Source organism: Mustelus asterias, unplaced genomic scaffold (assembly GCF_964213995.1).
Source record: "Mustelus asterias unplaced genomic scaffold, sMusAst1.hap1.1 HAP1_SCAFFOLD_1165, whole genome shotgun sequence".
NCBI lineage: Eukaryota > Metazoa > Chordata > Chondrichthyes > Carcharhiniformes > Triakidae > Mustelus > Mustelus asterias.
In genome coordinates this window covers 52,521-114,697 of record NW_027591110.1, presented here as the reverse complement: position 1 = coordinate 114,697, position 62,177 = coordinate 52,521, and the positions used below count along the sequence as shown (strand labels likewise).

Genomic DNA, 62,177 nt, shown 5'->3' with positions numbered 1-62,177 from the left:
ACAGATACCCGGGAGTGAGTTACAGACTGGAATCTAATCGAGGGGTTCGGGTGGTTTATATATAGAATAACAGACACCCGGGAGTGAGTTACAGACTGGAATCTAATCGAGGGTTTCGGGGTGCATTTTACATAGAATAACGGATACCCGGGAGCGAGTTACAGACTGGAATCTAATCGAGGGGTTCAGGGTGGTTTATATATTGAATTACAAATACCTGGGAGTGAGTTACAGACTGGAATCTAATCGAGGGATTTGGGTGGTTTATTTATAGAATAACAGATACCCGGGAGTGAGTTACAGACTGGAATCTAATCGAGGGGTTCGGGGTGGTTTATATATAGAATAACAGATACCCGGGAGTGAGTTACAGACTGGAATCTAATCGAGGGGTTCAGGGTGGTTTATATATAGAATTAGAAATACCTGGGAGTGAGTTACAGACTGGAATCTAATCGAGGGGTTTGGGTGGTTTATATAGAGAATAACAGATACCCGGGAGTGAGTTACAGACTGGAATCTAATCGAGGGGTTCGAGGTAGTTTATATATAGAATTACAAATACTTGGGAGTGAGTTACAGACTGGAATCTAATCGAGGGGTTCGGCTGGTTTATATATAGAATAACAGATACCCGGGAGTGAGTTACAGACTGGAATCTAATCGAGGGGTTCAGGGTGGTTTATATATAGAATAACAGAAACCTGGATGTGAGTTACAGACTGGAATCTAATCGGGTTCGGGTGGTTTATATATAGAATAACAGATACCCGGGTGTGAGTTACAGACTGGAATCTAATCGAGGGGTTTGGGTGGTTTATATATAGAATAACAGATACCCGGGAGTGAGTTACAGACTGGAATCTAATCGAGGGGTTCGGGTGGTTTATATATAGAATAACAGATACCCGGGAGTGAGTTACAGACTGGAATCTAATCGAGGGGTTCGGGTGGTTTATATATAGAATAACAGATACCCGGGAGTGAGTAACAGACTGGAATCTAATCGAGGGGTTCGAGTGGTTTACATATAGAATAACAGATACCCGGGAGTGAGTTACAGACTGGAATCTAATCGAGGTGTTCAGGTGGTTTATCTATAGAATAACAGATACCCGGGAGTGAGTTACAGACTGGAATCCAATCGAGGGGTTCGGGGTGGTTCATATATAGAATAACAGATATCCGAGAGTGAGTTACAGACTGGAATCTAATCGAGGGGTTCAGGTGGTGTATATATAGAATAACAGATACCCGGGAGTGAGTTACAGACTGGAATCTAATCGAGGGGTTCAGGTGGTGTATATATAGAATAACAGATACCCGGGAGTGAGTTACAGACTGGAATCTAATTGAGGGGTTCGGGTGGTTTATATATAGAATAACAGATACCCGGGACTGAGTTACAGGCTGGAATCTAATTGAGGGGTTCGGGTGGTTTATATATTGAATAACAGAAACCTGGGAGTGAGTTACAGACTGGAATCTAATCGAGGGGTTCGGTCGTTTATATATAGAATAAAAGATACCCGGGAGTGAGTTACAGACTGGAATCTAATCGAGGGGTTCGGTCGTTTATATATCGAATAACAGATACCCGGGAGTGAGTTACAGACTGGAATCTAATCGAGGTGTTCAGGTGGTTTATCTATAGAATAACAGATACCCGGGAGTGAGTTACAGACTGGAATCTAATCGAGGGGTTTGGGTGGTTTATATATAGAATAACAGAAACCTGGGAGTGAGTTACAGACTGGAATCTAATCGAGGGTTCGGTCGTTTATATATAGAATAACAGATACCCGGGAGTGAGTTACAGACTGGAATCTAATCGAGGGGTTCGGTCGTTTATATATAGAATAACAGATACCCGGGAGTGAGTTACAGACTGGAATCTAATCGAGGGGTTCGGGTGGTTTATATATTGAATAACAGAAACCTGGGAGTGAGTTACAGACTGGAATCTAATCGAGGGGTTTGGGTGGTTTATGTATAGAATAACAGATACCCGGGAGTGAGTTACAGACTGGAATCTAATCGAGGGGTTCGGGGTGGTTTATATATCGAATAACAGATACCCGGGAGTGAGTTACAGACTGGAATCTAATCGAGGGGTTCGGGGTGGTTTATATATCGAATAACAGATACCCGGGAGTGAGTTACAGACTGGAATCTAATCGAGGGGTTCGGGGTGGTTTATATATCGAATAACAGATACCCGGGAGTGAGTTACAGACTGGAATCTAATGGAGGGGTTCGGGGTGGTTTATATATAGAATAACAGATACCTGGGAGTGAGTTACAGACTGGAATCTAATCGAGGGGTTCGGGGTGGTTTATATATAGAATAACAGATACCCGGGAGTGAGTTACAGACTGGAATATAATCGAGGAGTTCGGGGTGGTTTATATATCGAATAACAGATACCTGGGAGTGAGTTACAGACTGGAATCTAATCGAGGGGTTCGGGGTGGTTTATATATCGAATAACAGATACCTGGGAGTGAGTTACAGACTGGAATCTAATCGAGGGGTTCGGGGTGGTTTATATATAGAATAACAGATACCCGGGAGTGAGTTACAGACTGGAATCTAATCGAGGGGTTCGGGGTGGTTTATATATAGAATAACAGATACCCGGGAGTGAGTTACAGACTGGAATCTAATCGAGGGGTTCAGGTGGTTTATATATAGAATAACAGATACCCGGGGGTGAGTTACAGACTGGAATCTAATCGAGGGGTTCAGGTGGTTTATATATAGAATAACAGATACCCGGGAGTGAGTTACAGACTGGAATCTAATCGAGGGGTTCGGGGTGGTTTATATATAGAATAACAGATACCCGGGAGTGAGTTACAGACTGGAATCTAATCGAGGAGTTCGGGTAATGAAGGGGTGTTCCATACAGGGAGAGGAGTGAGAGTAGTTCTGTGACTGGTGCAGGAGTTGGCAGGGATTGAATTGGAGTGGGTTTTCAAGTGTCGGGGGGCTCTGCGGTACAAGCTGCCTTCTTCTGTGACAGGGCAGTGAATGTGACACTCTGCCTGCTCACCGACATGATGTGACCTTTGAGGCCGTGGGCTGCATCTGCACACTCGATGACAGCGCTCAGCTGTGGGTATCCCACCCCTGTCTTAATCCGGGTCGTGCACACCGAACCTATGGAGACAGGGGCACACTTTGATTAGAGTGGAAGGTCAGCCCACTGTAACGCAACACACACACACACACAGACTGACACACACACACAGACTGACACACAACACACAACCACACAAACACAGGTGGACTGACACGCTTGCACACACACACACTTGCGCGCACACACGTACGACTGGTACACACAGGAAGCTGTGACTGTCCGGGATGGGTGTACCAGGAAGCTGTGAGTGTACAGGATGGGTGTACCAGGAAGCTGTGACTGTACGGGATGGGTGTACCAGGAAACTGTGACTGTACAGGATGGGTGTACCAGGATGCTGTGACTGTACGGGATGGGTGTACCAGGAAACTGTGACTGTACGGGATGGGTGTACCAGGAAACTGTGACTGTACGGGATGGGTGTACCAGGAAGCTGTGACTGTACAGGATGGGTGTACCAGGAAGCTGTGACTGTACAGGATGGGTGTACCAGGAAGCTGTGACTGTACGGGATGGGTGTACCAGGAAGCTGTGACTGTACAGGATGGGTGTACCAGGAACCTGTGACTGTACAGGATGGGTGTACCAGGAACCTGTGACTGTACAGGATGGGTGTACCAGGAAGCTGTGACTGTGCGGGATGAGTGTATCAGGAAGCCTGACTGTATGGCAGGGCTGTATCAGGATTATGTGAGACTTCAGGGATGAATGGTGAATGGTCATTCGGCATTGACAGAAGGGACTTGTGTATCTTTCGAGTAGCCTGTTCACGCAGTCAGTCCCCTGATTCTCAGAGCTCGAGACCCAGCGAATCTGATTGAAGAATCTCCTCAAAAACAGAACAAAGGAAATGATTCAGCAACAAATACCTCAATGGCATTGTTTGTGTGTGTGTGTGTGTATATAAATACATTTGTGTGTGTGTGTCTTTGTGTCCACTTTTGTGTGTGTTCGTGTGTGTGTGTGCATGGACTCTCACACAGACACACAGGTTGAGACACACACACGCACATACAGACTGACACACACAAACATAGACTGACACACACACACATAGATTTACACACACAAACATAGACTTACACACACACACACACATAGATTTACACACACATAGATTTACACACACATAGACTTACACACACACACACATAGATTTACACACAAACATAGACTTACACACACACACACACATAGATTTACACACACATAGATTTACACACACACACACATAGATTTACACACACAAACATCGACTTACACACACAAACATAGACTTACACACACACACACATAGATTTACACACACATAGATTTACACACACAAACATAGACTTACACACACACACATAGATTTACACACACAAACATAGACTTACACACACATAGATTTACACACACATAGACTTACACACACATTGATTTACACACACATTGATTTACACACACATTGATTTACACACACATTGATTTACACACACACACAAACAATGCCATTGAGGTATTTGTTGCTGAATCATTTCCTTTGTTCTGTTTTTGAGAAGATTCTTCAATCAGATTCGCTGGGTCTCGAGCTCTGAGAATCAGGGGACTGGCTGCGTGAACAGGCTACTCGAAAGATACACAAATCCCTTCTGTCAATGCCGAATGACCATTCACCATTCACCCCTGAAGTCTCACACAATCCTGATACAGCCCTGCCGTACAGTCACACATTCCTAGTACATCCCTCCTGTAAAGTCCCGCAATCCTGGTCCATCTGTACAGTCACACATTCCAGGTACACCTCTCCCATGCAGTCACACATTCCTGGTACACCCTTCTCGTACAGACAAACTCTCCTGGTACAGTCCCACAATCCTGATACACCCATCCCATACACAGTCTCTTTATCCTGTTGCACCCCTCCTGCACAGTCTCACTTTCCCGGTACATGTCGGGTGCGGTCGCACGATTCTGACGAACCAGTCCCGGAACAGTCTCGATGCTATTCACCTGGTCCGATCCCCACTTTGATGATATCGGCACCAGCCAGGATCAGCTCCTCCACCATCTCCCCCGTCACCACGTTCCCAGCCTGCAGGAGATGAACCACATGACATTTGATTTGATTTATTATTGTCACATGTACTGGGATACAGTGAAAAGTATTGTTTCTTGCGCGCTATAGATATAGCATACCGTTCATAGAGAAGGAGAGAGTGCAGAATGTAGTGTTACAGTCATAGCTAGGGTGTAGAGAAAGATCAACTTAATGCAAGGTAAGTCCATTCAAAAGTCTGACAGCAGCAGGGAAGAAGCTGTTCTTGAGTCGGTTGGTACGTAACCTCAGACTTTTGTATCTTTTTCCCGACGGAAGAAGGTGGAAGAGAGAATGTCCGGGGTGCGTGGGGTCCTTGATTATGCTGGCTGCTTTTCCCCGAGGTAGCGGGAAGTGTAGACAGAGTCAATGGATGTGGGAGTCTGGTTTGTGTGATGGGCTGGGCTACCGACCCTTTGTAGTTTCTTGTGGTCTTGGGCAGAGCAGGAGCCATACCGAGCTGTGATACAACCAGAAAGAATGCTTTCTATCGTGCATCGGTAAAAGTTGGTGAGAGTCGCAGCAGACATACCAAATTTCCTTAGCCTCCAGAGAAAGTAGAGGCATTGGTGGGGCTTTCTTAACTATAGCGTCGGCATGGGGGGGACCAGGACAGGTTGTTGGTGATCTGGACACTTAGAAACTTGAAGTTCTCGACCATTTCCACTTCATCCCCAGGTTACTCACTGGCAAATTTCTGAAACCTGGCAGAAAGCTGGGGCAGCGCCTGTGAAATAGTTTCCATCCACTTTAAACTCAGGTCCGTGAGATAGGAAACAGAACATCAGCAACCAGAGAAAACAGCTTCAGTCACTGGTGAGTGGCCTGGTTTCGATTTCACCCATCCTTACCTCAACACTGTCCCCCATCAAACACTCCCAGGACAGGTACAGCACGGGGTTAGATACAGAGTAAAGCTCCCTCTACACTGTCCCCCCATCAAACACTCCCAGGACAGGTACAGCACGGGGTTAGATACAGAGTAAAGCTCCCTCTACACTGTCCCCCCATCAAACACTCCCAGGACAGGTACAGCACGGGGTTAGATACAGAGTAAAGCACCCTCTACACTGTCCCCATCAAACACTCCCATGACAGCTCCAGCACGGGGTTAGATACAGAGTAAAGCTCCCTCTACACTGTCCCCATCAAACACTCCCAGGACAGGTGCAGCACGGGGTTAGATACAGAGTAAAGCTCCCTCTACACTGTCCTCCATCAAACACACCCAGGACAGGTACAGCGCGGGGTTAGATACAGAGTAAAGCTCCCTCTACACTGTCCCCATCAAACACTCCCAGGACAGGTACAGCACGGGATTAGATACAGTGTAAAGCTCCCTCTACACTGTCCCCCATCAAACACTCCCAGGACAGGTACAGCACGGGGTTAGATACAGAGTAAAGCTCCCTCTGCACTTTCCCCATCAAACACTCCCAGGACAGGTACAGCACGGGATTAGATACAGTGTAAAGCTCCCTCTACACTGTCCTCCATCAAACACTCCCAGGACAGGTACAGCACGGGGTTAGATACAGAGTAAAGCACCCTCTACACTGTCCTCCATCAAACACTCCCAGGACAGATACACCATGGGGTTAGATACAGAGTAAAGCTCCCTCTAAACTGTCCCCCATCAAACACTCCCAGGTCAGGTACAGCACGGGGTTAGATACAGAGTAAAGCTCCCTCTAAACTGTCCCCCATCAAACACTCCCAGGACAGGTACAGCACGGGGTTAGATACAGAGTAAAGCTCCCTCTAAATTGTCCCCCATCAAACACTCCCAGGTCAGGTACAGCACGGGGTTAGATACAGAGTAAAGCTCCCTCTACACTGTCCTCCATCAAACACTCCCAGGACAGATACACCATGGGGCTAGATACCGAGTAAAGCTCCCTCTACACTGTCCCCCATCAAACACTTCCAGGACAGGTACAGCACGGGATTAGATACAGAGTAAAGCTCCCTCTGCACTTTCCCCATCAAACACTCCCAGGACAGGTACAGCACGGGATTAGATACAGAGTAAAGCTCCCTCTACACTGTCCCCCATCAAACACTCCCAGGACAGGTACAGCACGGGATTAGATACAGTGCAAAGCTCCCTCTACACTGTCCCCCATCAAACACTCCCAGGACAGGTACAGCACGGCGTTAGATACAGAGTAAAGCTCCCTCTACACTGTCCCCCATCAAACACTCCCAGGACAGGTACAGCACGGGATTAGATACAGAGTAAAGCTCCCTCTACACTGTCCCCCATCAAACACTCCCAGCACAGGTAGAGCACGGGGTTAGATACAGAGTAAAACTCCATCTACACTGTCCCCATCAAACACTCCCAGGACAGGTACAGCACGGGGTTTGATACAGAGTAAAGCTCCCTCTACACTGTCCCCCCATCAAACACTCCCAGGACAGGTACAGCACGGGATTAGATACAGAGTAAAGCTCCCTCTACACTGTCCCCCATCAAACCCTCCCAGGACAGGTACAGCATGGGATTAGATACAGAGTAAAGCTCCCTCTACACTGACCCCCATCAAACACTCCCAGGACAGGTACAGCACGGGGTTAGATACAGAGTAAAGCTCCGTCTACACTGTCTCCCATCAAACACTCCCAGGCAGGTACAGCACGGGATTAGATACAGAGTAAAGCTCCCTCTACACTGTCCCCATCAAACACTCCCAGGACAGGTACAGCACGGGGTTAGATACAGAGTAAAGCTCCCTCTACACTGTCCCCATCAAACACTCCCCGGAGAGGTACAGCACGGGGTTAGACACAGAGTAAAGCTCCCTCTACACTGTCCTCCAGGGGTAAAACATAAAGGTCACGGGGCAACAGTCGTAAGGAGAGTGACGAGCGGGTGCAGTTTGGAGAGTTCTTATTGAAAGGAAATAAAATTGGACAATCTGATTGTGACTGGGTCGCTGCCCGTGGGATCTTGCTGTGCGACTGGGTCCGAGCGTCCTGGAACATTCTGAAGCGGCTGAAGGCGCCAGAAGGAGTGGGGACAGTTTTCGCCAGCTTTGCACCCACACCCAAATCTCCATTCCCCCCCTACCGCCGCTAACCATGATGGTGTGATCTGGAAACTTCTTCCTCACGTCCTTCACAAACTCCACAAAGTGTTCCGAGTAGCCATTGGCCACATCCAGGCAGATGTAGTGAATGTCGGGCAGGAGTTCCAGAACTGACGTCAGCTTCTCCAGGTCGCTGGGGCTGGTGCCAGCACTTGCTGCGATGTTCTATGGGACAGAGAGAGAGCGAGAGGGGACGCAGGGAAGGAGCAAGGGGGACGCAGGGAGGGAGCGGGGGGGACGCAGGGAGGGAGCGGGGGGGGACGCAGGGAGGGAGCGGGGGGGGACGCAGGGAGGGAGCGGGGGGGACGCAGGGAGGGAGCGGGGGGGACGCAGGGAGGGAGCGGGGGGGACGCAGGGAAGGAGCAAGGGGGACGCAGGGAGGGAGCGGGGGGGACGCAGGGAGGGAGAGGGAGGGACGCAGGGAGGGAGCGGGGGGGACGCAGGGAGGGAGCGGGGGGGACGCAGGGAGGGAGCGGGGGGGACGCAGGGAGGGGGGAAGGATGCAGGGAGGAAGGGGGGAGGGACACAGGGAGGGAGGGGGAGGGACGCAGGGAGGGAGGGGGAGGGACGCAGGGAGGGAGGGGAAGGGACGCAGGGAGGGAGGGGGAGGGACGCAGGGAGGGAGGGGGAGGGACGCGGGGAGGGGGGGAGAGGGACGCGGGGAGAGGGGGAGAGGGACGCGGGGAGGGGGAGAGAGGGATGCGGGGAGAGGGGGAGAGGGACGCGGGGAGGGGGGGAGAGGGATGCAGGGAGGGAGGGGAAGGGACGCGGGGAGGGAGGGGGAGGGATGCGGGGAGGGAGGGGGAGGGCGCGGGGAGAGGGGGAGAGGGACGCGGGGAGGGGGGGAGAGGGATGCGGGGAGAGGGACGCAGGGAGGGGGGGAGCGGGACGCAGGGAGTGGGGGGAGAGGGACGCGGGGAGGGGGGAGAGGGGTGCAGGGAGGGATTCAGGGGGGAGGGACGCAGGAGGAGAGGGACGCGGGGAGGGGGGGGAGAGGGACGCAGGGAGGGGGGGAGAGGGACGCAGGGAGGGGGGTAGGGATGCAGGGGGGGACGCAGGGAGAGAGAGCACAGAGAAAGAGAGGAATTGAATTCACAAGTCGGGAGGTTAGACTTCAGTACATTCATAGAATCCCTAAAGTGCAGGAGGCCATTCGGCCCATCGGGTCTGCACTGACTCTCTGACAACATCCACCCTATTCCCATAACCTCATGTAATTACCCCATAATCCCTTAACCTACACATCATGGACACTCAGAGGCAATTTAGCATGGTCAATCCGCTGAACCCGCGCGTCTTTCACACTGTGGGAGGAAACCGGAGCTTCCAGAGGAAACCCATGCAGACACGGTGAGAACGTGCAGACTTCACACAGACAGTGACCCAAGCTGGGAATCAAACCCGGGTCCCTGACCCTGCCTCCATTGGTGAACAATATTGGAGAAACCACATCTGGAGTATTGTGGACAGTATTGGTGAGATAATGAAGGGGCTGGATAGGGTAGAGGTGGAGAGATTCTTTCCACTTAGAAGGGAAACCAGATCTGGAGGGCACAGCCTCAAAAGGGGGGTCAGTTTAGGACAGAGTTGAGGAGGAACTTTTTCTCTCAGAGGGTGGTGAATCTCTGGAATTCTCTGCCCATTGAAGTGGTGGAGGCCACCTGGTTGAATATGTTTAAATCACGGATAGGTGGATTCCTGATCGGTAAGGGAATTAGGGGTTATAGGGATCAGGCGGGTAAGTGGAACTGATTCGCCTCAGATCAGCCATGATCTTGTTGAATGGCGGGGCAGGCTCGAGGGGCTAGATGGCCTACTCCTGCTCCTATTTCTTATGTTCTTATGAGACCACACCTGGAGTATTGTGGATAGTGTTAGCGAGAACCACATCTGGAGTATTGTGGACAGTATTGGTGACGCCACATCTGGAGTATTGTGGACAGTATTGGTGACACCACATCTGGAGTATTGTGGACAGTATTGGTGAGGCCACATCTGGAGTATTGTGGACAGTATTGGTGAGGCCACATCTGGAGTATTGTGGACAGTATTGGTGAGGCCTGATCTGGAGTATTGTGGACAGTATTGGTGAGACCACATCTGGAGTATTGTGGACAGTATTGGTGAGACCACATCTGGAGTATTGTGGATAGTGTTGGTGAGGCCACACCTGGAGTATTGTGGACAGTATTGGTGAGGCCACATCTGGAGTATTGTGGACAGTATTGGTGAGACCACATCTGGAGTATTGAGGACAGTATTGGTGAGGCCACATCTGGAGATTGTGGACAGTATTGGTGAGGCCACATCTGGAGCAGTGTGGATAGTGTTGGTGAGACCACATCTGGAGTGTTGTGGACAGTATTGGTGAGACCACACCTGGAGTATTGAGGACAGTATTGGTGAGGCCACATCTGGGGTATTGTGGACAGTATTGGTGAGACCACATCTGGAGTACTGTGGATAGTATTGGTGAGACCACATCTGGAGTATTGTGGACAGTATTGGTGAGACCACATCTGGAGTATTGTGGACAGTATTGGTGAGACCACATCTGGAGTATTGTGGACAGTATTGGTGAGACCACATCTGGAGTATTGTGGACAGTATTGGTGAGGCCACATCTGGAGCAGTGTGGATAGTGTTGGTGAGACCACATCTGGAGCGTTGTGGACAGTATTCGTGAGACCACACCTGGAGTATTGAGGACAGTATTGGTGAGGCCACATCTGGAGTATTGTGGACAGTATTGGTGAGGCCACATCTGGAGTATTGTGGACAGTATTGGTGAGGCCACGTCTGGAGTATTGTGGACAGTATTGGTGAGGCCACATCTGGAGTATTGTGGACAGTATTGGTGAGGCCACATCTGGAGCAGTGTGGATAGTGTTGGTGGGGCCACATCTGGAGTATTGTGGACAGTATCAGTCTCCTTATTGAAGGAAAGATGTAAGTTCAGAGAAGGTTGACCAGACCAATACCCACCCTGTCCTCAACAATGACCTGCTATGTCACATTACGTCCTCCATTACCCTCCCCACCCCACCCTACCCCACCCCACCCATACCTTCCCACGGTCTCCGCTGTCTCCCCTTCCATGCATGTCCCCCAGCTGCTTCTGAACTCCGAACTAAACCCACCCTCACCCCTGGCTCTGGCACACCCACCCGTCCCATTCACGGCCGCCTCCACCCTGCACACCTCCCCCACCCCCCCCCCCGCCAACGCTCCTCGCACTCCTACCCCTTCCTCTATAAGCTGCCAATCGCCCCCTCACCTGCAAACAGTCCGGGTTATTGCAGGCAAACTCCTTCCATTGCTCCAACGTGTAGTGCTTGTGAATGGCAGTGAAGAGCGAGAACTGTGAGAGCAAATAAACAGCGGGGTGGGGAGGGGAGGGGTGGTAGGGGAGGGGAGGGGGGGAGGGGAGGGGTAGGGGGAGGGGAGGGGGAGAGGGGAGGGGTAGGGGAGGGGAGGGGGAGAGGGGAGGGGTAGGGGGAGGGGAGGGGGAGAGGGGAGGGGAGGGGGGAGAGGGGAGGGGGGAGAGGGAGAGGGGAGGGGGAGAGGGGAGGGGGAGAGGGGAGGGGGAGAGGGGAGGGGGAGAGGGGAGGGGGAGGGGGAGAGGGGAGGGGGAGAGGGGAGGGGGAGGGGGAGAGGGGAGGGGGAGGGAGGAGGGGGAGAGGAGACGGGGGAGGGGGAGGGGGGGAGGGGAAGGGGAGGGGGAGGGGGAGGGGGGAGGGGAGAGGGGAGAGGGGAGGGGAGGGGGAGAGGGGGAGGGGAGAGGGGGAGAGGGGGAGGGGAGAGGGAGAGGGGGGAGGGGAGGGGAAGAGTGGAGAGGGGAGGGGGAGGGGGAGAGGGGAGGGGAAGAGTGGAGAGGGGAGGGGAGAGGGGAGGGGGAGGGGGGAGGGGAGAGGGGAGGGGGGAGGGGAGAGGGGAGGGGGGAGGGGGGAGGGGAGGGGGGAGGGGAGCGGGAGGGGGGAGGGGAGGAGGGGGAGGGGGAGAGGAGAGGGGAGGGGAGAGGGAGGGGGGAGGGGGAGAGGGGGAGGGGGGAGGGGGAGGGGGAGGGGGAGGGGGAGGAGGGAGGGGAAGGTGAGAGGAGGAGTGGAGAGGAGGGAGTGGGAGGGAGAAGGGGAGGGATGGGGAGGGGGGGAGAAGGGAAGGGATGGGGAGAGGGAGGGGTGAGGGAGGGGAGGGGAGGGGAAGGGAGGGGGAGGGGAGGGGAGTGAAGGGATGGAGTGCCGTGGGGAGGGGAGAGGGGAGAGAGGAGGTCAGACAGGATCTGGTTCAAGCACGGAAGAAAATTCCGGCGACAATTCACACTTATACAGCAGCTACCGTACAGCACAACCCTCTGAGGGTTGAACCCTAATTCGACAACGGGGAGGCGATGGCCCAGAGGTCTTATCGCTAGATTGTTAATCCAGAAACTCAGCTAATGTTCTGGGGACCCGGGTTCGAATCCCGCCCACGGCAGATGGTGGAATTTTAAGTCAATAAAATAAATCTGGAATTAAGAATCTACTGATGGCGGTGAAACCATTGTCGGAAAAACCCATCTGGTTTAAATTAGTTTAAACCCCCCCGAAGAGCCGTAGCAAATTTCCCTCCCAGGATATTGGTGCCCCTCTGGTTCAGGTGCAAACCGTCCTGTTTGTACAGGTCCCACCTTCCCCAGAATGTGCTCCAATTATCCATGTAGCTGAAACCCTCCCTCCTACACCATCCCTGCAGCCACGTGTTTATCTGCACTCTCTCCCTGTTCCTCAACTCGCTATCCCGTGGCACCGGCAACAAACCAGAGATGAGAACATGGTTTGTCCTGGCTCTCAGCTTCCACCCTAGCTCCCTAAATTCCTGATTTAAATCCCCGTCCCTTCTCTTACCTATGTCGTTGATACCGATGTGTCCCACGACCTGTGACTGTTCCCCCTCCCCTTTAAGGATCCTGAAAACACGGTCCGAGACGTCACGGATCCTGGCACCCGGGAGGCAACATACCATCCGTGAGTCTCTTTCGCTGCCACAGAACCTCCTATCTGTCCCTCTAACTGTCGAGTCCCCAAAAACTATTGCTCTCCTGCTCTCCCCCCTTCCCTTCTGAGTCACAGGGACAGACTCAGTGCTGGAGATCCGGTCATCGTGGCTTACCACTGGTAGGTCCCCCCCCCCCCAACTGTATCCAAAGCGGTATACTTGTTGCTGAGGGGAACGACCACAGGGATCCACAGGGGATCCCTGTACTGACTGCTTCCTCCCAGCCCCTCTCACCATCGCCCATCTATCTTCATTCTTCGGAGTAACTACATCCTTGAAGCTTCTGTCTATGACCACCTCTGCCTCCAGAATGATCCGAAGTTCATTCAGCTCCAGCTCCAGACCCCTAACACGGTCTTCAAGGAGCTGGAATTGGATGAATTTCCTGCAGTTGTACTCAGCTGGGACACGACTGGTGTCCCTCACCTCAAACATCCTACAGGAGGAACATTGCATTGCCTGCACTGACATCCCTGCTAACCTCCCTGAATAAGAAACGAAAGAGAGAAAAAAAAAGCTGACCTGCTCTCACTCTGAGTCCTTTTTTATAGGTTGGAGGAGGGGGGAGGGTGGGAGACTCTAAACTGAGATTAAACCCAAACAAACTGAGATTAAACCCAAACAACTGAGATTAAACCCAAACAACTGAGATTAAACCCAAACAACTGGGATTAAACCCAAACAACTGGGATTAAACCCAAACAACTGAGATTAAACCCAAACAACTGAGATTAAACCCAAACAACGGAGATTAAACCCAAACTGAGATTAAACCCAAACAAACTGAGATTAAACCCAAACAACTGAGATTAAACCCAAACAACTGAGATTAAACCCAAACAACTGAGATTAAACCCAAACAACTGAGATTAAACCCAAACAACTGAGATTAAACCCAAACAACTGAGATTAAACCCAAACTGAGATTAAACCCAAACAAACTGAGATTAAACCCAAACAACTGAGATTAAACCCAAACAACTGAGATTAAACCCAAACTGAGATTAAACCCAAACAACTGAGATTAAACCCAAACAACTGAGATTAAACCCAAACAACTGAGATTAAACCCAAACAACTGAGATTAAACCCAAACAACTGAGATTAAACCCAAACAACTGAGATTAAACCCAAACTGAGATTAAACCCAAACAACTGAGATTAAACCCAAACAACTGAGATTAAACCCAAACAAACTGAGATTAAACCCAAACAAACTGAGATTAAACCCAAACAACTGAGATTAAACCCAAACAACTGAGATTAAACCCAAACAACTGAGATTAAACCCAAACTGAGATTAAACCCAAACAAACTGAGATTAAACCCAAACAACTGAGATTAAACCCAAACAACTGAGATTAAACCCAAACAACTGAGATTAAATCCAAACAACTGAGATTAAACCCAAACAACTGAGATTAAACCCAAACAACTGAGATTAAACCCAAACAACTGAGATTAAACCCAAACAACTGAGATTAAACCCAAACAACTGAGATTAAACCCAAACAACTGAGATTAAACCCAAACAACTGAGATTAAACCCAAACATCTGAGATTAAACCCAAACAACTGAGATTAAACCCAAACAACTGAGATTAAACCCAAACAACTGAGATTAAACCCAAACAACTGAGATTAAACCCAAACAACTGAGATTAAACCCAAACAACTGAGATTAAACCCAAACAACTGAGATTAAACCCAAACAACTGAGATTAAATCCAAACAACTGAGATTAAACCCAAACAACTGAGATTAAACCCAAACAACTGAGATTAAATCCAAACAACTGAGATTAAACCCAAACAACTGAGATTAAACCCAAACAACTGAGATTAAACCCAAACTGAGATTAAACCCAAACAACTGAGATTAAACCCAAACAACTGAGATTAAACCCAAACAACTGAGATTAAACCCAAACAACTGAGATTAAACCCAAACAACTGAGATTAAACCCAAACAACTGAGATTAAACCCAAACAACTGAGATTAAACCCAAACATCTGAGATTAAACCCAAACAACTGAGATTAAATCCAAACAACTGAGATTAAACCCAAACAACTGAGATTAAATCCAAACAACTGAGATTAAACCCAAACAACTGAGATTAAACCCAAACAACTGAGATTAAACCCAAACAAACTGAGATTAAACCCAAACAACTGAGATTAAACCCAAACAAACTGAGATTAAACCCAAACAACTGAGATTAAACCCAAACAAACTGAGATTAAACCCAAACAACTGAGATTAAACCCAAACAACTGAGATTAAACCCAAACAACTGAGATTAAATCCAAACAACTGAGATTAAACCCAAACAAACTGAGATTAAACCCAAACAACTGAGATTAAACCCAAACAAACTGAGATTAAATCCAAACAAACGAGATTAAACCCAAACAATTGATATTGAGTCATCGAGGTTTACAGCATGGAAACAGGCCCTTCGGCCCAACTTGTCCATGCTGCCCTTTTTTGAACCATCATGCCAGTCCCAATTGCCCACGTTTGGCCCATGTCCCGGTATACCTATATTACCCATGTAACTGTCTAAGTGCTTTTTAAAAGGACAAAATTGTGCCTACCGCTACCACTACCTCTGGCAGCTTGTTCCAGACACTCACCATCCTGTGTGTGAAAAAATTGCCCCTCTGGACACTTTTGTATCTCTCCCCTTAAACCATGCCCTCTAGTTTTAGACTCCCCTACCTTTGGGAAAAGATGGTGACCATCTCGCTGATCTGTGCCCCTCATTATTTTACAGACCTCTATAAGATCACCCCTCAGCCTCCTACACTCTAGAGAAAAAAGTCCCAGTCTAACCAGCCTCTCCTTATAACTCAAACCATCAAGTCCCAGTAGCATCCTGGGTGGAGGGAGAAATTCCCTTGTGTGTGTGGGGGGAGGCGGGAGGCGGGGGAGGGAGAGTCTCCGCGCCCCTGGCTGGTGAGGGTGTTCCCCTTGACCTCGGCGGGTGGGGGGGGAATGGGGGGGTCTTCCCTGGTGCTCACTAGTGGGGGACCATTGCAGGCTCTATCAGACTCCGCCACACCAGCGCAACGGCAAATACCACACCGCCAGATTTTGTTGTGCAGCCGGGTACCGGATGGTCAGCACTGCTGTCTCACAACCCCAGGGACCCGGGTTCAAATCTGGCCTCGGGTCAGTTTTAAAATTCCAGGCTTTGATACCGCACGCTCGGTAAGGGCACAGCCTCGGAGTAAAGGGGCGACCCGATAGAACTGAGATGAGGAGGAATTTCTTCAGCTGGGGGATGGCGAATCTGTGGAATTCATTGCCACAGAGGAGGCCAGGTCATTGAGTGTATTTAAAACAGAGATAGATAGGTTCTGGATTGAGGGCACAGTGGTTAGCACTGCTGCTTCACAGCTCCAGGGACCCGGGTTCGATTCCCGGCTCGGGTCACTGTCTGTGTGGAGTTTGCACATTCTCCTCGTGTCTGCGTGGGTTTCCTCCGGGTGCTCCGGTTTCCTCCCACAGTCCAAAGATGTGCGGGTTAGGTTGATTGGCCATGCTAAAAATTGCCCTTAGAGTTCTGAGATGCGTAGGGTAGAGGGATTAGTGGGTAAATATGTAGGGATATGGGGGTAGGGCCTGGGTGGGATTGTGGTCGGTGCAGACTCGATGGGCCGAATGGCCTCTTTCTGTACTGTAGGGTTTCTATGAGGGGGAAATCAAAGGCTACGGGGAAAAGGCCAGAGAATAGGGTTGAGAAACTTATCAGCTGTGATTGATTGGTGGAGCAGACTCGATGGGCCGAACGGCCTAATTCTGCTCCTAAATCTTATGGAGAGAGGGATGTGGCAGGAGTAAGTGGGGTGAGGGGTTTATGGAGACAGTTTAAGTTTTACTTTTATTCTTTTCACAAGTCGGCTTACATTAACACCGCAATGCGGTTACTGTGAAAATCCCCTAGTTGTCACACTCCGGCGCGTGTTCGGGTTACACTGAGGGTGAATGTAGCACGGCCAATGCATCTAACCAGCATGGCTTTCAGACTGTGGGAGGAAACCGGAGCACCCGGAGGAAACCCACGCAGACACGAGGAGAATGTGCAAACTCCACACAGACAGTGACCCAAGCCGGGGATCGAACCCAGGTCCCTGGCGCTTTGAGGCAGCAGTGCTAACCCCACTGTGCCACCGTGCCGTTCCCAAGTGTGTTTAAGTCGGAACATCCTAATCAGGGGAGGTAATGGCCTTGTGGTATTATCGCTGGACCGTGAATCCAGAAACTGAGCTAATATTCTGGGGGACCCGGGTTTGAATCCTGTCACGGTAGACGGTGAAATTTGAATTCAATAGAGAAAAAATATTAAGAATATTGAGCAATTAAGAATCTGCTGATGACTGTGATGAGGGAGGAGGCAGTGGCGTAGCGGTATTATCCCTCGACCTGTAATCCAGCGAATGATCTGGGGACACGGGTTCGAATCCCGCCAAGGCAGATGGTGGAATTTGAAATCAGTTTTTTTAAAAATCTGGAATTAAGAATCGACTGATGACCATGAAACCATTGTCGATTGTCGGAAAAACCCATCTGCTTCACTAATGTCCTTTTATTGAATTCAAATCCCAGGATTTGAGTATAGGGATAGGGATGTTTTGCTGCAATTCTACAGGGCGTTGGTGAGGCCACACCTGGAGTATTGTGTGCAGTTTTGGTGTCCTTATCTGAGGAAGGATGTCCTTGCTATAGAGGGAGCACAGCGAAGGTTTACCAGGCTGATTCCTGGTGTGGCAGGTCTGTCATATGGGAAGAGACTAAGTCAGTTAGGATTATATTCACTGGAGTTTAGAAGAGTGAGAGGGGATCTCATAGAAAATTATAAAATTCTAACAGGGTTAGACAGGGTAGATTCAGAGAGAATGTTCCCGATGGTGTCCAGAACTAGGGTCATAGTTTGAGGATAAGAGGTAAACCTTTTAGGACTGAGGTGAGGAGAAATTTCTTCACCCAGAGGGTGGTGAATGTGAGTGCTCTGGTTTCTTCCCACAGTCCAAGTATGTGCAGGTTAGGTGGATTGGCCGTGCTAAATTGTTCCTTAGTGTCGGGGGATTAGCAGGGTAAATAGGTGGGGTTACAGGGATAGGGCCTGGGTGGGACTGTGGTCGGTGCAGGCGCGATGGGCTGAATGGCCTCCTACTGCACTGTTGGGATTCTAGGATTCTATGTTATCGAACAAAGAAAATTACAGCATAGGAACGGGCCCTTCGGCCCTCCAAGCCTGCACCAACCACGCTGCCCATGTGAACTAAAATCCCCTACCCCTCCGGGGACTGTATCCTTCTATTCCCATCCTATTCATGTATTTGTCAAGACGCCCGTTAAAAGTCACTATCATATCTGCTTCCACTACCTCCCCCGGCAACGAGTTCCAAGAACCCACCACCCTCTGTATAAAAAAAACTTGCTTTGTACATCTCCTTTAAACCTTGCCCCTTAAACCTGTGCCCCCCAGTAATTGACTCTTCCACCCTGGGAAAAAGCTTCTGACTATCCACTCTGTCCATGCCCCTCATAATCTTGGAGACTTCTATCAGGTCTCCCTCAACCTCCGACGTTCCAGTGAGAACAAACCAAGTTTCTCCAACCTCTCCTCATAGCTAATGCCCTCCATGCCAGGCAACATCCTGGTAAATCTTTTCTGTACCCTCTCCAAAGCCTCCACATCCTTCTGGCAGTGTGGCGACCAGGGGCTAAAGGGATCGAGGGATATGGGGGGGAAAGGGGGAGGGAAATCAGGATATTGAATTTGATGATCAGCCACGATCAAAATGAATGGCGGAGTGGACTCGAAGGGCCGAATGGCCTACTCCTGCTTCTAGTTTCTGTGTTTTTACATCCTTCCCTGGTGAGGCCCACATGTAACTAACTCCAGAACCTCCCCTCCCCGCCCCCCGCCACCTCCAAAAACAGTACAGCACTCCCCGTGGTCCTTACCGGCTAACCCCTGTGGCTATCTGGTCTGTTTGTATTTGCGTACGCACCTTGCTGAGTACTTTGGCCATCTCAAAGGTCCCCACCGAGTCCATGTTGGCAGCCACGATGGGAATGCCGCTGTACGACTGCTTGGAGTTTCGGAATGTGAAACACCGGAGGAGATCCACCTAGGAAGGGAATGGGGAGTTTGGGGAAGCAAAAAAAAACCCAGCCGGGCTAATAAGTAACGTCAAAAGAAACATTCCCCCCACCACCCCCAAAACAACACGGGCGCATCTATCTGCACCTTCACCCTCTCTCCCTGCACCCCCCCCTCTCCCCCCAATGCTGCCCGACAATGTGAGGTGGGTCAAGAAATTACGAGGTATGAGTGGTAGCTCCCCCCACCGCCTCCCCGTATAATCTGAATTGAGGAGGGGTGGTGGGTGGCGGTCACATCTACATTTCAATTTCCCTGTCATCACTTTAGGAAAACCGCCTTCTTCCTGCAGCCGACACGAATACACAAATTCCTTTGGAAAGCCCTCACAGCACAACCATCGTCTGTCTCTCCCCATGAGAAATTAACACAACATTCTCCTCGTGTCTGCGTGGGTTTCCTCCGGGTGCTCCGGTTGCCTCCCACAGTCCAAAGATGTGCGGGTTAGGTTGATTGGCCATGCTAAAAATTACCCCTAGTGTCCTGAGATGTGTAGGTTAGAGGGATTAGTGGGAAATATGTAGGGATATGGGGGTAGGGCCTGGGTGGGATTGTGGTCGGTGCAGACTCGATGGGCCGAATGGCCTCTTTCTGTACTGCAGGGTTTCTATGATTTCTATGATAACACAAAAGACTTGAAACCAACTTGGGCGGCGCGGTGGCACAGTGGTTAGCACTGCTGCCGCACAGCACCAGGGACCCGGGTTTAATTCCTGGCTCGGGGTCACTGTCTGTGCAGAGTCTGCACGCTCCCCCTGTCTCTGCGTGGGTTTTCTCCGGGTGCTCCGGTTTCCTCCCACAGTCCGAAGATGTGTGGGTTAGGTGGATTGGCCATGCTAAATTGTCCCTTATGTCAGGGGAACTAACTAGGGTAAATGCACGGGGATAGAGCTTGGGTGAGATTGTGGCCAGTGCAGACTCAATGGGCCGAATGGCCTCTTTCTGCACTGTAGGATTCTATGAACCTATTTCCCAGAAAAAAAATGTAACAACGCTCAGTATCCCTCAGCATATGACGTATGAGGAGCATCTGAGGACTCTGGGTCTGTACTCGATGGAGTTTAGAAGGATGGGGGGGATGAGGGATCTTTGAATCATAGAATCCCTACAGTACAGAAAGAGGCCATTCGGCCCATCGAGTCTGCACCGACCACAATCCCACCCAGGCCCTGCCCCCACATCCCTACAGATTTACCCACTAATCCCGCTAACCTACACATCCCAGGACACTAAGGGCAATTTTTAGCATGGCCAATCAACCTAACCCGCACATCTTTGGACTGTGGGAGGAAACCGGAGCACCCGGAGGAAACCCACGCAGACACGAGGAGAATGTGCAAACTCCACACAGACAGTGACCCCGAGTCGGGAATCGAACCCAGGTCCCTGGAGCTGTGAAGCAACAGTGCTAACCCACTGTGCTACCGTGCCGCCCCATCTCATTGCCGCCGATCTCATTGAAATTCACAGAATACTGAAAGGCCTGGATAGAGTGGACGTGGGGAAGATGTTTTCAATAGTCGGAAAGATTCGGGTTCTGAAAGGGATGACCCTTTAAAACTGAGATGAGGAGGAATTTCTTCAGGTGGTGAATCTGTGGAGTTCATTGCCGCAGAAGGCTGTGGAGGCCAGGTCACTGAGTGTTTTTAAGACAGAGATAGATAGGTTCTTGATTGGTGAGGGAAATCAAAGACAGAAGAATGGGGTTGAGAAACTTATCAGTCATGATCGAATGGTGGAGCAGACTCGATGGGTCGAATGGCCAAATTTTGTTCCAACTAGAAGCAGGAGGAGGACATTCGGCCCTTCGAGCCTGCTCCACCATTCATTTTGATCATGGCTGATAATCAAATTCAATATCCTGATTCCCCCCTTCCTCCCGTATTCCTCGATCCCTTTAGCCCCAAGAGCTATATCTAATTTCTTCCTGAAATCAATTAGAAACATAGATATATCTTAGGGTCTTAAGACTCGGGGAGAGGTGGGTTTTTTCCCCCGATTCATAGAACATAGAACAGTACAGCACAGAACAGGCCCTTCGGCCCACGATGTTGTGCCGAGCTTTATCTGAAACCAAGATCAAGCTATCCCACCCCCTATCATCCTGGTGTGCTCCATGTGCCTATCCAATAACCGCTTAAATGTTCCTAAAGTGTCTGACTCCACTATCACTGCAGGCGGTCCATTCCACACCCCAACCACTCTCTGCGTAAAGAACCTACCTCTGATATCCTTCCTGTATCTCCCACCATGAACCCTATAGTTATGCCCCCTTGTAATAGCTCCATCCACCCGAGGAAATAGTCTTTGAATGTTCACTCCCCTTCATCAGGGAGGGATCTAGGTGTATGTGTGCATAGATCCCTGAAAGTTGGGAATCAAGTAGATAAGGTTGTTAAGAAGGCATATGGTGTCTTGGCGTTTATTGGTAGGGGGATTGAATTTAGGAGTCGTAGCGTTATGTTGCAACTGTACACAACTCTGGTGCGGCCGCACTTGGAGTACTGTGTGCAGTTCTGGTCCCCACATTACAGGAAGGATGTGGAGGCTTTGGAGAGGGTGCAGAGGAGGTTTACCAGGATGTTGCCTGGTATGGAGGGGAGATCCTATGAGGAGAGGCTGAGGGATTTGGGATTGTTTTCGCTGGAAAGGCGGCGGCTAAGAGGGGATCTTATTGAAACATATAAGATGATTAGAGGTTTAGATAGGGTGGATAGTGATAGCCTTTTTCCTCTGATGGAGAAATCCAGCACGAGGGGGCATGGCTTTAAATTGAGGGGGGGTAGTTATAGAACCGATGTCAGGGGTAGGTTCTTTACCCAGAGGGTGGTGAGGGATTGGAATGCCCTGCCAGCATCAGTAGTAAATGCGCCTAGTTTGGGGGCGTTTAAGAGATCCGTAGATAGGTTCATGGACGAAAAGAAATTGGTTTAGGTTGGAGGGTCACAGTTTTTTTTTTTAACTGGTCGGTGCAACATCGTGGGCCGAAGGGCCTGTTCTGCGCTGTAATGTTCTATGTTCTATCATTTTATAAACCTCTATTAAGTCTCCCCTCAGCCTCCTCCGCTCCAGAGAGAACAGCCCTAGCTCCCTCAACCTTTCCTCATAAGACCTACCCTCCAAACCAGGCAGCATCCTGGTAAATCTCCTCTGCACTCTTTCCAGTGCTTCCACATCCTTCTTATAGTGAGGTGACCAGAACTGCACACAATATTCCAAATGTGGTCTCACCAAGGTCCTGTACAGTTGCAGCATAACCCCACGGCTCTTAAGCTCCAACCCCCTGTTAATAAAAGCTAACACACTATAGGCCTTCTTCACAGCTCTATCTACTTCTATGACCTTTAGAGATCTGTGGATATGGACCCCAAGATCTCTCTGTTCCTCCACAGTCTTCAGAACCCTACCTTTGACCCTGTAATCCACATTTAAATTTGTCCTACCAAAATGAATCACCTCACATTTATCAGGGTTAAACTCCATTTGCCATTTTTCAGCCCAGCTTTGCATCCTATCTATGTCTCTTTGCAGCCTACAACAGCCCTCCACCTCATCCACTACTCCACCAATCTTGGTGTCATCAGCAAATTTACTGATCCACCCTTCAGCCCCCTCCTCTAAGTCATTGATAAAAATCACAAAGAGCAGAGGACCAAGCACTGATCCCTGTGGCACTCCGCTAGCAACCTGCCTCCAGTCCGAAAATTTTCCATCCACCACCATCCTCTGTCTTCTATGAGATAGCCAGTTACCTATCCAATCGGCCAACTTTCCCTCTATCCCACACCTCCTTACTTTCATCATAAGCCGACCATGGGGGACCTTATCAAACGCCTTCCTAAAATCCATGGATATGACATCAACTGCCCTACCTTCATCAACACACTTAGTTACCTCCTCAAAAAATTCAATCAAATTTGTGAGGCACGACTTGCCCTTCACGAATCCGTGCTGACTATCCCGGATTAATCCGCATCTTTCTAAATGGTCGTAAATCCCATCCCTAAGGACCTTTTCCATCAATTTACCAACCACCGAAGTAAGACTAACCGGTCTATAATTACCAGGGTCATTTCTATTCCCTTTCTTAAACAGAGGAACAACATTCACCATTCTCCAGTCCTCTGGAGAATGGCGAGAATGTCCCCGTGGACAGTGAGGACCCAAAGATCAAAGCCAAAGTCTCTGCAATCTCATCCCTTGCCTCCCAAAGAATCCTAGGATATATTTCATGATTCATTGGATGTGGGGTTGTGGGGCACAGTGGTTAGCACGAGTGCCTCACAGCACCAGGGGCCCGGGTTCGATTCCCAGCTTGGGTCACTGACTGTCCAGTTCTCCCCGTGTCTGCGTGGGTTTCCTCCGGGTACTCCGGTTTCCTCCCACAGTCCGAAAGACGTGCTGGTTAGGGTGGATTGGCCATTCTAAATTCTCCCTCAGTGTAACCCGAACAGGCGCCGGAGTGTGGCGACTAGGGGAATTTCACAGTAACTGCATTGCAGTGTTAATGTAAGACTACTTGTGACACTAATAAATAAACTTTAAGTTTCCCCTCACATCTCCACTGCTACTTTCGCCCTTAAATCTTCTTTCCATCCCCTCGTCCCGTTCTCAATCCATTTGTTAGTGGGGACGGTACCTCCCCCCTCCTGGCACTGTTCCGATCACACTCCCCAGCCTTGTGATTTTGAACGCCTCCATCTCAACCTTTTATCTTCTCCAAGGCGGCGGCCGGGGGGGGCGGGGGGGTGGAAGAGAGAGAGAGAGTGAGAGAGAGAGAGGAAATGACGAGACTGAGGTTGTGTCCACCGTTCCACTTTCCCCTTCCTCCGCTCCCGGCCTCGGCACTCGGTGAGGGGAGAGGTGAATCATAAGGCGCAGAAGGAGGCCATTCGGCCCACCCAGCCCCTGTAACCCCACACATTTACCCTGCTAATCCCCCTGATACTAAGGGTCAATTTAACATGGCCAATCTTTGGACCGTGGGGGAAACCGGAGCACCCGGAGGAAAAGCACGCAGACACGAGGAGATTCCGCACAGTGACCCAAGGCAGGGATCAAACCCGGATCCCTGGCGCTGTACAACAGCAGCAGTGCTAAACCACTGTGCTACCCCTGAGGGGGGCGCTGGTGACTCTAGTGCTTCCATATCCAGGGGGGTGACGAGGCTTGGCGGTTCCATCCGTCGCTCCTGCTTTTCCCTTCCTCCGCTCCCGGGGGCTGCACCACCCGGCCGGGATAGGGCACTCAGGGACAGGGAGGGAGGTCTGGCAGCCTCCGTATCCTGTGGTTGACGAGCCTGCGGTTACATCTGCCGCCACTCCACTTTTTCCCCCCTTCCTCCGTTCCCGGGGGTGGGCTTGAGATGACACGTAACCATTCGGCCGATGGGCCGAATGGCCTCTTTCTGTACTGTAAGGTTTCTATGATTTCTATGATTCTCGGGTGCGTGGAGAGGTGGGGGAGATGGCTGGCGCCGCTGCTGCTTCAGTATTCAAGGGGGGGGGGGGGGCGGTGGGTGACGTGTTGGCGGTCACATCCACCACTCCAATGCCCCCTTCCTCTGCTCCTGGACCGAGATCGGGCACTCTGTGATGGGTAGCCAGGGTGCGTGGAGAGGTGTTGGGAGGGAGGGCTAGCGCCGCTGCAGCGTCCTTCTCTGGAGAGTGGCTGGCGGTCACATAGAAAAACTACAGCACAAACAGGCCCTTCGGCCCCACAAGTTGTGCCGAACACATCCCTACCTTCTAGACCTACCTATAACCCTCCATCCTATTAAGCTCTATGTACTCATCCAGGAGTCTCTTAAAAGACCCTATTGAGTTTGCCTCCACCACCACTGACGGCAGCCGATTCCACTCACCCACCACCCTCTGTGTGAAAAACGTCCCCCTAACATTTCCCCTGTACCTACCCCCCAGCACCTTAAACCTGTGTCCTCTCGTAGCAGACATTTCCACCCTGGGAAAAAGCCTTTGAGAGTCCACCCGATCTATGCCTCTCAACATCTTATACACCTCTATTAGGTCTCCTCTCATCCTACGTCTCTCCAAGGAGAAAAGACCGAGCTCCCTCAGCCTATCCTCATAAGGCATGCCACTCAATCCAGGCAACATCCTTGTAAATCTCCTCTGCACCCTTTCAATCTTTTCCACATCCTTCCTATAGTGAGGCGACCAGAACTGAGCACAGTGCTCCAAGTGGGGTCTGACGAGGGTCTTATATAGCTGCATCATTATCCCCGGACTCCTAAATTCAATCCCTCGATTGATAAAGGCCAGCACACCATACGCCTTCCTAACCACCTCCTCCACCTGCGGGGCCGATTTTAGAGTCCTATGGACATCCACCACTCCAACGCCCCTTCCTCCGCTCTTGGGCTGGGCCGAGATCGGGCGCTCTGTGACGGGGGAGCCAGGCTTGCGCGGAGATGGCCGTGGTGGGCGTTCCCACGTACCTCGCTGCGGCTCTTCAAGGTGCTGCGCTTGGGCCGCAGCAGGACGTCCTTGAAGTCCAGCTTGATGTCATTGTCGATGCGGGGCATCTTCTGGGCCCTCTTTCACCCTCTGATGGCCTCCAACTCCTTGCCCACTTTGGTCAACTGAGGATGATGGGAAGGGAGGGCAACTTCCAGGCCCCACGTGCCTCTGTCCCCACGTGATCTTGAAACGCCCGACCGTTGACAGTTGGCCGGCGTCACGTGGCCACTCGAGGGGGTGTGCAGGGGAGGGTCTCGCGCTTCCCGCTCGGTTCCCCCGGCGCAAGCGCGGGACGATCAGATCAACACGCGAAATTGTGGAGCTGCGGCGGAGGGGAACGGGCGGAAGGGAGAGTGCGCGTGCGCGTCCCTTTGCCTGCTGGGAAATGTAGTTCCCCTCCCCTCCGCGCCTCCTCTCTCTCTCTCCCACCCCCCGATGAGCCAAAACGGGGGGGGGGGGGGGGCCGGCGGAATCCAACTCCCGTCCTGCTTCGCGCGCGCGCGCTACCGGAAACAGACGTCACAAAGGGGAGGGACGGGCCTCGCGCCGATTAGCTGGTGGCTCCGCCGAACGTGACGTCAAGGCCGCGGGCGGAAGCCGACGCGAAGCCCCTGATTGGCTGCTCGGAGCCGGCGGCTCCGGATGTGATTGTCCCCGCGGGTCAAGGCAGAGGAGCAGCTTCAGCATCATGTTGATCAAAGTGAAGGTGAGGCGGCAGCAGGAAAGCGACACAGTGTTTATCCCCCAGCCACGTCCCTTTATCCCCATCCCCGTCCCCTTTATCCCCATCCCCGTCCCCTTTATCCCCCATCCCCGTCCCCTTTATCCCCCATCCCCGTCCCCTTTGTCCCCCATCCCCGTCCCCTTTATCCCCCAGCCACGTCCCCTTTATCCCCCATCCCCGTCCCCTTTATCCCCCATCCCCGTCCCCTTTATCCCCCATCCCCGTCCCCTTTATCCCCCATCCCCGTCCCCTTTGTCCCCCATCCCCGTCCCCTTTATCCCCCATCCACGTCCCCTTTATCCCCCAGCCACGTCCCCTTTATCCCCCATCCCCGTCCCCTTTATCCCCATCCACGTCCCCTTTATCCCCCATCCCCGTCCCCTTTATCCCCCATCCCCGTCCCCTTTATCCCCCATCCCCGTCCCCTTTGTCCCCCATCCCCGTCCCCTTTGTCCCCCATCCACGTCCCCTTTATCCCCCAGCCACGTCCCCTTTATCCCCCATCCTCGTCCCCTTTATCCCCCATCCCCGTCCCCTTTATCCCCCACCCTCGTCCCCTTTATCCCCCATCCCCGTCCCCTTTGTCCCCCATCCCCGTCCCCTTTATCCCCCATCCACGTCCCCTTTATCCCCCAGCCACGTCCCCTTTATCCCCCATCCCCGTCCCCTTTATCCCCCATCCACGTCCCCTTTATCCCCCATCCCCGTCCCCTTTATCCCCCATCCACGTCCCCTTTATCCCCCATCCCCGTCCCCTTTATCCCCCGTCCCCTTTATCCCCCATCCCCGTCCCCTTTATCCCCCATCCTCGTCCCCTTTATCCCCCAGCCACGTCCCCTTTATCCCCCGTCCCCTTTATCCCCCACCCTCGTCCCCTTTATCCCCCATCCCCTTTGTCCCCCATCCCCGTCCCCTTTATCCCCCATCCTCGTCCCCTTTATCCCCCATCCTCGTCCCCTTTATCCCCCATCCTCGTCCCCTTTATCCCCCATCCTCGTCCCCTTTATCCCCCATCCTCGTCCCCTTTATCCCCCATCCTCGTCCCCTTTATCCCCCATCCTCGTCCCCTTTATCCCCCCACCCTCGTCCCCTTTATCCCCCACCCTCGTCCCCTTTATCCCCCACCCTCGTCCCCTTTATCCCCCACCCTCGTCCCCTTTATCCCCCACCCTCGTCCCCTTTATCCCCCACCCACGTCCCCTTTATCCCCCACCCACGTCCCCTTTATCCCCCACCCACGTCCCCTTTATCCCCCACCCACGTCCCCTTTATCCCCCACCCACGTCCCCTTTATCCCCCACCCACGTCCCCTTTATCCCCCACCCACGTCCCCTTTATCCCCCACCCACGTCCCCTTTATCCCCCACCCACGTCCCCTTTATCCCCCACCCACGTCCCCTTTATCCCCCATCCACGTCCCCTTTATCCCCCATCCACGTCCCCTTTATCCCCCATCCACGTCCCCTTTATCCCCCATCCACGTCCCCTTTATCCCCCATCCACGTCCCCTTTGCCCCCCATCCACGTCCCCTTTGCCCCCCATCCACGTCCCCTTTATCCCCATCCACGTCCCCTTTGCCCCCCATCCACGTCCCCTTTGCCCCCCATCCACGTCCCCTTTGCCCCCCATCCACGTCCCCTTTGCCCCCCCCCCCCGGTCCCCTTTGCCCCCCCCCCGGTCCCCTTTGCCCCCCCCCCCCCCGGGTCCCCTTTGCCCCCCCCCCCTGGTCCCCTTTGCCCCCCCCCGGTCCCCTTTGCCCCCCCCCCCGGTCCCCTTTGCCCCCCCCCCCCCCGGTCCCCTTTGCCCCCCCCCCCCCCGGTCCCCTTTGCCCCCCCCCCCCCCCCCCGGTCCCCTTTGCCTGCCCCCCCCCGGTCCCCTTTGCCCCCCCCCCCCCCCCGGTCCCCTTTGCCCCCCCCCCCCCCCCCGGTCCCCTTTGCCCCCCCCCCCGGTCCCCTTTGGGTGGGGTTGTGGTCGGTGCAGACTCGATGGGCCGAATGGCCTCTTTCTGTACTGGAGGGTTTCTATGATTCTATGACCTCTTACTGTTTCCCTCTCGCGGTTTAGAATTTCCAAGTTTTACGACTTCCGCAAACTTTATTTATTAGCGTCACAAGTCGGCTTACATTAACACCACAATGAAGTTGCTATGAAAATCCCTTAGGCGCCACACTCCGGCGCCTGTTCGAGTACACTGAGGGAGAATTGAGCATGGCCAATCCACCTAACCTGCACATCTTTGGACACTAAGGTGGAATTTAGCACGGCCAATCCACCTAACCTGCACATCTTTAGCCTGAGAGTGGAAACCGGAGCATCCGGAAGAAACCCAAGCAGACACGGGGCGAATGTGCAGACTCCATACAGACATTCACCCGAGACCGGGAATTGAACCCGGGTCCCTGGCACTGTGAGGCAGCAGTGCTAACCACTGTCCCATCGTGCCACCCACTCGCACCCTTGCACACGCTCCTGATGGTGGGCACAAGATGAAAAACCTTGACAAAATGTCTCACTTTGGTTCTTGCTGTGGGGGGAGCACGGGACCGAGATGAGGAGAAATTTCTTCCCTCGGAGAGTTGTGAATCTTTGGAATTGTCTCGGGATTCGCCCCCTCGTCAGAACATGTTTGAGGCTGGAATGGACATTTTTGGGGAGGTGATGGCCTGGTGGTGTTATCGCTAGACTATTTAATCCAGAAACTTGTCTAATGTTGGGGACCCGGGTTCGAATCCCGCCATGGCAGATGGTGAAATTTGAATTCGATAAAGAAAAAATATTCTGGAATTAAGAATTTACTGATGACGGTGAAACCATTGTCGATTGTCGGAAAAACCCATCTGGTTCACTGATGTCCTTACCCGGTCTGGCCTACATGTGACTGCAGAGCCACACAGCAATGTGGTTGACTCTCAACTACCCTCCAAGAGGCAACTAGGGATGGGCAATAAATGCTGGGCCCAGCCAGCGATGCCAATGTCCTGCAAATGAATAAAAGTATTTTTTTGGTGCTTTGGAATTGGGGATCTAGAACTGAGGGGACGGGGCGGGAATGTGCAGAGGTCGAAGATCAGCCACTGAAGGAAATGGTGTGGCAGCTTGAGGAGCCACATGGCTGCCCCTGTTCTCGTGAGTGGATTCTGGGAAGGGCGGCGTGGGGAGAGCTATCCTGCAACATGGCAACCTGTAGACCTTGCCTAAATGTGTTTTATTTCCCTTTCAGACGCTCACCGGCAAAGAGATTGAAATTGACATCGAACCCACTGACAAGGTGAGAAATCGGTGTGCCCTGGGGCTGCCTTGTCCTCATCCTGCCTGGCTGTCTCGTGGTGTCAACCTGCCTCTCTCTCTGCACCCTTTCACGATGTGAATGTGTATATGTGATCGATGCTTTCTTCCCACAGTCCAAAGACACTGGTTTAAAGTTTATTTATTTATTAGTGTCACAAGTAGGCTTACATTAACACTGCAATGAAGTACTGTGAAAATCCCCGAGTTGCCACACTCTGGTGCCTGTTTGGGTACACAGTGGGAATTTAGCACAGCCAATGCACCGAACCAACACGTCTTTAGGACTGTGGGAAGAAACCGGAGCACCCGGAGGAAACCCACGCAGACATTTGATTTGATTTATTATTGTCACGTGTATACAGTGAAAAGTGTTGTTTCTTGCGCGCTGTACAGACAAAACATACCGTTCATAGAGAAGGAAACGAGAGGGTGCAGAATGTAGTGTTACAGTCATAGCTAGAGTGTAGAGAAAGATCAACTTAATGTGAGGTAGGTCCATTCAAAAGTCTGACCGCAGCAGGGAAGAAGCTGTTCTCGAGTCGGTTGATACGTGACCTCAGACTTTTGTATCTTTTTCCTGATGGAAGAAGGTGGAAGAGAGAATGTCCGGGGTGCGTGGGGTCCTTGATTATGCCGGCTGCTTTGCCGAGGCAGCAGGAAGTGTAGACGGAGTCAATGGATGGGAGGCTGGTTTGTGTGATGGACTGGGCTACATTCACGACTTTTGTAGTTCCTTGTGGTCTTGGACAGAGCAGGAGCCATACCAAGCTGTGATACACAACCAGAAAGAATGCTTTCTATGGTGCATCTGTAAAAGTTGGTGAGAGTCGTAGCGGACATGCCAAATTTCCTGAGCCTCCTGAGAAAGTAGAGGCGTTGATGAGCTTTCTTAACTATAGTGTCGGCGTGGAGGGACCAGGACAGGTTGTTGGTGATCTGGACACCTGAAATCTTGACGCTCTCGACCCTTTCTACTTTGTCCCCATTGATGTAGACAGGGGCATGTCCTCCTTCGCGCTTCCTGAAGTTGATGACAATCTCCTTCATTTTGTTGACATTGAGGGAGAGATTATTGTTGCCGCACCAGTTCACCAGATTCTCTATCTCATTCCTGTCCTCTGTCTCATCATTGTTTGAGATCAGACCCACTACGGTGGTGTCGTCAGCAAACTTGAAAATCGAATTGGAGGGGAATTTGGGCCACACAATCATAGGTGTATAATGACATGGGGAAAACGTGCAAACTCCACACAGACAGTGACCCAAGCTGGGTATCAAACCGGGGTACCTGGCGCTGTGAGGCAGCAGTGCTAACCACTGTGTCATTGTGCCACCCTGTCCAAAGGATAAGGAAGGATCTGTCCTTGGCAGGTCCTTTTCCTAGAGCTACCTCTAAAGCTTTGGCTTTTTTGTAACCGGATTATAATTGAGCACCTTTAATTTTCCTTCTAATCTCCACTCATGTTGTGGAATCAGGTTCATTCAGTTGGTACACGGGGGCAGCACAGTGGTTACCACTGCTGCCTCACAGCGCCAGGGACCCGGGTTCAACTCCCGGTGCTCCAGTTTCCTCCCACAGCCCAAAAATGTGCGGGTTGGGTAAATTGACCATGCTAAATTGCCCTTTAGCATCAGAGGAGCTAGCTATGGTAAATGCATGGAGTTATGGGGATAGGTCCATTCAAAGGTCTGATGGCAGCGGGGAAGAAGCTGTTCTTGAGTCGGTCGGTGCTTGTCCTCAGACTTTTGAACCCGACTGAAGATGGTGGAAGAGAGTATGTCCGTGTTGTGGGGGGATCCCTGATTATGCTGACTGCTTTTCTGAGGAAGTGTGGATGGAGTCGATGGATGGGAGACTGGGCTATGTTCGTGACCCTTTGTAGTTCCTTGCGGTCTTGGACAGAGCAGGAGCCATACCAAGCTGTGATACAACCAGAAATAATGCTTTCTATGGTGCATCTGTAAAAGTTGGTGAGAGTTGTAGTGGATATGCCAAATTTCCTTAGTCTCCTGAGAAAGTGGAGGCGTTGATGGGCATTATTAACTATCGTGTTGCCATGGGGGTCAAGGACAGGTTCTCCCCATGTCTGCGTGGGTTTCCTCCGGGTGCTCCGGTTTCCTCCCACAGTCCAAAGACAGTCCAGGTTAGGTGGATTAGCCATGCTAAATTGTCCCTTGGTGTCAGAGGGATTGGCAGGGTGAATATGGGGGGGTTGCGGGAATATCTGGAATTCTCTGGGGGGGGTTGCGGGAATCTCTGGAATTCTCTGCCCACTGAAGTGGTGGAGGCTACCTCGTTGAATATGTTTAAATCACGGATAGATGGATTCATAAGAACATAAGAAATAGGAGCAGGAGTAGGCCATCTAGCCCCTCGAGCCTGCCCCGCCATTCAATAAGATCATGGCTGATCTGAAGTGGATCAGTTCCACTTACCCGCCTGATCCCTATAACCCCTAATTCCCTTACCGATCAGGAATCCACCTATCCGTGATTTAAACATATTCAACGAGGTAGCCTCCACCACTTCAGTGGGCAGAGAATTCCAGAGATTCACCACCCTCTGAGAGAAGAAGTTCCTCCTCAACTCTGTCCTAAACTGACCCCCCTTTATTTTGAGGCTGTGCCCTCTAGCTCTAGTTTCCTTTCTAAGTGGAAAGAATCTCTCCACCTCTACCCTATCCAGCCCCTTCATTATCTTATAGGTCTCTATAAGATCCCCCCTCAGCCTTCTAAATTCCAACGAGTACAAACCCAATCTGCTCAGTCTCTCCTCATAATCAACACCCCTCATCTCTGGTATCAACCTGGTGAACCTTCTCTGCACTCCCTCCAAGGCCAATATATCCTTCCGCAAATAAGGGGACCAAAACTGCACACAGTATTCCAGCTGCGGCCTCACCAATGCCCTGTACAGATGCAGCAAGACATCTCTGCTTTTATATTCTATCCCCCTTGCGATATAGGCCAACATCCCATTTGCCTTCTTGATCACCTGTTGCACCTGCAGACTGGGTTTTTGAGTCTCATTCCTGATCGGTAAGGGAATTAGGGGTTATAGGGATCAGGCGGGTAAGTGGTACTGATCCACGTCAGATCAGCCATGATCTTGTTGAATGGCGGGGCAGGCTCGAGGGGCTAGATGGCCTACTCCTGCTCCTATTTCTTATGTTCTTATGAATAGGGCCTGGGTGGGATTGTGGTCGGTTCAGACTCGATGGGCCGAGTGGCCTCCTTCTGCACTGTAGGGATTCTATGATGCTGTTTCCCCCGCTCCTTCCTCAGCCCCAACTAACCACCAGCCCCCAACCCTTGGCTGACACCCCCTCACCCCCCCCCATCCCCTCCCCGGCTCTCCCCTTCCCAGTCAGGCCTCTCGCCCCTCGCCTCTCCCATTTCTTGGTTCCTCATCACTCCCCATTACCAACTCGCAACCGGACCCAGCCACATAAGCACTGCGTCTACCAGAGCAGGCCAGAGGCTGGGAATCCTGTGAAGAGTAACTCACCTCCTGACTCCCCCCAAACCCTATGCACCATCTACAAGGCACAAAATGGACTTCAATCCAGATAAATGCGTCGTGGTCCATTTTGGCAGGTCAAATGGGATGAAGGAGTACAATATAAAGGGAAAGACTCTTAGCAGTGTAGAGGATCAGAAGGACCTTGGGGTCCGGGTCCACAGGACTCTGAAATCGGCCCCGCAGGTGGAGGAGGTGGTTAAGAAGGCGTATGGTGTGCTGGCCTTCATCAATCGAGGGATTGAGCTTAGGAGTCCGGGGATAATGATGCAGCTATATAAGACCCTCGTCAGACCCCACTTGGAGCACTGTGCTCAGTTCTGGTCGCCTCACTATAGGAAGGATGTGGAAAAGATTGAAAGGGTGCAGAGGAGATTTACAAGGATGTTGCCTGGATTGAGTGGCATGCCTTATGAGGATAGGCTGAGGGAGCTCGGTCTTTTCTCCTTGGAGAGACGTAGGATGAGAGGAGACCTAATAGAGGTGTATAAGATGTTGAGAGGCATAGATCGGGTGGACTCTCAGAGGCTTTTTCCCAGGGTGGAAATGGCTGCTACGAGAGGACACAGGTTTAAGGTGCTGGGGGGTAGGTACAGGGGAAATGTTAGGGGGAAGTTTTTCACACAGAGGGTGGTGGGTGAGTGGAATCGGCTGCCGTCAGTGGTGGTGGAGGCAAACTCAATAGGGTCTTTTAAGAGACTCCTGGATGAGTACATGGAGCGTAATAGGATGGAGGGTTATAGGTAGGTCTAGAAGGTAGGGATGTGTTCGGCACAACTTGTGGGGCCGAAGGGCCTGTTTGTGCTGTAGTTTTCTATGTTTCTAAGTCACAGAAAGCAGAAGCAGGAGGAGGCCATTTGGCCCATTAGAGCCTGCTCCGCCTTTCATTAAGTTTCTTAAAGTTTATTTATCAGTGTCACCAATAGGCTTGCATTAACACTGCAATGAAAATCCCCGAGTCGCCACACTCCGGCACCTTCTTGGGTACACGGAGGGAGAGTTTAGCATGGCAAATGCACCCTAACCAGCACGTCTTTTGAACTATGGGAGGAAACCGGAGCACCCGGAGGAAACCCACGCAGACACGGGGAGAATGTGCAGACTCCGCACAGACAGTGACCCGAGCCGGGAATCGAACTCCGTGTCTCTGGCGCTGTGAGGCAGTAATGCTAACCACTGTGTCAGCCCACAATATTTAGCGCCTGTCCCTAATTGCCCCTCGAGAAGGTGGTGGGTGAGCCGCCCCTTCTCGAACCCGCTGCAGTCCCCGTGTGGTGTGGGTAACACCCACAGTGCCGTTAGGGAGGGAGTTCCAGGATTTGGACCCCAGCCCCAGTGAAGGAACGGCCGGTATATTCCCAAGTCGGGATGGTGAGTGGGGCTCGGAGGGGGAAACTTGCAGGTGGTGGTGTTCCCCATGTGTCTGCTGCCCCCCTCGTCCTTCTAGACGGTAGAGGTGGTGGGTTTGGAAGGTGCTGTCGAAGGAGCCTCGGCTGCGGTGCATCTTGTAGACGGTACACACACACACACTGCTGCCACTGTGCGTGGGTGGTGGAGGGAGCGAGTGTTCGGGATGCGGTGCCCATCAAAGTGGGGCTGCCTTGTCCTGGGCGGTATCGAACATCTCGAGCATCGTCGGAGGCGCGCTCATCCAGGCAAGCGGAGAATATTCCATCACACTCCTGACTTGTGCCTTGTAGATGGTGGACAGGCTTTGGCGGGGTTGTGGGGGGCGTTTGAGAAGGAAACAGAGTCAGGAGGTGTGAGTTACTCACTGCAGGATTCTCCGCCTCTGACCTGCTCTTGTAGCCACAGTACGGACATGGCTGCACTGCTGCCTCACAGGGCCAGGGGGTACATTTAAAATTCAGCTATGTTTACACATAGAAATCATAGAAACCCTACAGTGCAGAAGTAGGCCATTCGGCCCATCGAGTCTGCACCGACCACAATCCCACCCAGGCTCTACCCCCATATCCCTACATATTTACCCACTAATCCCTCTAACCTACGCATCTCAGGACACTAAGGGGCAATTTTTAACCTGGCCAATCAACCTAACCCACACATCTTTGGACTGTGGGAGGAAACCGGAGCACCCGGAGGAAACCCACGCAGACACGAGGAGAATGTGCAAACTCCACACAGACAGTGACCCAAGCCGGGAATCGAACCCGGGACCCTGGAGCTGTGAAGCAGCAGTGCTAACCCCTAACATTTCCCCTGTACCTACCCCCCAGCACCTTAAACCTGTGTCCTCTCGTAGCAGACATTTCCACAATGGCTGCTACGAGAAGCACAATGCCATTTAACATTGCTTGAATTGGAACTAATATAGATTCGCAGTTAAGAATTGTATCTTGTCATTTTTAAATATTTCAATTGGAAAAGTTAACCGAATTCATTCATTATGGGTAAACTGTTTTGTTAAATAAAGTTTGTTTCGATAAAACCTGTCAATAGAAATACCTTATCCCCACACTAATGCCAAAAAAAATGTTGTGTGGGCTCAGAAGGACCTTGGGGTCCGGGTCCATAGGACTCTGAAATCGGCCCCGCAGGTGGAGGAGGTGGTTAAGAAGGCGTATGGTGTGCTGGCCTTTATCAATCGAGGGATTGAGTTTAGGAGTCCGGGGATAATGATGCAGCTATATAAGACCCTCGTCAGACCCCACTTGGAGTACTGTGCTCAGTTCTGGTCGCCTCATTACAGGAAGGATGTGGAAAAAATTGAAAGGGTGCAGAGGAGATTTACAAGGATGTTGCCTGGATTGAGTGGCATGCCTTATGAGGATAGGCTGAGGGAGCTCGGTCTTTTCTCCTTGGAGAGACGTAGGATGAGAGGAGACCTAATAGAGGTGTATAAGATGTTGAGAGGCATAGATCGGGTGGACTCTCAGAGGCTTTTTCCCAGGGTGGAAATGGCTGCTACGAGAGGACACAGGTTTAAGGTGCTGGGGGGTAGGTACAGGGGAGATGTTCGGGGTAAGTTTTTCACACAGAGGGTGGTGGGCGAGTGGAATCGGTTGCCGTCGGTGGTGGAGGCGAACTCGATAGGGTCTTTTAAGAGACTCCTGGATGAGTACATGGGACTTAATAGGATGGAGGGTTATAGGTAGGTCTAGAAGGTAGGGATGTGTTCGGCACAACTTGTGGGGCCGAAGGGCCTGTTTGTGCTGTAGTTTTTCTATGTTTCTAAGTGCATTGGCCATGCTAAACATTCTCCCTTAAGTGTGGCGACTTGTGGATTTTCACAGGAACTTCGTCACGATGTTGACGTCAGCCAACTTGTGACACAAAATAAAGTTAAACGTGAGGTGAGTGTCCTTGATTGAGCAGGTAATTACTGCCTCAATCAGGGTGCTCATCCTTCAAGAGGTCAACGTCTTTGCACAGATCCTCCCTCGGGTCCAGAGCCACCAGTGTTGCTGTCAAGGACAGCAGGACAGACGCAAGAGTGCCAAAAGAAGTTATGCAGGCATTGGGCCGTGCTAAATTCTCCCTCAGTGTAACCCGAACAGGCGCCGGAGTGTGGTGACCAGGGGATTTTCACAGTAACTTCATTGCAGTGTTAATGTAAGCCGACTTGTGACACTATTTAAATAAACTTTAAATGCTGGGCATGCCCCCATCCCTCAAGTGGTGTCTGGTGGACGGCACGTTGGCACAGTGGTTAGCACTGCTGCCTCACAGCTCCAGGGAACTGGGTTCGATTCTCGGCTCGGGTCACTGTCTGTGTGGAGTTTGCACGTTCTCCTCGTGTCTGCGTGGGTTTCCTCCGGGTGCTCCGGTTTCCTCCCACAGTCCAGCAGATTAGGTGGGTTGGCCATGCTTTAATTGCCCCTTAGTGTCAGGGGGATTAGCAGGGTAAATATGTGGGGTAATGGGAATAGGGCCTTGTTGAGTGTCTCCCATTATTGGCCTGAGACAATGTCTGCTGTCGGTTGTGCGTTGCAGGTGGAGCGAATAAAAGAACGGGTGGAGGAAAAGGAGGGGATCCCCCCACAGCAGCAACGCCTCATCTACAGCGGGAAGCAGATGTGAGTACTGGTTAGAGGTTTTATACATAAATAGTGCATCGCAGAAAACTAGTGCGCAGATACTGCCGGTGGTAATCATAGAAAGAAACCCTACAGTACAGAAAGAGACCATTCGGCCCATTGAGTCTGCACCGACCACAATCCCACCCAGGCCCTACCCCCATATCCCTACATATTTACCCACTAATCCCTCTAACCTACACATCTCAGGACACTAAGGGCAATTTTAGCATGGCCAATCAACCTAACCCGCACATCTTTGGACTGTGGGAGGAAACCGGAGCACCCGGAGGAAACCCACGCAGACACGAGGAGAATGTGCAAACTCCACACAGACAGCGACCCAAGCCGGGAATCGAACCCGGGACCCTGGAGCTGTAAAGCAGCAATGCTAAACCACTGTGCTACCGTGCCGCCCTAAGGAAGGCAAATCAAATTCTGGCATTCATTGCTAAACCATAGAAAATTACAGCTCAGAAACGGGCCTTTTGGCCCTTCTTGTCTGTGCCGAACCATTTTTCTGCCTCGTCCCACTGACCTGCACTTGGACCATATCCCTCCACACCCCTCTCATCCATGAACCCGTTCAAGTTTTTCTTAAATGTTAAAAGCATTTACCACTTTATCCGGCAGCTCATTCCACACTCCCACCACTCTCTGCGTGAAGAAGCCCCCCCTAAGCGTGAAGAAGCTTTATAGGACCCTGGTTAGACCCCACTTGGAGTACTGCGCGCAGTTCTGGTCACCTCATTACAGGAAAGATGTTGAAGCCATTGAAAGGGTGCAGAGGAGATTTACAAGGATGTTGCCTGGATTGGGGGGCATGCCTTATGAGGATAGGTTGAGGGAGCTTGGTCTCTTCTCCCTGGAGAGACGAAGGATGAGAGGTGACCTGATAGAGGTTTACAAGATGTTGAGGGGTCTGGATAGGGTGGACTCTCAGAGGCTATTTCCAAGGGCTGAAATGGTTGCTACGAGAGGACACAGGTTTAAGGTGCTGGGGGGTAGGTACAGGGGGGATGTCAGGGGTAAGTTTTTCACTCAGAGGGTGGTGGGTGAGTGGAATCGGCTGACGTCGGTGGTGGTGGAGGCAAACTCGTTGGGGTCTTTTAAGAGACTTCTGGATGAGTACATGGGATTTAATGGGATTGAGGGCTATAGATAGGCCTAGAGGTGGGGATGTGATCGGCGCAACTTGTGGGCCGAAGGGCCTGTTTGTGCTGTGGCTTTCTATGTTCTATGTTCTATGTTCTAATATTCCCTTTAAACTTTTCTCCTTTCACCCTTAACCCATGCCCTCTGGTTTTTGTTCTCCCCCTAGCCTCAGCGGAAAAAGCCTGCTTGCATTCACTCTATCTATACCCATCAAAATCTTATACACCTCTATCAAATCTCCCCTCAATCTTCTACGCTCCAGGGAATAAAGTCCCAACCTAAAGGGATCATTCTCCCCGTGTCTGCGTGGGTTTCCTCCGGATGCTTCGGTTTCCTTCCACACACCAAAGATGTGCAGGTCAGGGTAGATTAGCCATGTTAAAGAGGAGGTGGCACAGTGGTTAGCACTTCAACCTCACAGTGCCAGGGACCTCGGTTCGATTCCCGGCTCGGGTCACTGTCTGTGTGGAGTCTACATATCCTCCGAAAGACGTGCTGGTTTAGGTGAATTGGCTGTTCTAAATTCTCCCTCGGTGCACCCAAACAGGTGCTGGAGTATAGCGACCGGGGGAATTTTCACAGCAACATCATTGCGGTGTTAATGCAAGCCCACTTGGGGCACTAATAAAAAACACAAATGTGCATGTTAGATGGATTGGCCATGGAAAACTGCGCCTTTAGTGTCTAAAGATGTCTGACCCCGAAAGGTAGAGCGTCTGGTGGAGCAGCGCATCCTCAGTGCTGGCACCGGGGAACGTCGAGAGGGAGGTGCAACTCTTTGGAGTTGGACGGTTGTGAGGCATGGGGTTTGGGCCCAGAGGCGCGACTGAGTTGGGAGTGGGGAGAAGTGCGGTGGTGGGAGATGGGGGGAGGGGGGGTGGGGTGGGTGCAGCTTTCAAATTGTGATTTTTATCCTCTTTTCCAACCCCTCCCCTCCCCAACATACAGGAATGATGAGAAAACAGCGGCAGACTACAAGATCCAAGGAGGGTCAGTGCTACACCTGGTGTTGGCTCTGAGGGGTGGAGCACGATGATCAGAGAATGGACATCGAGTCGGACAAAGAGGGACAGGGGTGGGAGGGGGCGGATTTTCCCTTCCGGTGCATGGAATTTTCTGGAATCTCTACCCACTTGCCCGTTTTCCCCCCCCACCCTCACCCCTCTCTCTTCCTCACCCAAACCCCCTCCTGTTCTCCCCACCAACAGTGCACGGAACTTACTGGAATCTGTACACCCACTTATCTATTCCCCCCCCCACCTCTCTCTCTCTCCCTCACCTAAACCCCCTGTGTCTCTTCCCCCCAACCCTCCCACCACCCACTCTCCCCGTCGACAGTGCATGGAACTTTCTGGAATCCATACACCCACGTGCCCGGTTTCCCCCACCTGCCCCTTTTTCCCCCTCCCTCCCCCCAAACCCCCCAGCTGACGCCAAACTCCCTCTTGTTTTCCCCGCCTGACAATGCGTGGAACTTTCCGGAATCTCTAACACCCACTTTTGTCCGTTTCCCCTCTCCCACACCCCAAACCCCTCAGCTGACGCAAAAAACACTCCCCTACCCCCTCCCCCCCCATCGTTTTCCCCCCTGCAATCCGCTGGCAATGCATTGATTAGACTCGGCAGTTCACGATTCACATCTGTTTCGTGTTTTATTTTTAGCTACGGGTGTATCACCGCTTAATTGATTGCAAAGGAGTTTTCCCTCTTCCCTCCAATCCCTCCCCCCCCCCCTCCTTCCCCCCCTCACCTCCAGAGACTTGGGAGAGGGGGGGGTGGGGGGCGGTGGTGGGGGGGACACCTCTGGTCCTTATTGGTTTGGTTGGTTCTGACTTGAAACATCCAGCCCGTACGTGGGGCCAGTTGTAGACAGAGAAATAAAATTGTTCAACTGGCTGATTTTTGGCGTCTGTGCCGTCTTGCCTCTCGTGTGTCGGGGTTTTCTCTCTTCTCTTTTAACCCAGTCCACCTTCCCTTTTTTTCAGGTGGGCGTGAGGAGAAAGCCCTCCTCTAGCAAGGATCGCAATATTTTGTTTGATTTGATTTATTATTGCCACATGTTGCATGAGGTTAAATCTCACGGGATCCAGGGTGAGGTATCTAAATGGATACAAAATTGGCTTCTTGACAGAAGTCAGAGGGTGATTGTAGAGGGTTGTTTTTCAAACTGGAGGCCTGTGACCAGCGGTGTTGCCTCAGGGATCAGTGCTGGGTCCACTGTTATTTGTCATTTATATTAATGATTTGGATGAGAATATAGGGGGCGCGGTTAGTAAGTTTGCAGATGACACCAAGATTGGTGGCATAGTGGACAGTGAAGAAAGTTATCTCCGATTGCAACGGGATCTTGGATCAATTGGGCCAGTGGGCTGACGAATGGCAGATGGAGTTTAATTTAGATAAATGCGAGATGATGCATTTTGGTAGATTGAACCAGGGCAGGACTGACTCAGTTAATGGTAGGGCGTTGGGGAGAGTTACAGAACAAAGAGATCTCGGGGTACAGGTTCAGAGCTCCTTGAAAGTGGAGTCACAGGTGGACAGAGTGGTGAAGAAGGCATTCGGCATGCTTGGTTTCATCGGTCAGAACATTGATTACAGGAGTTGGGAGTTGAAGTTGTACAAGACATTGGTAAGGCCATACTTGGAATACTGTGTACAGTTTTGGTCACCCTATTTATAGAAAGGATATTATTAAACTAGAAAGAGTGCAGAAGAGATTTACGAGGATGCTACCGGGACTTGATGGTTTGAGTTCAAAGGAGAGGCTGGATAGACTGGGACTTTTTTCTCTGGAGCGTAGGAGGCTGAGGGGTGATCTTATAGAGGTCTATAAAATAATGAGGGGCACAGATCAGCTAGATAGTCAATATCTTTTCCCAAAGGCAGGGGAGTCTAAAACTAGAGGGCACAGGTTTAAGGGGAGAGATGCAAAAGTGTCCAGAGGGGCAATATTTTCAACAGAAGCTGCCAGAGGTAGTAGTAGAGGCGGGTACAATTTTGTCTTTTAAAAAGCATTTAGATAATTACATGGATAAGATGGGGATAGAGAGATATGGGCCAAATGCGGGCAATTGGGATTAGCTTAGGGGTTTTTTAAAAAAAAAGAGCGACATGGACAAGTTGGACTGAAAGGCCTGTTTCCATGCTGTAAACCTCTATGACTCTCTGTATTGGGATACAGTGAAAAGTATTGTTTCCTGGCGCTATACAGACAAAGCATAGAGAAGGAAGGGAGAGAGTGCAGAATGTAGTGTTCCAGTCACAGCTAGGATGTAGAGAAAGATCAACTTAATCTGAGGGAGGTACATTCAAAAGTCTGATGCCAGCAGGGAAGAAGCTGTTCTTGAGTCGGTTGGTACATGATCTCAGACTTTTGTATCTTTTTCCTGATGGTAGAAGGTGGAAGAGAGAATGTCAGGGGATCCTTGATTATGTTGGTTGTTTTTCCGAGGCTGCAGGAAGTGTAGACGGAGTCGATGAATGGGAATCTGGTTTGCGTGATGGGACAGGGCTACATTCACGACCCTTTGTAGTTCCTTGCGGTCTGGGGCAGAGCAGGAGCCATACCGAGCTGTGATACAACCAGAAAGAATGCTTTCTATGGTGCATCTGTAAAAGTTGGTGAGAGTCGTCGTAGACATGCCAAATTTCTTCAGTCTTCTGAGAAAGGTGTTGATGGGCTTTCTTAACTATAGTGTCGGTGTGAAGGGACCAGGACAGATTGTTGGTGCTCTGGACACATAGAGACTTGAAGCTCTCGACTATTTTCCCTTTGTCCCCATTAATGTAGACAGGGGCATGTCCTTGTCTACGCTTCCTGAAGTTGATGACTCAATCCAAATTGATTTTTACATTCCATTGGAGGGGGAGAAGAGTGAGTCCAAGACTAGTATTGTAAACTTCTGTCAGGGCATGAAAGCAGAGCTAGCTAAAGGGGCGGCACGGTAGCACAGTGGTTAGCACTGCTGCTTCACAGCTCCAGGGACCTGGGTTCGATTCCCGGCTCGGGTCACTGTCTGTGTGGAGTTTGCACATTTCTCCTCGTGTCTGCGTGGGTTTCCTCCGGGTGCTCCGGTTTCCTCCCACAGTCCAAAGATGTGCGGGTTAGGTTGATTGGCCAGGTTAAAAATTGCCCCTTAGAGTCCTGAGATGTGTAGGTTAGAGGGATTAGCGGGTAAATATGTGGGGGTAGGGCCTGGGTGGGATTGTGGTCGGTGCAGACTCGATGGGCCGAATGGTCTCCTTCTGCACTGTAGGGTTTCGATGATTTCTATGAACCGGCAAATCAGGGTGGCACACTGGTTAGCACTGCTGCCTCACAGCGCCAGGGACCCGACCACGGGGAGAAAGTGCAAACTGCACAGACCCAGGTCGGGAATTGAACCCAGGTCCCTGGCGTTGAGGCATCAGTGCTAACCACTGTGCCACCCTGATTTGCTGGTTCCCTTCTGCTTTCGTGTCCTCAGTCTTCCTTCCACAGTCCAAAGATGTGCAGGTTCATAGAAACCCTACAGTGCAGAAGGAAGCCATTCGGCCCATCGAGTCTGCACCGTCAACAATCACACCCAGGCCCTATTCTTGTAGCCCCACAGGTTTACCCCACTAATCCCTCTAACCTACACATCCCAGGACACTAAGGGGCAATTTAGCATGGCCAATGCACTTAACCCACACATCTTTTGGACTGTGGGAGGAAACACAAGCAGACACGGGGAGAACGTGCAAACTCCACACACACCAAGGCTGGAATTGAACCCGGGTCCTTGGAGCTGTGAGGCAACAGTGCTAACCACTGTGCCACTGTTGCCCCGTTTGGCCAAGCTAAATTGCCCGTTAGTGTCAGGGGGACTAGCAGCATAAATACGTAGGGTTGTGGGGATAGGGCCTGTGTGGGATTGTTGTCGGTGCAGACTCGATGGGCCAAATGGCCGCCTATCCTGCACTATCGGTATTCTATGATAAATTGGGTTAAGGGCTACATCGAGAGACAGTAAGAAGTTTAACAACACCAGGTTAAAGTCCAACAGGTTTATTTGGTAGCAAAAGCCACACAAGCTTTCGAGGCTCTGAGCCCCTTCTTCAGGACCTGAAGAAGGGGCTTAGAGCTCTGAAAGCTTGTGTGGCTTTTGCTACCAAATAAACCTGTTGGACTTTAACCTGGTGTTGTTAAACTTCTTACTGTGTTTACCCCAGTCCAACGCCGGCATCTCTACATCGAGAGATGCAGTGGCAGATATTAAACGGACTATTTCAAAGTACACAGAATAGATACATTCCTATGAGAAATTAAAGTTCGAAGGACCCACCATCCGAGGTTAATTTTAAAAAAGTTAAAGTCAGTATCGAATTTGAAAGAAAAAGCATCTAACTGGGCAAAGACAGGTGGCAGTTCAGGGGACGTAGTCATTTGTGGGACATGGGCGTCGCTGGCTGGGCCCAGCATTTATTGCCCATCCCTAGTTGCCCTTGGGAAGTTGAGTCAACCACATTGCTGTGTGGCCCTGGAGTCACATGTAGGCCAGATCAGGTAAGGACGGCAGATTTCCCCTTTCCTAAAGGACATTAGTGAACCAGATGGGTTTTTCCGACAATGGTTTCACCGTCATCAGTAGATTCTTAATTCCAGATATTTTGTATTGAATTCAAATTCCACCATCTGCCTTGGCGGGATTCGAACCTGGGTCCCCAGAACATTAGCTGAGTTTCTGCCTCCCCCCCCCCCCCCCCCCCCCCAACCTCACCCCGCCACCATCGGGAATATCCTCCCTGCATCTACCCTGTCGAGTCCCGTTAGAATTTTATGAGCGTCTATGAGATCCGCCCCTCATTCGTCTGAACTCCAGCGAAAACAATCCTAACCCAGTCAATCTCTCCTCATACATCAGTGTCCTACACAGAATGTAGTACGTTTTTCAAAAATACATGTTTAAATTCTCCAACAGTGGTTATGTGTTTCCATGCAAACAATACCTTTGTAACTCCAGGTACTTTTACTATACGATATTCACTCTAAATTAACCTATTCTGATCTATTCGTCTTCTTAGTCCCAGGTTTACCTAAACCCCTCCCTGACACCCCCCGAAACAAAGAACAGCAAAGAATGACAAAAAAATTGATGGGGGAGAAACTGGAATATGAAAGGAAAGCTAACCAGCAATGTTAAGAGTTTCTACAGTATCTAAATAAGAAAAGTTAAAGTGAGCATTGATCCAATAGAAAGTAAGCCTGGGGAATTAATCATGGAAAATAAGGAGATTTCCCCTTTCCTCGGCATGGAAACACACAGCCACTGTTGGAGAATTTAAACATGTATTTTTGAAAAACGTACTACATTCTGTGTAGGACACTGATGTACGAGGAGAGATTGACTGGGTTAGGATTGTTTTTGCTGGAGTTCAGACGAATGAGGGGCGGATCTCATAGAGACTTATAAAATTCTAACGGGACTAGACAGGGTAGATGCAGGGAGGATATTCCCGATGGTGGTGGGGGGGGGGGGGTCAGAAACTCAGCTAATGTTCTGGGGACCCGGGTTCGAATCCCGCCCACGGCAGATGGTGGAATTTGAATTCAATACAAAATATCTGGAATTAAGAATCTACTGATGACGGTGAAACCATTGTCGGAAAAACCCATCTGGTTCACTAATGTCCTTTAGAGAAGGGGAAATCTGCCGTCCTTACCTGATCTGGTCTACATGTGACTCCAGGGCCACACAGATGAATTGGAACAGATTTATTTTTGCATCAGTCTTCAACATCGAGCATGCAAGTAACATCCCAGAAGCAGCTAGAATCCAGGATTTAAAAAAAAATTATTTCATAGAATGCCGGTGTCACTGGATGGGCCAGTATTTGTTGCCAATCCCTAATTTTCCTTGAAGGAGCATTTAAGAGTAAGCCACATTGCTGTCGATCCCTTCTGCACTGTAGGTATCTATGATCTGGAGTCACATGTAGGCCAGACCAGGTAAGGATGGCAGATTTCCTTCCCTGAAGGACATTAGTGAACCAGATGGGTTTTTACGACATTGGTTTCATGGTCATTGTGAGACTTTTAATTCCAGATTTTTAAAATTCAATTCAAGTTCCACCATCTGCCGTGATGGGATTTGAACCTGGGTTCCCCAAAACATTACCCTCGGTCTCTGGAATACTAATCCTACGATAATACCACTGCCTTCCCTTAGATGGGAGGAAGGAATTCAGAAAAATTACAATCGTCAAGGAAGTAGTACTGAGCAAACTGTTGGTGTTGCGAGTGGCACGGTGGCACAGACCCAGAGTTCTCAACCGTTCCTCGTATGACAAGCTCTTCATTCCAGGGATCATTCTTGTGAACTTCCTCTGGACCCTTTCCAAGGCCAGCATATTCTTCCTTAGATAGGTTCTTGATTAGCAACGGGGAGGTGAAAAGTTATTGGGGTTGGGCAGGGATGCGAGTTGAGGTTATGATCAGGTTAGCCATGAACTTGTTGAACAGTGGAGCAGGCTTGAAGGCTGAGTGGCCGGTACTCCCGCTCCTAATTTGGATGTCCACCTGGGAGTGGAGGTGGGAGGGTGGTCAGGAATTAAATGGCAGTAATAAGGAGCACCCACAGTAGACGACCGACACAGTGCGCACTTTCCATCTCAGGAAGTATGCTACGGACAATGTCCTTTTGAGCTTCTCCATGTTTGAAACCGTGGACCGCAATGCGTGAACTGGTGTGTGGAGGTTGAGGGCAAGGAAGGGGTGGTGGGGGGAGCCAAGCTGCTGTCATGGCGAGGTGGTGGGTGTGTATGTTGGGCTGAATGGCGCACCACTCAATGGACATTGGATTATGGTTTTTGGAGGAGGGGGAGAGGGGGTGGAGCCTCATCTGAAGGTGGTGGCTATACAGACGCAGCAGGTTGAAGGGTCAGCCAAGAAGTTGGAGTCAGAGCTAGTGCTCAGGTACACCCAGATAATGCTAATGGAGAGAGGCTAGGCTATCCCTTTACCAAAATGGCGACAGTAAGCCTCGGCTCCACCAGCCAGTCTCCTGTAAAAAGATGGCGACACGCGCATGCGCCGAAACGCCGGCCGCCTCAATTTTTCTCTCCCATTTCCCAAGGCGGCCGCTCCCCTGACCAAGATGGCGCCGGGGCATGCGCATGCCTTGAGTTTTTAAACCCCCGCCGCTTCTCCTTTACGAAAATGGCCTCCGAAGGGCCGCTCCCTGACCAAAATGGCGTCCGGACATGCCGGGTTGGCGGGGGGGGGGCACACAAGCGTTTCCACCTGCCTCTCCTTTACCAAGCTGGCTGAAGGCAAGCTTCCCAGTACGCCTTGCAAACGCAGGGGTCCGCCTCCCACCGTGTCCCTCCCCAGGGTCGGTCCTCCAGTGAAGCCAGCGTGTTCTGCTCACAGGCCCCGCCTCCCGCTCCTCGTCAGCCTGAATGTGCCGGGAGGCAGTGGCGCAGGCGGCCATTTTGTTGGTGGGTATCTGAGCTCCCTGGGCAGGAGGAGTGAGGGGGAGACCACAGTGATAACTGAGCAAACCTCTAATTTAGACCTCTTCTCATTTCCTCTCAACCCCACCTCAAGCCTCATGTGTCCTTCCCCCCTCCTCACCTTCCCCTGAAGCCTGCGTCCCTCCCCTGCCAGTGCCAACCATTGGTGGGACAACAGTAAGACTGTATACCAAGACATGTTGTGGAGATGCCGGCGTTGGACTGGGGTGAACACAGTAAGGAGTCTCACAACACCAGGTTAAAGTCCAACAGGGTTATTTGGTAGCAAAACGCCACTAGCTTTCATAGAAAGTCATAGAAACCCTGCAGTGCAGAAAGAGGCCATTCGGCCCATCGAGTCTGCACCGACCACAATCCCACCCAGGCCCTACCCCCAAATCCCTACATATTTTACCCGCTAATCCCTCTAATCTACGCATCCCAGGATACTAAGGGGCAATTTTTAGCATGGCCAATCGACCTGACCCGCACATCTTTGGACTGTGGGAGGAAACCGGAGCACCCGGAGGAAACCCACGCAGACACGAGGAGAATGTGCAAACTCCGCACAGACAGTGACCCCGAGCCGGGAATCGAACCCAGGTCCCCGGAGCTGTGAAGCAGCAGTGCTAACCACTGTGCTACCGTGCCAGCCCTACCAAATGCTACCAAATAGCTTTCGGAGCGCTGCTCCTTCGTCAGGTGAGTGGGAGATCTGCTAGCAAACAGCAAGAAGTTTAACAACACCAGGTTAAAGTCCAACAGGTTTATTTGGTAGCAAAAGCCTGAAGAAGGGGCTTGCAGCTCCGAAAGCTTGTGTGGCTTTTGCTACCAAATAAACCTGTTGGACTTTAACCTGGTGTTGTTAAACTTCTTACTGTGTTTACCCCAGTCCAACGCCGGCATCTCCACATCAGAACATACAGCAAACAGGGCGTATAAAGACACAAACTCAATTTACAGAATAATGATTGGAATGCGAGTCTTTACAGCTAATCAAGTCTGAAAGGTACAGACAATGTGAGTGGAGAGAGCGTTAAGCACAGGTTAAAGAGATGTGTATTGTCTCCAGACAGGACAGCCAGTGAGATTTTGCAAGTCCAGGCAAGTTGTGGGGGGGTTACAGATAGTGTGACGTGAACCCAAGATCCCTTCCAAGGCCTTCACGACACATGACAGCGCAGAGTCGCTGAGCAGAGACTGATAGCCAGGTTCTGCACACGTGAGGACGGCCTCAACCTGGATCTTGGGTTCATGTCACACTATCTGTAACCCCCACAACTTGCCTGGAATTGCAAAATCTCACTGGCTGCCCTGTCTGAAGACAATACACATCTCTTTAACCTGTGCTTAATGCTCTCTCCATTCACATTGTCTGTACCTTTAAGACTTGATTAGCTGTAAAGACTCGCATTCCAATCATTATTCTGTAAATTGAGTTTGTCTTTATATGCCCTGTTTGCTGTTTAGAAACATAGAAAAACTACAGCACAAACAGACCCTTCGGCCCACAAGTTGTGCCGAACACATCCCTACCTTCTAGACCTACCTATAACCCTCCATCCTATTAAGCTCCATGTACTCATCCAGGAGTCTCTTAAAAGACCCTATTGAGCTCGCCTCCACCACCACTGACGGCAGCCGATTCCACTCGCCCACCACCCTCTGTGTGAAAAACTTACCCCGAACATCTTCCCTGTACCTACACCCCAGCACCTTAAACCTGTGTCCTCTCGTAGCAGACATTTCCATCCTGGGGAAAAGCCTCTGAGAGTCCACCCGATCTATGCCAGTTTGTTAGCAGATCTCCCATTCACCTGATGAAGGAGCAGCGCTCCGAAAGCTCGTGGCGTTTGCTACCAAATAACCCTGTTGGACTTTAACCTGGTGTTGTTAGACTCCTTACTGTGTTTACCAAGACATGTGACAATAATAAATCAAAGGGTGGAACAGTGGTTAGCATTGGTTAGCATATGGATTTTAGTAAGGCGTTTGATAAGGTCCCCCATGGTCGGCTTATGATGAAAGTGAGGAGGTGTGGGATAGAGGGAAAGTTGGCCGATTGGATAGGTAACTGGCTGTCTGACCGAAGACAGAGGGTGGTGGTCGATGGAAAATTTTCGGATTGGAGGCAGGTTGCTAGCGGTGTGCCGCAGGGATCAGTGCTTGGTCCTCTGCTCTTTGTGATTTTTATTAATGACTTAGAGGAGGGGGCTGAAGGGTGGATCAGTAAATTTGCTGATGACACCAAGATTGGTGGAGTAGTGGATGAGGTGGAGGGCTGTTGTAGGCTGCAAAGAGACATAGATAGGATGCAAAGCTGGGCTGAAAAATGGCAAATGGAGTTTAACCCTGATAAATGTGAGGTGATTCATTTTGGTAGGACAAATTTAAATGTGGATTACAGGGTCAAAGGTAGGGTTCTGAAGACTGTGGAGGAACAGAGAGATCTTGGGGTCCATATCCACAGATCTCTAAAGGTTGCCAGTCAAGTGGATAGAGCTGTGAAGAAGGCCTATAGTGTGTTAGCTTTTATTAACAGGGGGTTGGAGTTTAAGAGCCGTGGGGTTATGCTGCAACTGTACAGGACCTTGGTGAGACCGCATTTGGAATATTGTGTGCAGTTCTGGTCACCTCACTATAAGAAGGATGTGGAAGCGCTGGAAAGAGTGCAGAGGAGATTTACCAGGATGCTGCCTGGTTTGGAGGGTAGGTCATATGAGGAAAGGTTGAGGGAGCTAGGGCTGTTCTCTCTGGAGCGGAGGAGGCTGAGGGGAGACTTAATAGAGGTGTATAAAATGATGAAGGGGATAGATAGAGTGAACGTTCAAAGACTATTTCCTCGGGTGGATGGAGCTATTACAAGGGGGCATAACTATAGGGTTCATGGTGGGAGATATAGGAAGGATATCAGAGGTAGGTTCTTTACGCAGAGAGTGGTTGGGATGTGGAATGGACTGCCTGCAGTGATAGTGGAGTCAGACACTTTAGGAACATTTAAGCGGTTATTGGATAGGCATATGGAGCACACCAGGATGATAGGGAGTGGGATAGCTTGATCTTGGTTTCAGATAAAGCTCGGCACAACATCGTGGGCCGAAGGGCCTGTTCTGTGCTGTACTGTTCTATGTTCTATTGCTGCCTCATGGCGCCATGGACTCGGGTTCAGTTCCTGGCTCGGGTCACTGTCATAGAAATCATAGAAACCCTACAGTGCAGAAGGAGGCCATTCAGCCCATCGAGTCTGCACCGACCACAATCCCACCCAGGCTCTACCCCCACATATTTTACCTGCTAATCCCTCCAACCTACGCATCCCAGGTCTCTAAGGGGCAATTTTTTTAACCTGGCCAATCAACCTAACCCGCACATCCATGCAGAGCTTGCACATTCTCTCCCCCCCCCCCCCCAAACTTGTCTGCGTGGGTTACCTCCCACAGTCCGAAAGACGTGCTGGTTAGGCGCATTGACCAGTTTGAAGAACAAATCAAAGAAGAACGTACAGGGTAAATGGTAGGACTCTGAAGAGTGCAGTAGAACAGAGGGATCTGGGAATACAGGTACAGAATTCCCTAAAAGTGACGTCACAGGTGGATAGGGTCGTAAAGAGTGCCTTTGGTACATTGGCCTTTATAAATCGGAGTATCGAGTATAAAAGTTGGAGCGTTATGGTAAGGTTATATAAGGCATTGGTGAGGCCGAATTTGGAGTATTGTGTACAGTTTTGGTCACCTAGTTACAGGAAGGATGTAAATAAGATTGAAAGAGTGCAGAGAAGGTTCACAAGGATGTTGCCGGGACTTGAAAAGCTGAGTTACAGAGAGAGATTGAATAGGTTGGGACTTTATTCCCTGGAGCGTAGAAGATTGAGGGGAGATTTGATAGAGGTGTATAAGATTTTGATGGGTATAGATAGAGTGAACGCAAGCAGGCTTTTTCCGCTGAGGCTAGGGGAGAAAAAAACCAGAGGGCATGGGTTAAGGGTGAAAGGAGAAAAGTTTAAAGGGAATATTAGGGGGGGCTTCTTCACGCAGAGAGTGGTGGGAGTGTGGAATGAGCTGCCGGATAAAGTGGTAAATGCCTTTTAACATTTAAGAAAAACTTGGACGGGTTCATGGATGAGAGGGGTGTGGAGGGATATGGTCCAAGTGCAGGTCAGTGGGACTAGGCATAAAATGGTTCGGCACAGACAAGAAGGGCCAAAGGGCCTGTTTCTGAGCTGTAATTTTCTATGGTTCTAGCTTCATTGCAGTGTTAATGTAAGCCGACATGTGACACTAACAAATAAACTTCAAATCAAATCCGTGCAGATGAAGGTCAGTTGACCCAGCAAGTCCGCTCCATTTCTCCAAGAGAGTTTATCACCCAGGTCCAGACAATTTAGCATGTCCGAAAAATTAGAAAGGCAAATCATTACTTAAATGGAAAGCAGATTCAAAATACGTCCGGGCAGAGAGATCTGGGTGTCTTTGTTCATGAATCACAGAAAGTCGGTACGCAGGTGCAGCACGTAATAAAAAAGGCAAATGGGATGTTGGCATTTATTGCAAAAGGACTGGAGTATAACAATAGACAAGTATTGTTGCAATTGTACAGGGTGTTGGTGAGACCACATCTGGAGTATGTCCAGTTTTCATAGAAATCATAGAAACCCTACAGGGCAGAAGGAGGCCATTCGGCCCATCGAGTCTGCACCGACCACAATCCCACCCAGGCCCTACCCCTGCATATTTACCCGTTAATCCCTCTAACCTACACATCTCAGGACACTAAGGGGCAATTTAGCACGGCCAATCAACCTAACCTAACCTGAGAAAGTAAACGTAGACCAAATGTTTCTCCTTTGTGGGGCAATCTGGAACAAGAGGTCACAGGTATAGGTTGAGAGGCAGTAGATTTAAAACTGAGATGAGGAGGAGCTACTCGCAGAGGGCGGTGAATTTGTGGAACTCGCTGCCCTGTAACGTGGTGGAGTCTGGATCATTAAATAGTTTCAAGAAGGAGATAGATATATTTGATTATAAAATGGGTTAAAGGGATATGGGGAACAGGTGGGGAGGTGGATTTGAGACCAGGGAGAGATCAGTCATGATCTTTTGATTTGATTTATTATTGTCGCATGTATTGGTATACAGTGTAAAGTATTGTTTCTTGCGCATTATACAGACAAAGCATACCGTTCGTAGAGAAAGAAAGGAGAGGGTGCAGAATGTAGTGTTACAGTCACAGCTAGGGTGTAGAGAAAGATCAACTTAGTGCAAAAGTCTGATGGCAGCAGGGAAGAAGCTGTTCTTGAGTCGGTTGGTACGTGACCTGAGACTTTTTTATCTTTTTCCCAACGGAAGAACGTGGAAGAGAGTACATGCAGGATGCCTGGGGTCCTTGATTATTCTGGCTGCTTTTCCGAGGCAGCGGGAAGTGTAGACAGAGTCAATGGATGGGAGGCTGGTTTGTGTGGTGGACTGGCTATGTTCACGACCCTTTGTAGTTTCTTGCGGTCTTGGGCAGAGCAGGAGCCCATACCGAGCTGTAATACATTCAGAAAGTATGAACGAAGAACAAAGAAAATTACAGCACAGGAACAGGCCCTTCGGCCCTCCAAGCCTGCACCGACCATGCTGCCCGACTTAACTAAAACCCCCTACCCTTCCGGGGACCATATCCCTCTGTTCCCATCTCATTCATGTACTTGTCAAGACGCCCTTAAAAGTCACTACCGTATCCGCTTCCACTACCTCCCCCGGCAACGAGTTCCAGGCACCCACCGCTCTCTGTGTAAAAAATCTGCCTCGTACATCTCCTTTCAACCTTGCCCCTCGCACCTTAAACCTGTGCCCCCCTAGTAATTGACTCTTCCACCCTGGGAAAAAGCTTCTGACTATCCAGGCAGCAAGGTGCATCCAGGCAGCAAGGTGCATCTGTAAAGTTGGTAAGAATCGTAGCGGACAAAGCCGAGGTGTTTGTGGGCTTTCTTAACCGGTCAAAGTGTGCGGGTGGTGGGGTGGGAGGGTATTCATGGATAGTACAAATGGTTTGCACTGCGGGGGGCGTTAGATGAATGAGCTGCCATTCAGCCGCTGAGTGAGGATCTGGTTCTAACCCTCCCTCTCCTCCAGGAAGATGGCCAGGGCACTGCTGGGTCGTGTGTGCATCGTGACTGGAGCCTCCCGGGGCATCGGCAAAGGCATCGCCCTGCAACTGGAGGAGGCTGGAGCCACCATCTCCATCACCGGCCGCAACATGGACACGCTGCAGACGGCAGCCAAGGAGGTGAAGCCGGGGAGAGGGCGTGGGCGTGGGCACTGTGCCAGGGTAGAGACGCGGAATCAAGCAGCGGCTGGCGAGGGACAATTTCTTTTAAAAAAAACACGTGCCTTCCTGACCTCAAAGCCTTCGACGGCCGATGGGAGGCAATCTGGGAAACGCATGGCCATTTTGCGCACAGCAGGATCCCACAAGCAGTCAGGCGGAACGACCATGACCGCCACTGCTGGGGAACGTTGGTGGCCATTTTATGCCCCTGAACATTCTGTGAAGAAAAAACAGTTTTACGCTGCTGTCAGTAGGGTGGGGGTGGGGTGAAGGGGAAAGGTAGACACCTCAAGACCGTCCCCTTCTCCCAACAGGGCAGAGGGTGGATCGCTAGGGGCCAGCAAGGAACGCAATCGGCATCTGCAGGTGTTTGGGCCTAAAGGTAGTTGGGGTGGGGGGTGGGGCACGGTTAGTGTGTGAAGTCGGGAATGGGTTAATGAACTGCAATACTCGAAGTGTCACAGTGACTTCTGTGATATTTAGAGCTTGTGTGAGAAATACTGGAGAACTCCTGTTTACGTTCGGGTGTTTTCATGCTCATGTTTCCAGAACAGATAAGAACACAGCTGTCGTATGTTTTTCTGTTCAAGAATGTGGCTCATCCGCCATTTTGTATTCTTTAACTATGTATTGCTGTGTAACAATGGGAGCCTATATCTCGGTCTTTTGTGACGTATAATGATACCTTCACATATATTACCTCTACCGATATACATTATACAAGTACCTACGAACGTATCTAAATTGTTGTATGCCAATTAACGTGTTTGTGCGAAGACATTGTACATTAGTAAGACACCCCACCTGTGCTCACAGAGAAGAACAACACTCACAGCCTTGGGTATAACCGTGAAGAAAACGCCAAGGCAGCAAGGTTCACACAGGAAGATGTGCAATCGCCTGGGAACCTGCGTACATGCAAGGTGGGGTATCAATGTATGTGTTTAGCCTGTATTTGCTGAGACATCTGAGGCTGTGTTAGGCATCGGACGGTCTCCCACAATTGTGCAAATAAACCAAAGTATTTTGACCTACGAACAGACTCGGAGGTATCTTTACCTGTGACAAATGGTGCCGAAACCCGGGACTGTTTACGGGACCGGTCGAATGGCCACGACTGGGACACCGGAATAGTTACTGAACTTGATGAAGTGGGTCAAAATACATTGGGTGACCAGCTGTGATGAGAGAGTGTCTGAACTGAGCACATACGGACAAGGAGGCAATTGACTCTGACACCCTGCCGTAAACTGACTGTTAAGAGGAGGAATCTCCCACGCTGATGTTCGGATTTGAAATGGATGTCAGGGTTCATAGAAATCATAGAAACCCTACAGTGCAGAAGGAGGCCATTCGGCCCATCGAGTCTGCACCGACCACAATCCCACCCAGGCCCTACCCCCACATATTTACCCGCTAATCCCTCTCACCTACGCATCTTAGGACTCTAAGGGGCAATTTTTAACCTGGCCAATCAACCTAACCCGCACATCTTTGGACTGTGGGAGGAAACCGGAGCACCCGGAGGAAACCCACGCAGACACGAGGAGAATGTGCAAACTCCGCACAGACAGTGACCCGAGCCGGGATTCGAACCCGGGACCCTGGAGCTGTGAAGCAGCAGTGCTAACCACTGTGCTACCGTGCCGCGCCTGAGGTATGGTGTTCAGACGTGAGTGATGAATAATAGATAGAGACTGTCTGAGTGGTCCCAGAGTTGAAGGAAAAGCCGGCTTAATAAAAATATTGTGTAAGTGGAGGTACGGGGGGGGATCTGATCACCCCTGACAGGCATCACCGAACTCGGATAAGAGAAACCTAGGAGGGGGAGAGCGTGAAAGGAGATTAGAAGACTCCAAGGTGGTGAGTATAACCTTATCAATGATATGGCGGGACAAAGACAGTGGGGCCCGGGGTCCCTGATAAATGAATATCTGGTTAAGAGAGACAAACTCATTAAACAGATGCACAAAGGGGGATGGAATTTAGACCACCCACAACGAAAATTGTTGGAAAAAGAAAAAGACAGAACTAAGAAAATTGGAGTTCTCTTAGTTCACCAATTGGCCACTAAATCAAAAGGTACCTGTTACAATCGCGAGACACCAGGCCACTTCGCCAGAGATTGTAGGGCTCCGAAGGGGGGGGAGTGAAGTCTGCGAAATGGCAGACAATGAAGTAATGGAGGAAGCTGCAGATCCTCTCATTGACGTGTACATGTCAAAGGAAAAAACATTCATAGAGAGGATGCAAAAGGATGGCTGGGATACGTCCCAGACCATACAGCAGCAGAAAACGTGGATAGATAAAGAAAGGAGAAACAAGACAAAGAAGACAGGAAGAGTACTAATACATCAGTTAACTGGACTAATTGAACAAGGTCAGGAAAGAAATTAGAGAGTTAGAATCCAGAATAAGAGAATTGGAGAAACGAAACCAAGTCTTAGAAGAAAAACAATGGAGAGGGGAAACTGTTCCTCTACCTCCTAATGAGTCCACACAAGGACCAACTGCTCCTCCAGAGGAGTGGGAAGCGCTGGAATACAATTTAGCGCCAGTAACCCGGAGGGGAACTGGTGCGCGGCCGAAAGCTAATTATAAACCCGTCACCCAGTGTAAAACAGAGGTTCAGAGGGGAGATTCGGAGAGTACTGGGGAATGCCCCCACTCATTGGAGCAGAAATACCACAACAAAACAATGAAGAGGGGGAAGAATGCACACAGAAGAAGGATCGGTGTATGTGAGAATCAAAGGAAAGACAAAGAGGTATCTGGCTTGCCAATGTTGTTCCAAAATCCCAACATGGGTGAACAGGAAGAGGAGTGGTGGACTCGACCTCGTCCACAGATCCTTGAAGGTGACGTCACAGGTGAAGAAGGTAGTGAATAAGGCATATGGCATACTTGCCTTTATAGGACGGGGCATAGAGTATAAAAGTTGGGGTCTGATGATGCAGCTGTATAGAACGTTGGTTCGGCCGCATTTGGAATACTGCGTCCAGTTCTGGTCGCCACACTACCAGAAGGACGTGGAGGCTTTAGAGAGAGTGCAGAGGAGGTTTACCAGGATGTTGCCTGGTATGGAAGGGCTTAGTTATGAGGAGAGATTGGGTAAACTGGGGTTGTTCTCACTGGAAAGACGGAGGATGAGGGGTGACCTAATAGAGGTGTATAAAATTATGAAAGGCATAGATAGGGTGAACGGTGGGAAGCTTTTTCCCAGGTCGGTGGTGACGTTCACGAGGGGTCATAGGTTCAAGGTGAAGGGGGGGAGGTTTAACACAGATATCAGAAGGACGTATTTTACACAGAGGGTGGTGGGGGCCTGGAATGCGCTGCCGGGCAAGGTGGTGGAGGTGGACACACTGGGAACGTTTAAGACTTATCTAGACAGCCACATGAACGGAGTGGGAATGGAGGGATACAAAAGAATGGTCTAGTTTGGACCAGGGAGTGGCACGGGCTTGGAGGGCCGAAGGGCCTGTTCCTGTGCTGTATTGTTCTTTGTTCTTTGTTGTTCTTTGACCTAGTGTAGATAATCACCAGAAATCTAAGGCAGCCGTCATTGCCCCGATAAATATGACAGACACCAGCGCCGGTGCCGTTGCAAAGACAGAAGGAACTCAAATCAGGCTCACTTGGTTAATTTGAAGCGTGATAGTAAAGGGTTAAACACCGACAGGCTGTAAGTCTCTCTCTCTCTCTCTTGACAAGGGACAGAGAGAGAGGGAGAGGGGTGAAAGTGTGCGATCGAGAGCCACCTGTGGTGGAATAGGGTGCAGCAGATCAAAGTTTAATAAACTATTCTCCCCAGTTGAAATTTTACAATCGTGCATTACATTACAGCTGAAGAGTTGTAAGGAGAGTTAACCATTTAAGAGAAATAATTAATTATGCACGCATCTTGAGCTGAAACCGGAGAGTCTGTGAGAAAGTGTAAACGTCGTAATTAGTCGAGATCTTTAAGAGTGATGAACATAAATGGATTGTTTGGATCAGGCTTTCGTTACAAAATGTACTCTTGATAGAATTGACAATGAAAAGATAAATGGAAAGAATTATTCCTGTGTATTTGAAGTGATGATTAATCACTTGTTTATGTTCAGCTGAGTGAACTTACCCCCCACCTCTCTGCTGAAACGAGCAGAGAACTAATCCATCCTTCCCATGACAGGAAATTTGTGTTCATAGAAATCATAGAAACCCTACAGTGCAGAAAGAGGCCATTCGGCCCATCGAGTCTGCACCAACCACAATCTCACCCAGGCCCTCTTCCCCATATCCCCACATTTTTACCCGCTAATCCCTCTAACCTACGCATCCCGGGACACTAGCATGGCCAATTAACCTAACCCGCACATCTTTGGACTGTGGGAGGAAAGCGGAGCACCCGGAGGAAACCACGCAGACACGAGGAGAATGTGCAAACTCCACACAGACAGTGACCCAAGCCGGGAATCGAACCCAGGTCCCTGGAGCTGTGAAGCAGCAGTGCTAACCACTGTGCACTTATAAGACTTGCAGTAATCTTAAGATATAGAGTCAAAACCTAACAGAGAAGGGAGTTACAGAAGGTAGAATGGGAGTGTGTGTATGTAATGCTGGGGATCGTTATACGGCCATAATGCATTCTAATTAAAATGTGTTACACGGATCAATCATGAAACTGCATTAAATGCCAGACAGGCAAAAAGGGAGTTCCCGCCTATAATACCAAATTGACAAATCCATATAATGGAGATAAGAGAATGCTGGGAAAGTGTTTGTTACAAACTGTTCGAAATTAAAGTGATAAGATTTCTTGAATTTACTTCTGTTTTGAGTTGAATTACAGTTTGGAAAACAGCAGAATAAAAGCGACTGTTAATAAAATGTTTTATTTTCATCCCAGCTTAAGATGTTAAGTCTGAATAAATGTTGGAAGCTTCCATGTGTATCTGTGTGTTTAACAACGTGATTGAGTGAATGTTTTGTTGGTGTTCGTTTTAATGTTGAGAAAGGAGTTAAACCTTGGAAGGACCATGTCCTTGTCTTGAAGTTAAAATAAGAGTATATTGAGAGGTTAAAAAAATACTAAGTAATTTTGTGAAAACAAAGAGAAGCAGGAACAAAAGAATAAGATGAACATACTGTCTTTGAGTCAGTTCAAAGTGTATCAAATTAGTGAAATGAATCGTAGTTCTGATTACAGCAGATTCACCTCGGTTGTTAATACGAATAGAGATGTTGTCCTTGAGTATTTTTAAACACCATGAATTGTTGGAACTTGTGTTACCAGTTAGTTATTTTTAAATAACATGATAATAATATGAAATTCAAGACTTGTGTGATGTTCCGATAACATGCAACAAATTACATCATTTAAATCATCTCACGTTGATGATAGTTCTGTAAAATTATATACTGCCGTTGGAATCGAATGTGACATCTATTGTTCAAGGTTTTCCAGATGTAAAAACACTGCAAAGCTTAAAACCTAGCCAGCTAGGAATCAAACCAAAACATTTCTAATCAAGTAACAATTGTTATTGTTATATGTATTGTGCTTGTTATTGTTCTAAAATGCAGGGATTCTGCTCTGGAGCAGTTTAAAAATAACAACGACTTAAATTAAAAGGGTTTGGATATACCCGAGAGAATCGAATCCTGGAGAGCCTTAACCAATTTTATATAGAAACATAGAAAAACTACAGCACAAACAGGCCCTTCGGCCCACAAGTTGTGCCGAACACATCTCTACCTTCTAGACCTACCTATAACCCTCCATCCTATTAAGTCCCATGTACTCATCCAGGAGTCTCTTAAAAGACCCTATCGAGTTCGCCTCCACCACCACTGACGGCAGCCGATTCCACTCGCCCACCACCCTCTGTGTGAAAAACTTACCCCGAACATCTCCCCTGTACCTACCCCCCAGCACCTTAAACCTGTGTCCTCTCGTAGCAGACATTTCCACCCTGGGAAAAAGCCTCTGAGAGTCCATCCGATCTATGCCTCTCAACATCTTATACACCTCTATTAGGTCTCCTCTCATCCTTCGTCTCTCCAAGGAGAAAAGACCGAGCTCCCTCAGCCTATCCTCATAAGGCATGCCACTCAATCCAGGCAACATCCTTGTAAATGTCCTCTGCACCCTTTCAATCTTTTCCACATCCTTCCTATAGTGAGGCGACCAGAACTGAGCACAGTACTCCAAGTGGGGTCTGACGAGGGTCTTATATAGCTGCATCATTATCCCCGGACTCCTAAATTCAATCCCTCGATTGATTTAAAGGCCAGCGCACCATACGCCTTCTTAAACACCTCCTCCACCTGTGGGGCCGATTTTAGAGTCCGATGGACCCCAAGGTCCTTCTGATCCTCTACAGTACTAAGAGTCTTTCCCTTTATATTGTACTCCTTCATCCCATTTGACCTACCAAAATGGACCACGACGCATTTATCTGGGTTGAAGTCCATCTGCCACTTGTCCGCCCAGTCTTGCATCCTATCTATGTCCCTCTGCAACTTCTGATATATATCAATATATATTGATATATTGATATATATTGTGTATTGATAAAACATAATTCTGTGGGAGAAAAGGCTATTTATTCCAAACATTTAACCATTCTCTGCCATAATTTGTAATAACTTACACAATTTGTAAGTGAAACCAGATTACTTGAGAGAGAGAGAGAGAGAAAGAGTTGGTGACTGGCCTTACAACCAGACTCAAAAATCTTACAGCATTCGACTGAAAACAACAGAGAGCTCATTTGGTTATCTGTGTTTTTAAAGCGCTGTGTCTGGCTCTGTGACCACGTAACACTGTTGTGTACCTTATGAGACAATCTGTCTATAGAGGGATCATTCCTGCTCAAACAAATGATCAAATTAGATATACTGTAAGAATACATCATACAAAGATCGGAGCTGTATGGTATGTGAGTTAAATAAGGAAAGCGATGGCTTTTGATAAGATTATATCCAAATGAATGGATATGCAAAGTGTTATTTGATTTACGCTAAGCTTTCTATGAAAGGGGGGTATGTAGTTAAATGCATTGGCTTTTGTGGCCAAAGGTACTGGGCACAAACCGAACAACCGGGTTAACCCCTCATGAGCTAATGACAGGACGGGCGATGCAATTACCAGAAAGCATCATAAAAGGTGGGACCGATGTAGGTCCACTAAAAGATAAAATCAGGAGATACGTTTTGGAACTAAGCACCCAACTAAAAGGGATGCGGAAATTGGTAAAAGACAACTTGTAGACAAGAGACGCAGAGAGAGCGCATGAAGTGCTCCCTGACATCCCAACAGCGGGACGTCCGAGTGAAAACACTACCTGACAAATCAGGGATTGTACTGAAATGGGATGGGCCGCATGAAGTTATAATTAGTGGAGATACCTGTGCCTGTCTAGACATAATGGGGAAAGGTCATTCAACTCAGTTGAAAGAATATGCTGAAACTCATTGGGAAACGATGTGATATACTCCCATTGCAGGAATGTACAGACAACGACCGACCTCCAAGCGAGCTGAACGTGTGCACGGTGTCGCGCGCGGGCGGTATCGCCTTTGGACCATTGTATAACGGGCGCGCGGGTTATTAGTAAGTGATAGGATGCTTCTCATGCTGCTTCTCACCACCCTGGCCCTGTTGGCCATAGCGGGAAAATGGAATTATGAGAATTTAGGGATGGGACACAGTGAACATCTCTGTAACGATGACTCTGTCTATTGTATGAACACCTCCGTGTACATGTCCTATCTTTATGCATCACAATTGAATCTGAGCAAGTGCTGGGTCTGTTCACACATTCCCACGCACGGAGGAAAGGGAGGAATTCCCTATCCCCTTTTCAGCTCCGGAAGTAATTGAATGGGTTTTAAATCAGAGTGGAACCCAGAAAGGGTCAAGGAAACTGACATTCAAAACCCCATCGGGTACCACCATGCAGGGTACGCTTAATATTAGCAACAGTGATGTTGTGTTAAAGTTAGGGGGCGGAGGGTGCACTTTATCGTCCTTTATGAAACATTACCAGCCCAGCTACGACAGGTCAGGATCCCCACCCTACTTCGTTGTGAAAAATAAACAGATCTGCCTGACAAGAAATGGAACCATACCTGTTGGCCGCAGCTACTGTATACAGCAGATTGATATCACTGATGACGCTGAGGCCATGATACAGGTCACAATCCAGTGCCCCACAGCCACCGTCCCGGTTAGCCTCTCCTCCGCTTATGTAAGCGAGATGACTGCATATAATGGTACCTATTTTGTCTGTGGAAACAATGCCTATCCGTGGCTTCCCCGGAATTGGGCAGGATCGTGTTATGTGGCATATGTGGTGCCTTATATTCACCATTACACCAGCTTACGGGACCACCCCGAGATACACCTGCTTTGGGCTAAGCGAGCCATTAGTGAGACAGAATGGTTCTTCATGATAGCCGACCCACTTCATGGGACGGCAAAGGCAGCACAAGAACTTATACGGATGGCCTCGACCAGAGAGAGAATTGCGAACGAGACGAAGGACGGGTTTGAGGAGGTGAGCACGGCCGTCTCTGAAATATCAGCAGAGGTCGTAGCTATTCGGACTGTGGCGTTACAGAACCGATTGGCACTCGATTATGTGCTAGCCTCCCAGGGTGGA

The 62,177-nt window shown here is 50.1% G+C and overlaps 2 protein-coding genes across 2 annotated transcripts; one reads left to right on the top strand and one right to left on the bottom strand.

Annotated features, from left to right (window-relative positions):
* Window positions 1-2,978: 2,978 nt before the first annotated feature.
* On the bottom strand, window positions 2,979-26,354 carry LOC144487961 (GMP reductase 2-like). Its single transcript, XM_078206006.1, has 6 exons — window positions 25,987-26,354; window positions 19,378-19,497; window positions 11,596-11,679; window positions 8,310-8,483; window positions 5,142-5,223; window positions 2,979-3,163 (listed from the first exon to the last, which is right to left on the bottom strand). The coding sequence occupies exons 1-6, from the start codon at window positions 26,071-26,073 to the stop codon at window positions 2,979-2,981; spliced, it is 732 nt and encodes a 243-aa protein (XP_078062132.1). The 5' UTR covers window positions 26,074-26,354.
* A 218-nt stretch (window positions 26,355-26,572) lies between these two features.
* On the top strand, window positions 26,573-40,635 carry LOC144487960 (ubiquitin-like protein NEDD8). Its single transcript, XM_078206004.1, has 4 exons — window positions 26,573-26,714; window positions 29,954-30,001; window positions 37,499-37,581; window positions 39,685-40,635. Exons 1-4 carry the CDS (start codon window positions 26,697-26,699, stop codon window positions 39,770-39,772), a joined length of 237 nt encoding a protein of 78 aa, XP_078062130.1. The 5' UTR covers window positions 26,573-26,696; the 3' UTR covers window positions 39,773-40,635.
* The last annotated feature ends 21,542 nt before the right edge of the window (window positions 40,636-62,177 follow it).

Bases quoted from the DNA above. Each gene is read 5' to 3' on its own strand.
- LOC144487961 (XM_078206006.1), bottom strand. From the start codon at position 26,073: ATGCCCCGCATCGACAATGACATCAAGCTGGACTTCAAGGACGTCCTG. The intron at 11,680-19,377 runs GTGCGTACGCAA...TTGCTCTCACAG, and splicing joins TGGCCAAAGTACTCAGCAAG to TTCTCGCTCTTCACTGCCAT. The intron at 5,224-8,309 runs GTTAGCGGCGGT...CATCTCCTGCAG, and splicing joins TTCCAGATCACACCATCATG to GCTGGGAACGTGGTGACGGG.
- LOC144487960 (XM_078206004.1), top strand. The intron at 30,002-37,498 runs GTGAGAAATCGG...TGTGCGTTGCAG, and splicing joins ACATCGAACCCACTGACAAG to GTGGAGCGAATAAAAGAACG. The intron at 37,582-39,684 runs GTGAGTACTGGT...CCCAACATACAG, and splicing joins ATCTACAGCGGGAAGCAGAT to GAATGATGAGAAAACAGCGG.